Source organism: Leguminivora glycinivorella, chromosome Z (genome assembly GCF_023078275.1).
Source record: "Leguminivora glycinivorella isolate SPB_JAAS2020 chromosome Z, LegGlyc_1.1, whole genome shotgun sequence".
NCBI classification, from domain to species: Eukaryota; Metazoa; Arthropoda; class Insecta; order Lepidoptera; family Tortricidae; genus Leguminivora; species Leguminivora glycinivorella.
Window position 1 is genome coordinate 9,403,798 of NC_062998.1, and position 72,089 is coordinate 9,475,886.

Sequence of the window (72,089 nt, forward strand, 5' to 3'; positions counted from 1 at the left end):
TTCGGTTGGATTTGCGGTAGGCGCGTGAACGGCGGTGGCAGCAGATAGAAAAAATGTGTTTACGTCGTTTGCTAACCGGTCTAAACTCTCATAGTATGCGCCGTCGCTGTCGCGTAATGCGCTCAAACTGCATTGATGTTTTGATGAAGCGCGGCCCGTGCATTGATTTACTATTTGCCAAAGTGTTTTTTGTTGGTTGATACTATTTTTTAAAGTGTTGGAATAGTACGATTGTTGCGCATGTCTCATAGTTTCTTCTAGTTGTAAGGATAATGATAGTATCATAAAAATGTAGTGTTTATCTTTTGTGGCTGGGCCGTTTAGCTGTAATAGATCGTTAAGTAGTTGTTTTTTCATAATTATATCATTCGTTAACCATGGGCAGAGATTACTGCGAGTGAGTGATTGACTTTTAAGTGGGAAACAAGTGTTTGATTTGCTATTTAATATGTCTATTATGTGTGAAAGGAGTGCCATTGGATCACCAATGTGTTTATTTGATACGCTAACCCAGTCTACGGAGGCGATGGCGTGTTTAAAGGAAATTAAACTCTGATCGGAGAAGTTACGGGTGAGTGTGTTTACTGTACGGTCAACTGTGAGTTTTATTGTAATTTTTTGTGCATAGTGATCTGATAAATGTGTTTTAACTACTGATGTTTTTATGTCTTCTAATGTGACTAGGTAGTTAGTGTAAATGTGGTCTAGGCAAGTACTTGATGTACCTATTTGGCGAGTGGGGAAAGTAACTACTTGTGTGAAACTGAACGATCCAACTAAGTCGTCTAGTGTGCGTTTCTGTTTGGAATCTGTGAGATAATCAATGTTAAAATCACCTAGTATCACACATTTTCTATTCTCAATAGCTAGTTTTTCTAACAAGTTCTCGAGGCAAGTGATAAAATGTTCAAGATTACTTAGGTTTGAGTGATATATGCAAATTACAATCATGTTCGACTTTAAGATATCTATACAAGAGATTTCACAGACATGTTCTACTGACAGATTGCAGATATCTATGCGTTCTTTGAAAGTTATATCGTTCTTTATGTAGATAGCCGAGCCGCCGTGGTCCATTGTAGTCCTGCAGAAACTGGAGGCTAGTTGGTAACTTGGAAAGTTAATTACTGATATTTCTTGTGATTTAAGCCAGTGCTCAGTTAGGCAAAGTATGTCGCATTGTAGTTCATTGATAAGTAGGAGCTCAAGCTGTTGTGTTTTGTTTGTGAGACTTCTGATGTTTTGATGACAGATGGTCAGACTTTTACATATCTTCTTTGTGGATTTCACTAAGTTCGTTGGGTGACTTAGGCTTCGTTCTTGCTTTTTTATTGAATAGAAAGGGCTGCCACTGATTGATTGTCACGTGCAGGGGCCATGATGACGGGTTCATGAAAATGTCGTATACAGGTTCTGGTATTCCGATTTTGTATGATTTATAGTCATTTCGTTTTGAGGGGATGAGTTCAACGGCATAATTAGCTGGCTGTATACTATTAAGATGCTCTATGACGCATTATCATATATATTTCATCATAGATGTGTATGTCTCCCTTCTTCTTTAACGCGAAGAAAAAGGACGGCATGTTGTCTGTGATCATGTGATTTCCATGATAGTGCAATATCAGCCTAAATAGTATGTGAAAAAAATACGAGTATATGAGAAATCAATACATTCTTCTCTTCTCATTACGCAAAGACCTAAGTAAAATGCTTTTATTTAGCATCTATCTCATGTGAAGTCCAGCACTCAGAATCTACTTACCTTCTCTACCAAATGGAAAATAAAACAAACGGCAGTGTAGGTGACATAATTTATTATTTTAATAGTTTCAACTATTTTTAGTTTCTTTTAATCATCTATGAGAATATCTGGAAAAACTAAAAAATATTAATGGTTGAGTTCGCTAGACCTGTTACATTACCAGGTCCGTGATGCCTACCAATAAACATTCATGTCCTTATTATTGAATGAATGTCGATAGGGTTATTATCCCTGACGTCGATAAAAATTACACATTTTTACGCATCACTATCATATAAACATAACCTAAAAACAGTTTGAAGAAATATCGAAAAAACATGAATAAAACTATGCAGAATTTAATCATCATCATCAATCATTTAAGAGTTGGACTCTTGCAGAATTTAATACGGCATTAGTTATATATAAACTATCAATATCGTTTTTTATGTTTCGTTTAGATCCTACAAATAATATTATCAATAATTGAACGAAATTCGCTAATGAAAGGTTACATGTTCTTGGCAGTTTTCTTTTCACCATGTACGTGAATTACAGTCCTTAATCACACAGGTCACAGTCACATAAGGCACTTGAACACATCACAAATAGTAACACAGCAGGTTAATCAACAATCTATTAGGAATAAACACAATATAATTAATAATCGGCCAGATGACCGCCGAGATATTTGACTTAATATAATACGACTATGTACAGTTGTCAAAGGTGGACACCGACTGTGAAAGATAAACACATATTTAATTTAGCCGTATTGTAACTACTAAAAGGCAACCAAAAGGCAACCACTTGACAATCGTTTACTGACCACCTTCGGGAAAACGAAAGAAGTTCCGGATTTTTGTCGCATTCGCTCATAAACAAAACATGATAGTGTGTTGTGAGTAAGATTCATGTCACCATGCTCTTATTTTAGCATGGCTTCCATGCTTTAGTTATACTTCCGTGTTCGGAATTGTTGAAAAATGCGGAGTTATATCAATCAACTCTCAGTCACGTATGTGACGTGTAATTTCAGAAGTTGTCAAAAAAAATACTGTAGCGTTCTAGTCACTCGTCAATAGTCGTATTTTCAGCATTTTCATCTAACCCAAACCTTCTCCATTCAATTTTGTTACACACGAAAGAATAACACAACAAGAAACTATCGCGTGAGCTGACTTATCGGGCTTTCATTAGTCCCGGGCTACCATCAACCGAGGTAGACACAGAACCTATGTACTTATTAAGAACTACTAAAAGGTATTGTATCTACACTATCTACGTAATAGGTACTTTTCGGCCAATTTCTGATATGTGAATCTATTCGACTATTGTATGGCGTTTGATTTTATTTGGAGAATTTGATTTATAATTTATAATGATTGAGTGCGGAAGGGTTTTTAAAAAGAAAAATATAGTTTAGAATGCATGATTTTACCTTTGATAGAAGCGCAAAGCTTATGAAATGGAAAATACATTCGTCACTACCTTTCCTAGCAAAATAATATTGAAAAAATGACAAATTGTGCTTTTAAACAATTACCGTTTAAATTACTTTAGTTTGCTGAATTTTTTTTTGTATGCTAATGAAATCTACAGACATGCAAATCTCCGAATAGCAATAAAGGTAAATAATGAAAATATTCATGTCGACTGGGAATTTTATTACAGGTTCTGCATTTTTGATTGTGTCATTTGTTTGGTTTCCATGTATTCGAAATGAAAAGTAGTGTTAAACTCGATTACGAGTACTACAATAGCATCTCGTAATATTAATGTGTAACCAGGGTCAACAGTAACTTTTCCCATTTTCAATGATGATTTTACGGATCGTTGTCTAGGTGAAAATATTCTTGTTAATAAATATCATGAAATTACAAAATAAAGAATAAGGTAACGGACCCAATCATGGACAGTTTAAGATAAAATTTTGCCTATTTTTGATATTTCACTGATACGTGTAAAAATTCTACCACTAAGCGTGTTAAAACTTGAATGTCTTATCCTTCTTTTACATTTCAAGCGTATTGCAGATAGAGTTTGCATTATCCGGCGGATTTTTAATATTCGAATAATTCGGATAATACAATTTTTATTATTCGAATATTCGAATAATTCGGATAATTTCGGATAATTTATTAAATGGAACAAAATTAATGTTACAGGTGCGTATAAGCGTGGAATTGATAACGGCTGAGATAGATGAGCGCCATAATGCGAAATTTACCTACATTTTTATTTATTTTTTGCATAAATTAGCAAACTGTAGAAATTAAAACACACCTTGCTCTCTATCTTTAGTTCTATGATTAGAATCTTGCAATCAGATGGTGAGCTGTCGATATAAGACAGTTAGTAGTAGTGATTAGTTAGGCGTTAGATATAACGAGAAGTTTTTCTTACAACACCTTTACCTTGGAAATGGATGGTAGAGAGGATGGCTTGTGTAGAGTGGAACGTTAGACAACATCATTGGATATGATGATGGTTATAGGCGATACAGCGTTGTAATATTATCCGTTCCGATATCGGATATAGGAAGGATGTCAAAGGCAAAAATCAAAGATGGCGCCTTGAATGATTTCGAGAATGTATAGGAGTCGGTCCTTCGCTCGATCGGATCGGATACTCATCTTAAATCTGCGGGGCCCTTCCGGATACACTTCGACCCATCGGGATCTTTTGTGCAATTACCCCCTTAGATCTTAAGATCCTTCAGCTATTCAGGAGCTTCTCGATCATCTCCACGTATCGGATGATGAGGCTCATGGGTAGCTCTCTGATGTCCTTTGGTACTAGGTAGCCTGCTCCAAAGTTCTTCATTCTTTGTCTGGCGAGGGCGTGACATTCACACATTAGATGTCTGACGGTCTCTTCCTCTTCGCCGCACATGCGACAATCTGTGTAGTCAGCGTGTCCCATCTTGGCCAACATTCCTTTGATCCCGTAATGGCCTGTGAACACCCCCGTTATAATTTGGAGTTGTCTTTTGCCTAGCTTTCCTAGCTTTTTGCTCCATCCAGATTCTACCCTCCGCATAAAGAGCTTTGAATGCTTCAGACCTACCAGGGCATCCCACTCTTTTTGGTGATTAGCCTTTGTATGGTCCTTCATAGCCGTTTTAATGGTTCCTTGTGACGTTGTCTTCAGACCTGGCCTTGGCAAGTTCATCAGCATTTTCATTGCCAATGAAGCCTTCGTGCCCCGGTATCCATACCAGTCGCACCTTGTTTTGCCTTCCAAGCTTGTTAAGAGCTTGGATGCCGTTTAATACCAGTCAAGAGTCACCTCTGGGCGATGTGAAGGCTTTGAGTGCCACCTGACTGTCGCTGAGTATATAGATATTCTTTCTTTGGGTTTGTCTAACTATATTCTTATGTACAAAGGTAATTATTGCATATGTCTCGGCTTAAAAGACAGTGGCATAATTGCCCATGCTGATACTACCACTGTAGTCACTAGTCATTTGCACAAATGCCTACGCCCGTACCAGATGCCATCTTGGACCGGATCGGATACTTAATATAAAAAGTTGAAAACTCTTTTCGTAATAGGCTCTAAACAAAAGCGTCCTGGTTAGGGTCTTAGAATAGGAATGAGCAACTGAGCACAGGTACTCGTTCAAAACAGAATAACCAAAAAAGAGAAGACCAATTAGTCGAAGACACTTCCTATCCAGGTGTGGATCATTTTAGACCTTAGTTGCACAGTGGCTGGTACCAAAGTACCAATGGAAGGGGAGAGGTGATAAATAAGTAAGTACGTAACAAATTCTTTATTGTACCACCAACATAAAATATACAAGACATAAAATTTAAAAAAAAACCGGCCAAGAGCCTGTCGGGCCACGCTCAGTGTAGGGTTCCGTAGTTTTACGTATTTTTCTCAAAAACTACTGAACCTATCAAGTTCAAAACAATTTTCCTAGAAAGTTTTTATAAAGTTCTACTTTTGTGATTTTTTTCATATTTTTTAAACATATGGTTCAAAAGTTAGAGGGCGGGGGGACGCACTTTTTTTTCCTTTAGGAGCGATTATTTCCGAAAATATTAATATTATCAAAAAACGATCTTAGTAAACCCTTATTCATTTTTAAATACCTATCCAACAATATATCACACGTTGGGGTTGGAATGAAAAAAAATATCAGCCCCCACTTTACATGTAGGGGGGGTACCCTAATAAAACATTTTTTTCCATTTTTTATTTTTGCACTTTGTTGGCGTGATTGATATACATATTGGTACCAAATTTCAGCTTTCTAGTGCTTACGGTTACTGAGATTATCCGCGGACGGACGGACGGACGGACGGACGGACGGACGGACGGACGGACGGACGGACAGACAGACATGGCGAAACTATAAGGGTTCCTAGTTGACTACGGAACCCTAAAAATTAAGAAGGAGGAGGTTCAAAGGCGAACTTATTTAAATATTCAAATCCAAAACGCCTCAAATTGCTCGGCAGCGATTTGATGGGTTTTAGTTTCCAAGCTGATCAGTAGATCGACTAAGATTTCAAAGTATAAGTAGTAATTAGACCGATTTTTGTGTAAGAATGTAACTAAGGACTTAAAAGGAAAATACCTTATATTTCTTAGTGAAGTGGAGGGAATTCTGGCGTACTAAATTGCCATGGAACTGATAACAGCTAAATTCGGAGTGAGGCGCTAAATTTCAATTTCAAAAAAACAAGGGACCAAGGGAAGGGAAGTTGAAGATAAATAGGTGTTAACTTGTTAGCAATAACATTGTCCGTATTAAGAATTGATCGAAATTGGTTTCAGTGACGTCTATCTATTAAATATATTACTTATAAATAAAAAATAATGTTTATAGAAATTATCCGTTTATCCGGATAATTGCACTTGGATTATTCGAATATTTTCGGATAAAAATATTGGCGGATATTCGAATAATTCGGATATTCGAATATCCGGATTGCAAACCCTAATTGCAGAATAGATACTCCTATTGGTTTCTTCATAGTTAACAAATTAAAACTAGGTGTTTTTTCTCCAATCATGGACGGCAGTTCTCCAGTAATGGATCCTCCATTATGGACAATGAAATAAGTTTAAAATTTTGCTTTTAAAGCCAACTGATACTCTATGAGTCAATTTTATATACCCCAAATAAAATTAATTTGGTTTATTTTAATATAGGATTGTTTCTTGTAAATTTTGTTTTCGCAAATTGTTCCTTGTCCATCATAGGAGGTACGCAGTTTTCTGGTTCCAGTTATGGACACTCGCAAAATAACACTATTACTTTATATCTTTGGAGTAACAAACTAGTATGTTTTATACCTTATCAGTAAGTAAAACTCATTCAAGTTTACACCGAGTATTATTTTTTTTATTATTTTATACCTGAACTCAACTCTCTTAGCAACATTACTAAGAATTCGTCCTGATATTTTTTTCAGTAAACTGATGACTTTTATCTTGCCGCCAAATCCTTCAGAAATAACCGAATTAAATGAAATTTCAAAATTAAGCAGCTCTATGACTCTAGTTTATGGTACATTGCCGTCAGTTTTTAGAAACTAATTTGAGATACTTATTTTTAAGGATTTGTGTTTCTTTGTCCATAATGGCATCACCGTCCATTATAGGGTATTTTACATTAGGTACTTGCATACTATTTAGATATCACAGAAAACGAAAAAATCATCGAGGTGATACAATTTACTATGTATTTGGTGATTTTTAGGGTTTCGTACCTACCTTAAAAAGGAAAAATGAAACCCTTAAAGGATCACTTGTGCGTCTGTCTGTCCGTCTGTCACAGCCAATTTTCTCCAAATCTACTGAACCGATTAACTTGAAATTTGGCACACATATATTACCTGTGACCCAAACATGTAACTTAAATTAAGAAAATTTAATTACATATAGGGGCCACTTTTGGGGGGTAAAAGTGAAAATTAAAAATCGAAGTTTTTGTGAACTATTGTATATTGTGTTACATCGTATATCAAATGAAAAGAGCTTTTATAAGTATTTCAAAAATATTTTTTAGTCAAGTTATTTCCAAATAATTTTAGAAAATAGGAAAATATTACCATTGCCTCCCTCCCCCCCTTATCTCTGAAACCACTTAGCGTAATTTAAAAAAAAATACAAGAGGTTAGCCTTCAATCTATAGATTACAGGAAAACATATTAGAAATCTACAGTTAAGCGTAAGTCGGACATATTTAAAAGAAAAAAACTCAAATTACAAATTTCACTCACTGCCGCTGCAAGGAGGTACCAAATCTCTTATAATTGTGTAATCACGTTTGAATACTACATAATAAATTCATTTCTGTTTCGTTTTTTAAGAAATAGTTCAAAATATCGATTATTCATAAAAATGACTTAAGTGCCTTCAAAAAGGGAGGCGCTTAAGCCCTTATTATGGTGTACGGAACCCTTGAAACGCGAGTACAACTCGCACTTGGCCAGTTTTTTTTCTTTTTTTAGCGTCAGAAGCGCGTGACTAAAAACTTTCCGATTGTCGTGTTGCACTGTGTATATGGCACGGTTAATATTGTGGTATAAACTTGCAGTTAAGACACCTTGGACACTGGCGATCAAATATATGAAAGAGGCGCGTGTAGGTGAACGCGTACTATGCTTGTATGAGTGAGATGTGACAGGTCGACTGGTCGCGTTTTTGACAGGCGGTAGCTGTGAGGTAACCGAGAGGGGGTGGGCGATACTTTCAGCGGGGAGCGGGAGTGGCCATACGATAGGAGAAAGTAGTTTAAACTCAGTAATATAATCTACGTTGTTTTCTAACCATTTACCTACCTATATTATGATAATTATTTCCCTGACACTTCTTTTCTTCGCGTGAGATTTGTTGAAACGCGGCATGTTTTGTTATTCAATTAAGGATTATTGATGGTGCCGGAGGTTTACCTTAACTTTTTGAATAAACACACAAGTTTTGTTGTGCTCCAGTTTCCAAGGAAGCCAACGACTGATTACTTATTGAAAAACAAAATAAAGTGTACTCAAAATAAATAAAGAAGTCTGTGTTTTATTACAATAGAATGTATTAAAACTAGTCTTCATTACAATGTCCTGGGTTCGAATCCCCGTAAGGGCATTTATTTGTGTGATGAGCATAGATATTTGTTCCTGAGTCATGGATGTTTTCTATGTATATAAGTATGTATTTATCTATTTAAGTATGTATGTCGTCGCTTAGCGTCCATGGTACAAGCTTTGCTTAGTTTGGGGCTAAGTTGATCTGTGTAAGGTGTCCCCAATATTTATATTTATTTATTTATTTTTATTTATTTCAAATAAATCATTTTGTGCAAAAAAGAGTTGCTTAGTCCAGGGCGGATTTTTGTACTCCGTCTACTACCTAATATATTTCGTTCTATAATATTTTGCTAATAGAATTGAAAACGAGTGGTTAATAAATACAATTCCAAAATTCGATTTCTCGTTTTTTTTTTACAAAATCCATTTCACTGTTTTTCGCAGACTTTTGAATGGCGAAATCGTACACTCGAGATTCAAAAATCGGCCCCCTGTACAGAAAAGTTTATTTTTTACCAATTCTAAATGTGGAAAAAGTGCACTAGTAAGCGAATGAATAATTCTGCTTTTCAGATTTAATTGAAACCCTATACGATGAATAAAAACTAGAAAAGCTTTTTTGTAAACATTCCATGAAATACATCAACATCATTGTAAAAATGTTTAGACTTTTGCGTCGATCCGGAAAATAGTGCATATGATCGGTTTAGTATGAAATATATGTTGCCAATTATCACTCAAAATTCATAGAATTACAAAATATGCTATCGATGAGAGATCAGATGACTGTAACAAATTAAAAACAGATAAGTAAGGTACAGCGGGGCAAATCTCAACTGGAGGGCAGTTGTGACTAATCCATTTTTTCCATTATTACACTATGATGTATAACCGGTGGACACTCTATTTAATAATGCAAGCATTGTAAAACATGGAAAAAAATGGACCAGTTACATTTGCCCCCCAGTCGAGATTTGTCCCGCTGTACCTTAAGAGTAAAGTGAGTCAACACCTTTAAAAAAATTATAAACATTAAAATTTTAGAGCAGTGAAGTAAGTCAATATAAAAGTTCCACAAGATAATTAGAAAACCACTGCAAACAATGATAAGGTTGTGTGGAGGAAAAGACGGGAGGCCTTTGTCCAGCAGTGGGACACTAAAACAGGGTTATAAATAGTATATTGTGCAACAAGGGAGGTAAGGGGGATTTTGTCGACGAGTGTTTTAACTCACGACAGCCGCAGGCTGGAGAGAGTTATAGACACGAGTTTACAAAATCCTTACCTCCTGAGTTACACACAATATTTTTCATCACATTTGAGAGGAAAACACAGAGAAAAAAAATCATATAAGGCAAAATCTTCAATGAATGGCGGTGTTGTACTGATCGTTGCTATGGAAACGCGGTCAAGCGCAATCGAGATGGCCGTCACAATTTCCTGCCGGATTGCAAATTGTAACGATTTATCTACGTGAAATTTACAAAATAAATGTAAAACACACTGAATAGTAAAACATAAATAAAATGCATTTTTCATACCGTATAATATTTTTTTATAGTCAAATTTCAGTTGTGCAAAAAAAATCCTTGGCTGATTGAAACATCCTTTGCCTGAAGAATTGTACGGATTGTATTAATTTTTAAAACTAAATCCATTATTCCCTTGGGAATAAAATAGTACATTACTCTTCAGTACACGTAGACGCAATGAGACCTTTAAACAGCAAATGTGATGAAAAATAGTTTAATGTATTTATGTCCAGGTTCTCAATTGAGGCAGGACACGGTACTCAACGGGGTTGGTACTGTTGGTAGCAGGAAGTTAGTGCGGCGGTTTAGATTGTACGAAGTTACGCTTCTATTGTTAACCTAACTAAAGGCATTAATAGCCGACTCATGTGTAGATACTCTCCAAACCTACTTAGGGCTGGTATGGCGATTACAGGCGTATTCTGATTTCGCAGGTTATTGAATTTTATCTGGATATGGATAAGGAAAGTACCTCAAATCCTTATGCGTATTTTACTTAAACGAGACATTTTGTTTGTGTGATGAGCACAGATATTTGTTCCTGAGTCAAGGATGTTTTCTATGTATATAAGTATGTATTTATAATTTTGTAATTATTTAAGTATGTACATCGTCGCTTAGCACCTATAGTATAGTACAAGCTTTACTTAGTTTGGGGCTAAGTTGATCTGTGTAAGGTGTCCCCAATACTTATTTATTTATTTATTCCTTTATTTTTAAAGAGAAACATAACTGCATTCAAACATTTTCTAAAAGTCGCTGTGGAAAAGTTTAAATTGATAGGAGCTCAGCAAGGCGATCCTTTAGGGCCCTTGATATTCTGTTTGGCCATTCAAAAGGTTATTGCTTCGCTGAGCTCTCCCCTGAATGTGTGGTATTTAGACGATGGGACTGTTGGTGGCCAGCCGCAGCTGGTGTTAGAGGACTTAAAGAAGCTGGTGCCAAGTCTGAAAGCAATCGGTCTGGAGATTAACCCTAGTAAATGTGAGCTGTTTAGTTGTGGTACTCTTGACAGTAATTTGATGGCGGAATTTGAAGGGTTATTGCCGGGTTTGCGACTTTTGGATAGGTCATCCTTGTGCTTGCTGGGTGCACCCATTTTTCCGGAAGGGATTAGCTGTGCTCTTGAGGAGAAAAGATTGGCTTTTGTTGGGGCTCAGGAGCGTTTACAGAATTTTTCAGCGCATGTAGCGCTTGTCCTGCTGCGGAGCTGCTTAGGAATGCCACGCATGTTGTACATCCTAAGGACTTCTCCTACCTGGCTGTACGAGGATGATGTTCTAAAATTGGATGATACCATTAAATCTGCGTTGGAGTCTATTATCAATGTGCGCCTGAGCGATTCGCAGTGGTGTCAGGCTTCCCTTCCGGTTCGTCATGGTGGGCTGGGTATACGGCGCTGTCGGGAAGTGGGTGTGGTGGCGTTCCTTGCTTCGGCTCATGGGACTGTGGGGCTTGTTGCTCGCATTTTGTCCTGTAATGGTGACAATACCCATGTACCTTTTGTAGCTGAAGCTTTTTCTAGGTGGTCCACTGTTTGCCAGAGTAACGAGCGCCCGGATAACCTCGGCTCCCAGAGAGCATGGGATGATATCTTGTGCAAAGAAATTTGTACAACTTTGGTGGGCAGCGCGGCAGGATCGGACTTAGCGCGTCTCAAAGCTGCAACGAGTCCTGAATCCGGAGCGTGGCTCCACGCTTTACCTTCCCCTCAGCTAGGCACCATGCTGGATAACGATTCTTTGAGAATAGCGGTGGCCTTGCGGTTGGGTTGTAAGGTGTGTGAGCCGCACCGGTGCATTTGTGGCGTCATTGTCGAGGAGGATGGTCACCATGGGCTTAGTTGCCAAAGGTGCGCAGGGCGTTTTTCTAGGCATCACACGATTAATGACGTGGTTCGCCGGGCTTTGGTGGCAGCCAACATTCCTTGCGTGTTAGAACCTCCAGGGTTATCTCGCACGGACGGCAAGAGGCCAGACGGACTCACGTTGGTTCCGTGGCAGAAGGGTCAGTGCCTATTGTGGGACGCCACGTGTGTGAGTACTTTTGCTCCGTCCCACCTTGGCCTCACAATTAAGTCTGCTGGGTCAGCTGCAGAGTTTGCAGCTAGACTCAAGCACGCAAAGTACAGCGCCCTGGAACCAATGTACAAATTTGTGCCACTTGCTGTGGAGACGGCGGGACCCTGGGGAACTGAGGCTAAAGCCTTTGTTAGGGAACTTGGTCGCCGACTTAGGGATAGGGGCTGCGATCCGCGTTCCGGGTCGTATCTGGTGCAGGGGATTTCATTGGCTATACAGCGTGGAAATGCTGCTAGTGTGATGGGAACCTTTGGGCCCGGTACGACTCGGGCGGGTCCTAGTTAGTTTGCGCGTATGTTGTTGTTGCAATAACCCACATATGGGTAAATGACGAAGCCTGTTGCGGATAGCTTTATTGTTTGTGTGTAAGGACGACGCCTGTTGCTGATTTATGGCTGTAACCTCATGACGAAGCCTGCGTTGCGGATAATGGGTTGTAAAATATTTAGTGTTATTTTTGTCCAATAAATAATTTATCAATTGATAGGTAAGGTCTTTCCCTTATGACACACTTACCCGTATTGACCTTAAATAAAATTAATCTTAGATTTAACGATCCGATCACTGACACTGGCGATCAAATATATGAAAGAGGCGCGTTCCTAGCACATATTCTAAGCTCGTGTAGATTAACGAGTACCATGCTTGTATGAGTGAGATATGACAGGTTCGCATTTTTGACAGGCGGTAACTGAGAGGTAACCGAGAGGGGGTGGGCGGCACTTTCAGCGGGGAGCGGGAGTGGCCATACTGTACGATAGTACTCTTTATTATACTGTGCCTAGACAGTGTTTTTTTTATTTTATTTTAGTCATACTTCACAATCACTTCAAACAAACGTACCTATCACTCCACTTTTGAGCCGCCGCCTTTCATAATCCGATCTATTTTATTGATATTAAAGTTGAGTTGCAAAAAGTTAAGTCAAATTGGACAAATAGTTTTACAACGTCGGGCTTAGTGCACCGTACGGAATGTAACACCGTTATTCAATTTAAATTTCAGCTCGCGGAGATTTTAACGGATTTGTCATTAAATTTGACTACGGCTCGGCGGGCGAGTGACAGCGCCTTGATTACTCCTGAATTACATTTTAACACATTTTGTGTCGTATTTGTTACATTTTATTTGTAATTTTGATTATTTGACTTGGTTATTTATTTTTGTTGCCTGTGTTTCACAAAAAATGTTCAATTTAATGACGCGTGCTTTACACGAAAGTAAAATAAATCTGGTTTCATTGCAATCTTATTTTGATTTTACATTTCTATGAAATAAAACTATGGAAACGGATTAAATCGCGTATAATGAATTTACAATTCATCCCGACGTTTCGAACACTTTACAGCATTCGTGGTCAACGGGTGACTGAGGAAAAATTACAATGTGCAAAAGCTACCCATACCATTTTTTTTAATATTGTATAACTAGCTTTATTAATAGTGTGCGAACCTGTCTTAGAAATATATATTATTTATGGCCATGGTTCGTTAATATTTCTTGTATGTGGGTAGCTTTTGCACAGTGTAATTTTTCCTCAGTCACCCGTTGATCACGAGTGCTGTAAAGTGTTCGAAACGTCGAGATGAATTGTATAAATTCATTATACGCGAATTTAATCCGTTTCCACTTTCCATAGTTTTATTTCAATGAGTAACTATCGTGGTAACCGAAGACAATATTGTATACATTTCTATTTGATTTTTCCTATTGGTATTTGTTCACTACTAACAAATATTTAATTAATTTCAAATGTACATTCCTATTATTTTTATATGCCATATTTCCTCTGTGAAAACATGGATTTGTACATATCATCATTCTGTGAAGTAGTTAAAATACTAAACTGAGTCGAAAATTTAAATAGCACCCAACTATATAATAGTAATGATGCCTTTCTGTTTTAAATATTATTACCAACAATAATGCAATTCCGGGAAGCGTAACTCAAAAATTAATATACCGGCCGAGTGCGGCCTGCATCATGCCCAGATAGAGAATATTTAAACAAATAAGTTCTTTGACCGTATTTGCAGTCCAATCTTCTTATGGTTATGCGGATGGCTGAACACGGGAATATTGTCATTCAAAACATGTAAGAAGTACGAGTAATTTTATTGTGAACAGTTTATTTTTCACAGTGTACATAGTGTAGTGTACATACCTATTTAAGAAAAAATACGAAACATATACACATTACTCGATAGTTCATGAAAAATGTATAAGTACCTACGTATTTTGTGATTCCAAAAAGTACCTAACTGTTCGATAATCTCGATATAGTGTAACAATTTAAAAAAGAAAACGCAGTAGGGACGCTGAATTATTTAAAAATAGCATGGTCTGTACACATACATACATGCAAAGATTTTTAACGTACCTACATTTTTTTTAAAGGATTTGATTGGTTACCTACATGGCTAACAATAAGTTTAGTAATATTTCTGTTTACGATTCATACTTCTTCCCTCGTTATTCTGTTTTCCATGGCCCAACCAGTGTGTTGTTTTTAAACTTTTTCTTTTCGCATAAGACGTTCAATTCTGTCTTTTATGGCCCATCCATGTAGCCTTTAAGCCAAAAGCGACTAACGAGGGGTCCCGGACGGATGACGAGTATCATCCGATGCCCTCCTTTGTAGTTGTATTACGGAACTTCAAAGATTGCCGAATAACGATACATTGATATCCGCAGGTATTCCGGACCTGTCAACATTTATGTAAGGTCAATACGGGTAAGTGTGTCATAAGTAAAAGTGTGCCTGGCCTTCACTTTTGGCCTTTTTAGTCATTGTTACTATCTACAGATCTTTTTGCGAGTTCATATTCTGCTACTTCCTACTCACGATTAGTGGTAAACATATAGGACTCTCAATAAACACTGATAATTGTTTAAATAGGCCGAATGTGAAGGTCAGACACACTTCTCCTTATGACACACTTATCCCTACTGACCTTAGTCTTTTAATGTCATATAAGTTTATTATGAAAAGCCAAAAAAGAAACACAAATAATTTTAATTATTTACTATTACAATTTATTAAATTACATTTGTTTTTAATATTGTATTCAATACCTATTAATAGTGAAATGAAAATGAAAATGAAATATTTATTTTTCAAGTAGGCATATATTACAATGCGCATATGAACGTCAAATAAAGCTACGCCGGCTCTAACCCTACGCCTCAGCCTCGAGAAGATTTCAGTCCCCCCTCAGTTGGGAGGGGGGTATCCACTATGGGACCGGCAAGAAACTTGGCGGGAATCTTCTTTTCAAAACATTACATCTTATAATTAACATGCATTAAATAACAAGATACAATTTAACATGCAAAAGTATTCATCAAAGAATATGAACAGACTAGGTTAGGTAGTAATTAATTTCATTAAATTATATTATTGCTTAATAATACGTCGTTCTTCTTCAGAGAAAATATATCAAATTGTCACAGAAGAAAAAGATAATATGAATCTCAATATCATTAAATATGTAATTTACCTACACAACATAAAATATAAAATATTTGATGTGCTTTCTTATCTGAACTGTGTCCTCTATACATAATACAATTATTTTAATTGCTATTCGTTTTTTGTAGTTTCTGGTTCGGGCCATGCATGTTTGTCTGTCAAATAGTCCTCGACTATGTAATAAGCCTTTAATATCAATGATTTTTTTAAGTAGTTCTTAAGAGCTGGGAGGGGTAATCTCAAAGCAGTGTCAGGTAACTTATTATAAAAATGAATGCATTGCCCAACAAATGACTTCTGTACTTTACGGACACGAAACTTCTTTATGGCAAGCTTATTTTTGTTTCTAGTGTTATAATTATGGATATCAGAATTCTTAGTGAAACAGTCTAAATTCTTAACAACATAAATTATACTATCATAAATGTATTGGGAAGCTACAGTTAAGATATTAATTTCTTTGAAGAGTTCTCTTACTGATTCACGTGTTCCTAAGTTGTAAATAGAACGAATGGCTCTCTTTTGTAATACAAAGATAGTCTGTATGACAGCTGCTTTGCCCCAAACCAGAATACCGTGTGACATTACACTGTGAAAATAACTATGATACACTAGGCGAGCTGTCTCAACATTAGTCAGTTGCCTGATTCTCCTAACGGCGTATGCGGCTGAACTTAATTTGCTTGCCAGTTTCCTTATATGAGGACTCCATCGTAGATTTTTGTCCAATGTTAAACCAAGGAACAGTGTTGTATCTACTACCTACCATCTCTAAGCATTCATCATTCAAAAGTATTTTTGTATCGATTGGTTTAACATTCGGCAGAGAATATCGAATACATTTGGTTTTCTTAGAATTAAGAAGTAAATTGTTGACAGTAAACCACTGCAGTACATCAGCTAACGTGCTATTAATTACATTGTAATCCGTAGATTTTCGGTCAACATTAAAATGCAGTGATGTATCATCAGCAAAAAGTACTATTTCACAAAACATAACATACCTAAGATATTTTATTTATTTAAACACTGTTAGCCAGGTCCACACATAGCGAGGTACGCCGCGAGGCATTGTGCTCACGGGGCAAACGCCCAATATAGACGTGTCTCGGCCGAGGCAGGTTGCTCGGACGAGCAAAACGCTCGCACTGACTCGGTCGGGGTGCAGCTACTCACTAGTGTAAACGGCCATAAAGACGATAAACCGATGTTCAAAAACGCGAACAGTCGACGCGTTCACCTACACGAGCTTAGACTGTGTGCGTAGGAACGCGCCTCTTTCATATATTTGATCGCCAGTGTCCGAGGTGTGGGTAAAGTGTAACAAACGTTGCGAATGGGTCATACAGTCAGCAGCAGAAGTAGCGTAGCGGGCAAGGTGTTCAAAATGAACTTGACACGCTCTTATTGTCTTAAAAAGAAGATCGTGTCAAGTTCATTTTGAACACCTTGCCCGCTACGCTACTTCTGCTGCTGACTGTACAAAGATAATGTAAACGAGGGTGGCATAATAATCACTGCGTGATAAAACCCGTCAAAAAAAAACGAACATTTTTCCCTTCAGTATTACAAAACGGGTAAATATATGAGTTATACATATGCCGCTTCCAAAAGTTTGTCATTAATAGGGTTTTCAGTGCATAACCACCAATTTCACTTTACTAAATATTAGTGCCTCTGAGTTTAGAACGGAATGTAATATCGCAATTTAAAGCAATATGAGAGCGAGCAACTCGCAACACGGTGTAAGAACACTTGATACATACTCGTATGTAATTAGTTTGACAAAATGTTCATTTTGTGGTGACATATTATGTGTAGGTATTGCAAGATCCATTAATTTTCATCATATTTGCTGGTTAAAGGTAACATTGCGTCTACGTGTACTGAAGCATAATGTACTATTTTATTCCCAAGGGAATAATGGATTTAGTTTTAAAAATTAATACAATCCGTACAATACTTCAGGCAAAGGATGTTTCAATCTGTCAAGGATTTTTATTACACGACCAAAATTTGACTATTAAACTACAAAATATATTATACGGTATGAAAAATGCATTTTATTTATATTTTACAATTATTTCAGTGTGTTTTGCATTTATTTCGTAAATTTAACTCAGATAAATTGTTATAATTTACAATCTGACAATATGCTCTCTATTCGTGCTTGTGTCATCCACCGTTGCCTAGCAACGGAGAGTACAACAAATCAAAATATTTAAAGGAATGAAAAATAAGTAAAATTTTAGTTCAATTATATGATTTATATGCTTTTTTGAACGTTGCAAGTTCTTAGTTGTATTTTCATGAAAACACGCATAAATACATTTATATCACCGTTGTAATTTCTCTTGATTATTTATGAATTGGTTTATTACCTAGATCTCTGTTTAAAATGTAAAATTAAGCTGGTTCGTATTTATGATAAAGAAAGGTTCAAAGCGTCGATTGGCACGGAACCTCCGAAATGGTACACTTTAGCGGGATCCTGTTATTTCATTTTTTAAATCAAAGAGGTTATCCCTGCTCCTTTTAGCACTCGAACCTAATGACCGAAAATCAATTATGCACGGTTGACGTGTTTTCCCGTCGCCCGCCGTATAATGCGCGTCACAATTTATGAAGTTACCGAGAGTTTTGAAATTTGATACAAGTTACTCGTTAAAGGGTTTTCCTTTGTACAATCTTGGATGCTAATAATTTGTGTTTAAGTAACTGTGAATATACAACACGTTTATTAACTCTAATTAATTTAATGTGGATTTAATCGATTTCGTGGTAAAATCTGTTACTTTAAGAGTGGATGGAGGGGGGGGGGGGTCGGCGCAGCGGGGCCGTCGGTGTTTTCCTCTTCCAAGCATCTCTATCACCCATCATCTCATAATTAACTTGCTTTCGTTTCATATCATCTCGCACACAATCCATCCACCTTTTCCTCGGTTTTCCTCTCCCGTTACTTGCTGTTTGTACATTAAAAATAGAAATATAATAATATCAAGTTATATTCCTGGCGATAAATCTTAAAAGCTGGACCTAAAAAAGACCATGAAAATATCAGGTTAATTTACATATTCGAATGAAATACTTAACTTTGTAAATACATAATACTTGAAATTCGAAACCACTCCTAAATTCAAGGCCAAGCAAGTGAATGTTGTGAAAAGAACCGATATTTTTCGGACAGATCGGTTCATTTTTAGGGTTCCGTACCAAAAAGGTACAAACAGGAACCCTTATGGTGCGACTCTGTCCATCTGTCTGTCCGTCTGTCACATTCCTAAATATCTCGAGAACTACTAATGCTATCAACTTGAAATTTGGAATAGTTATGAACATTGTAAACCTCTACAAATAGAAAGTATATTTTTTTTAAATTTATGAATTTTAATTGTAGAAAATGGCCAAAATGAATGGGGGGCAAACTGTAAATTTCAAGTTACCAGGTCAAGTGGGATATCGTTAGAAAGAGCGCAAATTGAACGTAAATAAACTATTTTTTATAATTTTTTTGTTGTGGAAAAAAAAAGAATTTTGAAGGAAAATGTAAAAAAAAATACCGTTCCCCCCCCTTATCTCCGAAGTTTACCAACTAAAAATTATGAAAATTTTAAGAAACATTGGTTTTATGCTAAATATTACAGGAAAAATATAATCGTGTTTGTATCTTGGAAACTTTTTTTTTTAATTCACAAAAAACTTTTCATATTTTTACTTTCAAGTTACCCACCCTTGCGAATGTATATCGTCCTTCAAATTAATACGAGATGTTACGTAAACCGTCTTCTTTCCGATAAAGTAAAAACTGTTTAAATTGGTTAACATTATAAAGAATTATCCCTGAAAAACCAACATAGTATACAGGTCGCGCAAATTAGTTAGCGAATTCACCAAGAGATGGCGCTATACACAATAATGCTCATTAGTACCTATACTTTTGTCTTCTAGTCAAGTCATTAGAGTTATATGAAAACATGAGATTATTTTAACTAGGTAGTTTGAAAGAAAATTTGTACGGGACCCTCGGTGGGCGAGTCCGACTCGCACTTGGCCGGTTTTTTTTTATTTCGTCAACTCTACAACAATACGTTTCTGGAAACCAACCAACTACGATAGATACCACTTAACTAGCATAATATGTATACACCACACGCTCACAACCGGTATAGAGCCTTCGTTATACGAGTATACGAGCATATAGGCGGAGTGAAGAGCGCCCAAGTCTAACAATTAACAAAGGCCCTCGCAGTGAAAGCCTATCAGGTATCTGACATGCACAACTGCTTCTATTCGCTCTCAGTGGACTGGAATCCGGTCCCTGAAATGCATTGTACGGTCTGATAACAAATTATATCGTAGGATAACTTTCTCGTGAGTCGTTAAATTGTTACGTGCCATTATGGAATCGAGAGCCGGGTCTATTATGAATAGGTACATTTTACTCGTTCGGTTCCTGTTTGGGGATTTTCGACCTATAATTTATTATTTTTCACCTGTGAAAAAATGGCCGAAATGGACTGTAGCCACATATTATACATTTATTACTTTTATAAAATATTTCCATTAATATTTTTATGCTGTAGTTTCGGAACTTTATATTTTAATTTTTAAATAAATTTTACCTCTAGTCATTTTATTTTACCTCACATTTTTGGTATTTGGCGGTAAAAAATTATAGTGAATAATAATTTAATATGATCGAAGCGCAGATACTTGAAATCTTAAAACAGTACCATCATTATTTTCGAGTTATTCTTTTCATAGTTCAAACTTTAAATTCTACCGGGTCTTGAATCCATAAGAGGAGCAGGACGGGCACAAAGAAACATAGATAATGACGTAGGACGGTACACATCGTAAATTTCGAATGGTTCGCTGCCAGAACCCGTACATTTAATGGGTCTCTTAATAAAATAGCGAAGCGAATGTTTTAGCGGGCCGCTAGGCCGAATTGTGAGATATTACTGACATTATTTTATTATTCGGCTGATAAGTGTCACACTTTGGAAGGGATAGCGTGAGGCTGTTTCCATTTTTATCGATGTTATTTATCATTATTTTGCATTTAGTGTATTTTGTGTTATTTTGTTACAAAATTATTAGTTTGGCACCTTAATTATTCATTAATTAACACCTCATATGCGGCCTGTCAATTTTAATCATTGAAATAGTGACCTTGACATTGAAACAATAGATTAAAATTACAATTGGTTTTTGAAGATAGAGCAATGATTTTTTCAACACAGATTATTATTACTTTTATCTGTGTCGGAACGTTTTGATTTCTTTGATATTCTTATTTTTAAAGACGCTAGATCCCATCAAAAATTTCTAAAAACGGCCTTATGGATTATGGCGCAAAAAAAGGTGTGGTATTCAAAATTGGTAACAATCAGCCAAAAAAACTAAACGGTCCGACACAGATTATTTCATTGTTATTCAGATTCTCAAATTTTGGTACGATTGAAGTTTTGAAGGAGGAAACAGTCGAGAGCGGAACCACGATTTTAAAGATTTTTTGGCAATATCTTTTAACTGAGTTTTTCTGAATGGACAATTTTTGTTCGATAAATCTAGTTAATAACACTAGTATATTTATCTAAAATTCCCAAATTGGAAGGGGTCCTCATTTCCATTTTAGCATTTTCGCTCCTGTAGCGTCTTAATCTGTATTTCTTACAGATTCTTCAAATTGGCATTTTTTCGCGATAACACTTAATCGTTTGAAAGGAGTAACTTCCCTTTTTACCCGTAAAAACTTCGACAAATCCCGGGCTAAGCCCTGTTAGAACTTTATCGACGTCACTAACATCCTTAGGGGCCGAGTTTTCGCGGAGTAAGATTTGTTTATTCACCCTAATAGTAAACTATTTTATATATATTATTATGCCGACGACGGCCTACGTGGATCCCTTTGTAGGCGTAAATAATGTACTTAGCTACTCGTGCTGTACAAAATATCTAAGAAAGAATTTCAGTCCAGGAGCTTCTAGAAATAGAAAATAATAGTCATGTAAAAGCTTTATATCGGGAATGTGAGAGTATTTAAATCATACTCAGATTTAACATAATTACCATTTATTACAAATCTTTGATAATAAGCAATACTTTCACAAGAAATTACGATAGCAGAGTTACCTTGTTTACTCGTCGAGCTCCAAACTAGAAGTGTCGTCCTTCAGATTGACCGACTGACAGTTACTGATAAAAAAATATCAAACGAGGGTGGCTTCAAATTACGTTGTTTCAGTCTACCGATAGTATTTATGAGATTTTTTTAGACTTCCGGTTTCGGGTGCCATCTTAGTGGTATCGTGTCGTGAATAATTTCTCCTTCTTTTGCTCATTAACGTTGTTTAAAGTGTAATATCGATAGCTTATTATGCAGTAAACTAATGTTATAGTGAGAAGCTGATGAAGAATTAATCTCGAAACGCGTTTAGCCCCCTTTTTTGTCATCGACGGCCGATAGTCCACGTGCCCTTGTAAAATCTAGCTATCAATTTACAAGTGCCAACTACCGAACAACGTCGTACTTACCGTACCAAAATCGAATACAATAAGCTTATACCACCTTGACACTGGCATAAAATAGTCCCACCAATGGGACTGAGGCCATTTAATTTTAAAAATCTAATCTAATCTAGTATTTATGAAAATAATCAAAACAAACAAGGTAGATTAAACTTCTGCATTAAAACTATCTTGATTTGTTAATCACAATTGACAATAACCAAAAACAAAGCTTACACATGTGTTTAGCAAATTCTGACGTATGATTTACTACTTTTATTAATTACTTACCTGTAAACATTTATAAAAGGTATTAGGTACCTAACCTTCATATAATATGTTTACCTGGTCATGTTATTGTTGTATGAAAAAGCCAAGATAACATGCAGAAAGGTAAAACAAACAATAATCGTCATTAAAACATTGCGACTGCCTGCCGAGACCGCCATGCATGCCTCCGGTTAGCGCATTCTTTGCCTCGGCGCTCCCACTAATGAACAACCTTACATAAGCCAGTCAACTAAGGGATAATTTTTAAGAAAAAAACCGGCCAAGAGCGTGTCGGGCCACGCTCAGTGTAGGGTTCCGTAGTTTTCCGTATTTTTCTCAAAAACTACTGAACCTATCAAGTTCAAAACAATTTTCCTAGAAAGTCTTTATAAAGTTCTACTTTTGTGATTTTTTTCATATTTTTTAAACATATGATTCAAAAGTTAGAGGGGGGGGGACGCACTTTTTTTTCCTTTAGGAGCGATTATTTCCGAAAATATTAATATTATCAAAAAACGATCTTAGTAAACCCTTATTCATTTTTAAATACCTATCCAACAATATATCACACGTTGGGGTTGGAATGAAAAAAAAATATCAGCCCCCACTTTACATGTAGGGGGGGTACCCTAATAAAACATTTTTTTCCATTTTTTATTTTTGCACTTTGTTGGCGTGATTGATATACATATTGGTACCAAATTTCAGCTTTCTAGTGCTAACGGTTACTGAGATTATCCGCGGACGGACGGACGGACGGACGGACAGACAGACATGGCGAAACTATAAGGGTTCCTAGTTGACTACGGAACCCTAAAAAACCGTCGCCTTTCGGGTTCTGGTGAAAGTTACTTGCGAATGTTGGATTATGTAGAAATGTGTAGGTATTTTTTAAAACTGCTTTTAATGCTTTAATTATTAGATGGCAACATAAATGAATATACGTATAACGTTAAGGTTTGAGGAGTTTCCTCAATTCCTCATGAATCCGATATTATATTATAAGAAATCGAAGCTTGACAAACTTTGACTTGAAAACTCAATATGCTTAACAAACATAACTAAATAAATAAATGTCACTGTTCTGAACTTAAATGCATGCTTTTCTTGCAAAAATACCAAAGTCACTTATGAGTGTGCCGTTCAGATTTGAGGAGTACGGTTCTGACTATCATCAGCAGTTCCACTGCACCAAATGTCACTGTTCTGGGCGCAAGTGCATGCTGTTCTTATAAAAATACCAAAGTCACTATAAGCGTGCCGTTCAGATTTGAGGAGTTCGGTTCTGACCATCAGCAGTTCCACTGTACCAAATGTCACTGTTCTATTAGACGTAAGCGCATGCTGTTCTTATAAAAATGGCAAAGTCACTATAAGCGTGCCGTTCAGATTTGAGGAGTTCGGTTCTGACCATCATCAGCAATTCCGCTGCACCAAATGTCACTGTTCTGGATGAAAGTGCATGCTGTTCTTATAAAAATACCAAAGTCACTATAAGCGTGCCGTTCAGATTTGAAGAGTTCTATTCTGGCCATCATCAGCAGTTCCACTGCACCAAATGTCACTGTTCCGTACCTAAATGCATGCTGTTCCTTTAAAAACACAAAAATCACTATATGTATGCCTTTCAGATTCGAGGAGTTCCCTCGATTTCTCCAGGATCCCATCATCAGAACTGGGTTCTGAGAAAAATGGGACCAATCTGTATGCATATACATTCAATTAAAAAAAAAATTTCAAAATCAGTCCAGTAACGACGGAGATATCGAGGAACAAACATTAAAAAAAAAAAAAAAAAAAAAAAAAAAAAACATACAGACGACTTGATAACCGTCCTTCTTGAGATATGAGGCGACGATTAATAAAAACGCTTTAGAACTGAAAACGGAATTTCATCTTTTTCATACTAATTAATTAATTAATAAGTGTGGGATACCCTTGAGAATAAAGTTAGCGTCAAGTATTTGGCGTCACATGTCATAATAAATAATACTTGGAAGTTATAAAGGTCGTACACCCCATATAACCATAATCGGTCGCCGTTCCTACGCAAATCCTCCTATTTTGTGTACACACAGGTCTTCGGGTCTCAATGCTTAGTCGCAGTACGGTCGACGTTTAGTCGCGGCGACCCAAATGGGGACGATTGGTAACAGGCACAAATGGTCACAGAAGTGTGCACTACGCGTGCACACATTGTTACCGTTTGGCGACTACTTTTCCAAAATCATTCGTTCATTTCATTCTTTTCAAATGGCGACTGTCAGAGACGTGAGAGACGTCAAAGTAAAAAAGAAATAAAATCATTTGACATTAAAATGTAATGGCGTAAGAATTTGTTAAAGATAAAATATTGTTTGCATTTGTAATATAATGTGGGCTAATTACCATGGCCAATTAAATTGCTCGAGTGATTTCATAAAATAAGTCTAAATTTATCAACGCGCCATCAATTTACCTCAGTTTAACCAGTAATGATATTATTGACTACTCGGTGTTTGCGTGTTATGTATATTGATTGGTGAAGTTTTAGTGCTCCGGTGCATATACTATACTGAAATAATAAAAATAATGCCTAGAAAACCAATAAAGTTGTTAAAATATGGATTAAGACGGTAATATTCCATGTAAAAAACAGTCGCCAAACGGTCACCAAACGGTTGACAAACGGTCGCAAAATGGTCGCAGCGTACACGCGTGACCGAAGGCAGTGAATGCTTCTTGTATTCATTTTTTCCAGGTATCCTCAAACTTTATAAACAATTAAATATGCCGTCGTACTCAGTTGCCCTCACTAAAGAAGATTAAAAAAAAATTGTAACGTGCGTACCGAGCTGCTGGGTTGTAAAGGATCGGGGATCATATTATTATGGTCTAAAGAGCAACTAGTATTTTGCGGCATTTCACAATTGACACTTGTTGAAGTAGTCGTCATTAATATTACTATCAACATTAATTTCAGCGATCTGTACTTCTTTTGTCAAGATTTTTGTATAGATAAGTGTCTACAAATTTGTAATGTTAAAGAGACATAAATAAAACGTAGTAGAGTAAATAATGTGTTTTTTTTTGTAACCCAAACAAAATACTTGTAGATACGAGTGCGGAAAAGAGGAAAATCGATACGAGTAGCGATATATTAATACACGAACGAAGGGAGTGTTTTAAATCGACACGAGTTGTGAATGTCCTTTTCGCACGTGTATCGTACGACGATTTTCAGTACCTAAATCTAAGCTAAGCTAATAAAATCACTGTACCTTCTGATACATAATAACTACTTATATAATTTGTAAATATTTAATAATATCTACCTTGTTCTAAGATGTTGACATGTAAAATTGTTTTTACCAATAAATATTCTGATTCTGATTCTGATAAGAGTTTCGACCAGACAAGAAATGAATCATTGCTTGATTTGCTCGCACTACTGCGTTAAAAAAGCAGCATCTGTACTGAAAAAAACTATCATTGCGCAACAGAAATTCTATTAATATCACAGTAAATACTCTATTTCATTTGATTCCTACTTTTATTGTGTAAAGCAACACTACACTTCATTTTTATGAATAAGAATTAAAAATTATATATTTAATACATTAAGTAACTATAAAGTGCTTATCTATTTGTATTATCATTCTGCACTTTTCTTAACTTTCCCACATTTCTATAAAATGTCGAAGAGTGCTTAAATGGTCGTCGTCGTTTATATTATTTAATTCGCTCATATTTAAATGATTCAAAGCAACCAGTCCACAACTTCACAAGACAGTTTGAGAAACCTTCGTATTTCAGATTGTCATTTGCGGATACAGTGGTTTAGGAGCAGTTCGGTAATCAGACCTACACATGTGTGTACAAATTCTGTCAATGTCACTGTCAGAAACCGTTCTGACAGTGACAATGACAGCCACAAATTCGTCCACATGTTGTTACCGTTATGTGTGTAAACGTCGACTAATAAAGTGTCGTTAAAAGTCATTCTGACAGTGACATTGACAGCCACAAATTCGTACACATTTTGTTACCGTAACGAGTGCACACGACGACTACATTTTGTTATTGTATCAATACGGTCGCATTGTTTGCACGACGTTACCACGCGTTATGTCACATTTGACAGTTAGTTACTGATTTGAAGATTTTGCGACTGAAATGGTTGTATGGGACATATTGAACCATTATTTTTTTCAGAACTCGATAACATTTAGAGTTAAGACACTGATTTCTTAGAGAAATTAACTGTGATTGACGTAAACCTTAAAGTTAATCTATAAAAACACGTTGTAACTTGTACAGCTTCTTAGAAATAAATACAGAAATATTTCTACATACATTGTTAGCAAAAATATCAGAGATAATGACACATCTAATTTCATAGTGGCGAGTGGGAAGTTCATGTAATCATCAGCCTTCATGTGCAAGTGTGACAAGGCTTTTGCCACATACAAGAACTAAAAATCGGAGGGCGTGACAGTAAACACTATTTATTATTTAATTCGATAGTGTCGACATTTTCGTCGATATAGTAGATTACATACTTAGGCCAGTTAAGTAAGAAATACTAATTTAAACAGTCACTAACGGGACTTACCGTATCGTGTAAAACTATTCTGTAAAACTATGTTTTTAAACCAACCTCCGACGTTTCAAGGACTGCATTGTCCCCGTGGTCTTCGAACAGAAAAAAAAATCAAAAACATTTGTTCCGTAAGTATGCCACAGGGGCACTTTTACAAGTCAACATTACAATAAATAATACGGATTCAACAAAATTTAACAGCTACTTTAAATTGAACATGGTGAAAAAAATAAGTACAATCTAATACAAAAAATAAGAACAACTAAAATAACTAAAGAGTTGTAAAAGACTCTAGATATCACAACTAAAGATAGTAAATATATACTCTGTCCAACAAGTCTGTCAGTAAATAAGAACAAAGAAAACTACTTATATGCATCCTTTTCTTTAGGTTGCGAGAGAAAAGGATACCTATAGTTTACTTTGTTCTTATTTACTGACAGACTTGTTTGACAGAGTATACTTAATCTATCTTTTTTTCTTAGAGATGTATTATAGTCTCCAAGAGTCAGAAAGAAAAAAAACAAACAAGGACCGTACAAAGTGCCTCAATTTATTCTTACTCAAAATTAAAATCACAAGTAGATATAGTATAGTAGAATAGTTGTTGTAGTAAATATTAGCTGAAACAGACTGGCTAAAGTTGACATTAACATCTAGCTGTACGAATTTTTCGAACTACCCGCACTTGGTCCTGACTAACCACTTGAACGTTTTGTGCACTAGGGATGTCACCCACATGGGAGCCGGTCATTAGTAAATGTAAGAAGAAACAAATATCGCAGGTTGTAAAGCCGAATATCGTGAGTGTTGTGTGTCGACAAGGTGATAATTGTCGGCCGAGGCTGAGCCGAAATCAACAAACATGATTGTGATCTAAGGCGGTCTTATTTACTGGCTATATATTTATATTTTTATATTCGACGGAGCCAGGAAGTGTTAGCTTCGTTTAGCGCAGCGGCCTGAAATTTGATGCTTTCCGGTCGGAGGACAGAACTTTACTACACCGTAGGAGTTTTAGGTGCGTGGCTGGAACATGATGTCAGTACGCTTTTTAGTTTCTTTAAATTGATCTACTGTAGTTCTTGAGTTTATAAGAACTTCTAAGACAGTCTCAATACATTAACTTTATTAGCTCACGAACGCATTTTCACTAATGAGGTACTTATAACAAACGTAACTTCTAACATGAGGTTTTGACACTTTTGACACTTTTGACGTTATGAAATACGTTTACTTTAGCTAGCTTTTGGTTCTATTAATTAATTCAGTGCTAATGACGACACGTTCGTTCCACAATGCATTTTCGCTACATACGGGGAAATCCATGTAATCGGCTACAACGTAGCACCACAACCGTATACCTCTGCCACACACTCGACGAGCGGCGTGGGAAGTAGCGAGGGAAGTAGGCAGAGGCATAGTGTGGCCGCGCTACTCGTCATGCCGCCCGTCATGCTCCTCGTCATGCCCACCGCTCCCTATTTTGTCGGTTTTTTGGCGCGAGTCAAAGGGCCGGCAACAACCTAGTGCGATTATCGCGCGAGTAGGGCAGTGTGTGGCAGGAGAGGGCAACATCGCGGCAGCGCGAGGAGCAGCGCGAGGAGCATAGTGTGACAGAGGTAGTAGCTGAACGGTGAATGTGTAACCGTTTCGGGGCGCTGCTAATTTTCTCCATACAGTGTTATTTTCCAAACATCGAAAATTCATGGTAAACTCTGGTTTACCTGCTGTACATTTTTTTGCCCCACGGATCGTAAGCAATCATAATAAAAAGCCACCTTCCGTTCCAACCAAGAAATGGAAATGGTACAAGTACGAAAAACGCCAACACACCTTAAGCTCTTTTAAAATACATTCGCGGTCGCTATGGAGACTGTGGCCCCAATACAAACCACGGTCAGCCAAAAGGAAAGTGCTATCATCAATTCAAATCACATTTGTGCCTTATAAGATGGACTGCTGTTTACTTGACTATAATTTTTGTTTACAGTAAGGTCGGCTTTCATTAATAAATGAAATTCAAGAAAATTATGGGATTTAATTACTTTATATTCAAACCATAAGGCAACCATTCTGCGTGTGTGTACCTATGGCCACAGACTAGCCGAGGCGAAGACGTGGCCTACGAGAGTAAGCTCGCCTCACCCACAAGGTGATGCATGTTCAACCTTGATTTGAAGCTTGTTTGCTGGATTATATCTTATACTTTTAAACGAGCAATTCTTGTATATTTATTTATTTATTTATTTATTTATTTTTATATATATTTATTTACACTGACGATCTCGGAAACCGCTCTAACGATTTCGCAGAAATTTGTTATGTGGGGGTTTTTGGGGGTGAAAAATTATTTTTATATATATTTATTTACACTGACGATCTCGGAAACCGCTCTAACGATTTCGCAGAAATTTGTTATGTGGGGGTTTTTGGGGGTGAAAAATCGGTCTAACTTATCCTTAGGTCCCGGAAAACGCGAATTTTCGAGTTTTCATGCGTTTTTCTTCGCGCGCCATCTCGTGTGCAGTAGTTGTACTGTTATGACAGAATTCTTTCGGTCGATGTAAGTACTATTTATTGCAAACACTAGATGGCGACACAGGTCAAGGCTAAAATGAATAGAAAATACACTATTTGAGTTTTTGTGGCGAAATGCGCGCCATCTCGTGTGGAGTAGTTGTGTTGTTAAGGCTGAGAATTCTTTCGCTCGATGTAGGTACTATTCATTTTTGAACTAGATGGCGACACATGTCAAGGATACGAAACAGAACCGAGCGAAGCTCGGTTGCCCAGATATTGATCTAGTAAATACATACGCCGCTACTCCTCGGCAGTGCATACCTATAATGCTTCTGACGCTTTTTTTTAGATATGTCTAAACTGCCAGAATGTAATTATTGTAATTAACTACCTATAAAATATTGCCGAGCGGCTATAAAAATCATTATACGTCGAGGTTATGACTGTTATAACACCGCGTCATTATCATTTTGACATAAAATAATTATTTGTGCGTGCTGTAGGTATTTATTTAATGCCGAATAACCAGAAAATGTTGGTGTACCTATATAAATATAATTATAAAGTTACTTATCTTGTTAAAAAATAATATTTATTGCGGTAACTAAGTAAAAATTATACCTCTGAACTGAAAAAGACCGTCTCTTGGGAGTTTTTGTGCATAATGTATTGGCTGTGTGGGAGACTTTAAGTGCCGCGTTATTGTAACCTTATTAGACTAATGTCAAACGAAAACACCTTTTTCTACTCGTCGACTTTAATCTGTATTGTTAATCAAATACGTGTAAATGCTCCGAAGATGATTTATTGAGTGACAACTAGAATACAATGTCATGAACATCATGTCATATTTAAAATTATATTTAGAACATTGCATTCCTTATTCAAACATACACTGTAGATGGCGCTGCTGGATATTAAAAAACAACACCCCCACTATATCTAAGCATAGCCATCAGCATCATCAGCATTAAGCGAAACAGGTTTAAAACCAACTAAACATACCTACTACTACTACTTAGGCACAAGTCCTAACTTCTCAAGGAATCTAAAGTGCTTGACAAACCCTAGACCCTTAGTCAGCAAATCGGCTGGCATCTCAGCTGTCGATAAGTATTTTGTTTCTACTAAACCTTTAGCAACTATATCTCTACTAAAGTGATAACGAATGTCAATGTGTTTCGACCTATTGTGAAACACTGGGTTGGCCAATAACTTCAGAGCACCTTGATTATCATTGTATATTCTAATCAATGAAATTTTATTTGTAATTTCATGGTATAATGACCGTAAGTACATAGCTTCTTTAATACATTCAGAAATACTAATGAATTCCGATTCACAACTGCTCAAGGACACGCTAGTCTGTTTCTTACTACACCATGAGATTACACTTCCCGATAAAGTGAAACAATATCCTGAATAGGACCTCCTATCAAGAACATTACTGCCCCAGTCTGCATCAACAAACCCGGTAAGCTTTGAATCAGAATCACTACTATACCTGAGGCAATAGTGTTTTGTTTTCTTAAGATAACGCAAAACACGTTTAGCATGAGCCCAATGTTCTTTACCATGGCATTTATTAAACTGGCTCAGATAACCTACACTAAAAGAAATGTCGGGTCGCGTCAAAACTGCTAAGTACATGAGACTACCAATGAGTTGTTGGTAAGGTAATTCAGTATCACAGCACTCACCCTTATCTAAGTTCAACCTTTCCTCCATAGGAGTCTGAACAGTCTTACAGTCTGTCATATTGAACTTATGCAACAACTTGTCGACATAATCTTCTTGATCTAAAGTTATAACATTGTTAAGTCCACTCTGTTCCCTTTCTTTATCAGTTGGCTGACCGATAAAAGGTTTGTAGTTAAACTCGGTACACATAGAACATCTTCAACTGTTATGTCGAATTCACTATCTGGAGTCACAGTCGCAATCTGTACGTTTCCGGTACACAACACAGGCAAACATGCCTTATTTGCAACTATAATTTCACTAGTTGCCGGCTCGTACGATGCATTCATAACCCAACATTCGTTTGGTGTTAAATGGGTACTAGCGCCACTATCAATATAGTACTCGTCTTTCTTAAAATCGGCACTTAAAAACACAGCACTGAATGCATGAGACTGTTTCCGTATACCAGTTTTATTTTTAACTGAATTCTTTTCGTAATTCGGGCATTGATTTCTATAATGACCCGATTCTTTGCATCTGAAGGCCGCTGTACACACATGGCCAACAGCTCCACCAACCCCCTTGGCCATGTGTGTAGAGGGCTACTTGGCCGTAAGTTGGCAGTTGGCGCTAGCGCTTGCCGGCCAACCGATTCGTGTCGGTTTTTTGTCCACACATCAAAAGGCCGCTGTACACACATGGCCAACAGCTCCACCAACCCCCTTGGCCATGTGTGTAGAGGGCTACTTGGCCGTAAGTTGGCAGTTGGCGCTAGCGCTTGCCGGCCAACCGATTCGTGTCGGTTTTTTGTCCACACATCAAAGGATCTTGGCGCCAATGGCCAACTGCGTTTACACATTGGCGCTTCATTCAGTTGGTCGTCAGCCGTCAGAGAGGACGGTAGTGAAATATTTACGAAAATAATAAGTTTATCTATGTCAATAATAGTGTAGATTTTAGGAAATAAAATAACCTTGCAAATGTTTAATGTATTTCCTAAAAAAGATAAATGTTCTTATCATAATATTAAAAAAATTGTTAATATTTCAAATAATTTAATTTTACTACGGGGTTATTATTTTTTAATCAAATTTTTCTGTCAATGTCTATGATCTAGAATTTCCTAGATTTTTCCATTCCACGTCCATCTTTCATGAAGAGCCAATGCCAAGTGATTGGTTCGCCAATGTGTAAACAGCGGCTCTAATCTTGGCCAAGGGCTTTCACAAAGGGTTGGTGGAGCTGTTGGCCATGTGTGTACAGGGGCCAAAAGGATCTTGGCGCCAATGGCCAACTGCGTTTACACATTGGCGCTTCATTCAGTTGGTCGTCAGCCGTCAGAGAGGACGGTAGTGAAATATTTACGAAAATAATAAGTTTATCTATGTCAATAATAGTGTAGATTTTAGGAAATAAAATAACCTTGCAAATGTTTAATGTATTTCCTAAAAAAGATAAATGTTCTTATCATAATATTAAAAAAATTGTTAATATTTCAAATAATTTAATTTTACTACGGGGTTATTATTTTTTAATCAAATTTTTCTGTCAATGTCTATGATCTAGAATTTCCTAGATTTTTCCATTCCACGTCCATCTTTCATGAAGAGCCAATGCCAAGTGATTGGTTCGCCAATGTGTAAACAGCGGCTCTAATCTTGGCCAAGGGCTTTCACAAAGGGTTGGTGGAGCTGTTGGCCATGTGTGTACAGGGGCCATGTAACAATTGACTTTGACATTTCTGACTTTTGTTGTCATTTCGCCGCCATCCTGTTTACCACAGACAAATTTCGTTTTGTTTTTCTTGTTATGTTGGTAACTTGACGTACTCGCGAATGCATTCTCAGTCTCGTTCCCATTCCCTGTCAAATTTGAATTTTTCTCTTCCATGTCTAAAAGCTTTGTTTTGATGGCGTCTGTCGTGATGGAAATGCCGGAATGCTCTATTGCCATAATCATCGGGGAATATTTCTCAGGCAAACCTGCTAATAATAGCGAGCCGATCCACTCATCACTAATGGCAAAACCTGTGCCACTTAATTTCTGACCATTTTCTACCATTTTTGTTACGTATTCTGTCATCGAATTTGAATTTTCGAGCCTTATGGAAATTAAATTTCGTAACAACGTAATTCTTCTGGCGAAACCAGAGTCGTCAAATAAGCTTTTGAGTTTTGTCCACAATTCAAACGTAGTTTTGACACCTTTTACATGGACATACAAGGAAGGGTCGATAGTCAAAATCAATTTCGCACGGGCTTTTTCGTCATCTGCAACTTCTGTACCCGTAGCTTCTGGCTTACGCGTAACAAACTTCTGCGTGCCTTCTAGGATAAGAAAATTCTCTGCTGCGAAAACCCACTCACAATAATTTTCTCGGCCACGTAACTTGGGCACATTCGCCACATAGTTTGGTGACGACATCTCCGGAGATTAGTCACAGATCACTTCACAATATAAATAAATAACACAATACACTGTAAACTGCAATCTAATACTTGACTAAACCCCCCGTATTGATCAATAAAATATACCCATAACCTATTGTTAATCAAATACGTGTAAATGCTCCGAAGATGATTTATTGAGTGACAACTAGAATACAATGTCATGAACATCATGTCATATTTAAAATTATATTTAGAACATTGCATTCCTTATTCAAACATACACTGTAGATGGCGCTGCTGGATATTAAAAAACAACAATCTGTCAATTAGGACACCGCAGACTAAACTATAAGTGCTGTCGTTTCAGTGTTATATTAGTCTTTGACACTTAGTCAACTATAATATTTCATTACAGTTCACTTTTAGTTAACTGTAATAATTTCAAAAATAGAACTTCATACAAGTTCTTTACTAATTTGCGATACCTGGCGAATTGCTCTGCATCTGAAACACGTTTTTTTTTATCTGTCGGGTTATCGACCAATCACAGACGGTTATTACTCGTACAAACAATTTGTTGCCAAGTAATTCGATGTTGATACAGCGGTGAACGACGCCATAACATTCATTTTAACTTGAATGATGATATTTTTCGTCCATTGATGATGAAGATGATGACTCATAGAAAAAGTATTGTATACAATAATGATATAATTAAGCTTTTCACTCTCGTACCGTACTATTAGGCCACTCAGCAAGCTTCGTGGCCTAAACATGGTACTCGACGGAAAAGCTTTGTATCATATCACGATTGTATCGAATACTATTATCGGATACTTATAAAAATGTATTTATAAAGAATTATAGGTGTTTTGAATTTTTTAGGCATTGCGTCCATTTTCAATGTTATAATAAATAAGAAGTGTCATTGCTCAAAAAACGAGCGTTTTTTTTAAATTTACTACCTACGTATCGATTTAAAAAATTGCATCATTGCATTGCAATATACATCGCTTAGTATTTAAAACATTTTTTTTAAATTTAGTTTTATTCATGGGCTAAATTTGTCGAAAGTTGATTTCATAAATGTAAATAAAACACATTAAACATAAACAAGTATGAACATCGTTTATTGTATTTACTAAAATCTGTCAATTTGTAAGAATTAGGTTTCAACGAAGCTGTTTTATTATTTAGTCTTTCGAATCAAGAGTGAATAGGTACCTTTTGGGTGACCTCGCTCCATCGTAGTCCACATCTTCGTCTCGCCTAGTCTATGGCCCTGTACAGTGTACAAGTCCATTTATAAAAAAAACCCCGACAAAGTGGACCGATTTTCATTTTCATGAAACACGGCTCCCGACTAATTCAGCTTACAAACAAAAAAAAACTAAATCAAAATCGGTTCATCCGTTTGGCAGCTACGATGCCACAGACAGACACACACACAGACAGACAAACAGACTAACAGACAGACATATCAAACTTATAACACCCCGTCGTTTTTGCGTTAGGGGTGAATAAAAAAAGTTCCAGTCAATCTTTTCATCGCGTTTCTGAACCAAGTGAAGATGCTCTCGGAACACCGCTGCCGAGTATATTATTTATACGGCTAAGTTCATTTTCCACTCGCGTTTTATTACTTTCTTCTTCAGAACTTTATCTTCCATACACGTAGACTATTTAATGTAGGCCATGGCGTTTTTATATTGGGTTTATGAATAGGTTTTCTTTATGGAAAAATTAAATAAATAAATAAATGAAATAAATATTTGTGGGACTCAGTCAATCTATGTAAGAATGTCCTATAATATTTATTATTTATTTATATTCATAATCTATAGGTACTTACGCACTAATTATTATAAATGGGAAAGTGTTTGTCTTTCACTGTAAAAAGGAGCGGCGAATTGACTTTGATTTTTAAGTGGAGTAAGTTGAAGGGATGAAAAGTGACATAGACTACTTTTTATCTCTTTCTAATGCGAACGAAGCCGCGGGCTAAAGCTAGTAATATATATTTCACACTAAATTTTCGTCAATTACTAAACCAGAATATATTTCAACACTCGACTTCCATTCTGTCTGTGAGCGCCTCTGCTAGATTTTGTTCACTGGCCAGACATGTCATTTAATTTAGCCTGTAACAGATCTTCAAAACAGTGCCAAGTTAAACGCGATCTTGTCATTATGTGTAAAGAGTCGCTTTTGCAATTAAATAACTGAATACTATACGATATTGTATTAGGTACAAAATCAATTCCATGCAAATTGGATTTCAATATCGAGCGGACGAATTTGCAAATCAAAATTCCGATAATGGGGCACTGGCGATTTGGAGCCAAAATCTTTTAAATTGGTGGCTTCAGTAATATCAAGTTTGCATTGGAGAGTAGCCACTTGTAATGCATATATCAAATTGACTTTTGCTAGTTTCCTATACTTAAAATAAAATATTTAAGGCAGTGCACGAAATAAAGCACCACATAATTAGAAGAAAAATACGGACAGTAGTTATTTTTAAACATAATTTCTATTTAATAAGTCAAAGAGAAACATATAAAGTAAATGAATTGACCGTGACGTCACTCCTCAGTATTTCATAGTAATTCCATATTAGCAAATCGTTTTGACAGTTCATAAAAAGAAGCTGATTTGACTAGTAGGAAACTAGCCTATTAGCTAAAATTATGGCATAATTAAAAGAAGATTTTTTTAAATTGGAATATGTACGTTATAGACCGAAGTTATTTTTCATCAACCCTCCCCACTCCTCCCCCCTCTGCGTCACCCCTCTACCCTCCCTTAAAGTGCCGAAAATGCGGTTTTTCTCGATTTCTGACAAAACTGTCGAAGATACTTGCAGAAAAGGACCAACTTTCGTGACGGATCACGCGAAAACTAAAAGTGCTAGAACCAAAGTGTGAATGAATGATTTGTAGTAAATTTATTAAGGATTACTTCGTTCCTACGCGCTTTTTCTGTATCTTTAACAGTTTTGTCAGAAATCGAGAAAAACCGCATTTTAGGCTATTTAAGGGGGGGAATAGGGGTGACGCAGAGGGGGGAGGGATGGGGAGGGTTGACGAAAAATAACTTCGGCCTATAATGTACATATCCCAATCAAAAAAAAATCTTCCATTAATTATGCCAAGATTTTCATACATAACTTTTCAGGAGCAACGTACTAAATAATCCAGTTTCATATGTTCAATTGTTCATGTTAATTTAATTATGATGAGTAATTGAAGATAGGGTCGATCAATTCGATACAACAGGTACTCGTACTACCAACTAACAAATACTTGAATTACTTACTGCTTGCCAATTTTTGCTTTAATTTGACGAGATCACCTACTATACAAGTCCAGCCAGCGTATCATGCTGCCAATTTTATCACTATCCACGTGGATAAGATATCTGTCACTCTCACACTGACATACTTGCTAAAGCGTGACGGATGCTTTATCCACGTGGAAAAGTGATAAAATTGGCAGCATGATACGCCGGCTGTACATTTTAATTATAACACGTATGTAAAGTGGTTTGCCAGTTTAATTAAAAACATTTCATAAAGTTTGCACAAATAATTTTTAATAAATTATTGTGAAAATTTCCATCACTAAAAATTTTTTTGGACTATCATTATTACAAAGAGTCTTTGTCCAATTAGTGCGTACGAAATGACTTGGCAAAGAAGACAACCAATATGTCTCTCGAATATTCATTTACTGAGATTGCGAAGCCGGTGGACCGGATTCAGAGAAGTCATACAATGAAACTGCGTTCCTACAAAGACATAAATACGGCTGGGATTACAAATATTAATTAAGACCTTAGTCTCTACTCTAACTTGTAGATAAATATTATAGGTGTAGGTATAGGAACAAGTACAGTAAGTGATAAGGACATTGTGCCTTTTGGCGGTATGGTAGGACGTGGTGACTTTTATTAACTAAAAAGTTTAAAAGAAAACTTAAGTTGAACCATACGGTTCAAGTACGTCAGTTTAAATAGTTACCTACTCCGTAAAATTGTAAAATGTTTGTTTTAAACCTACAACGTGGTGCAAAGCCGAAACGTAAAGAGTCGGAGGAACTCCGATGTACGCTGTCTAAGGCCGGGCGCCTTTGGCACCCTTTTATATAAAGAGTTGGGCAAAGTCTGACATAATACGTTTACAATTTCACGTTTGACATAAGCACATCTCGGACACTGGCGATCAAATATATGAAAGAGGCGCGTTCCTAGCACACATTCTATGCTCGTGTAGGTGAACGCGTACCATGCTTGTATTAGTGAGATATGACAGGTTGACTGTTCGCGTTTTTGACAGGCGGTAACTGTAAGGTAATCGAGAGGGGGTAGGCGGCGCTTTCAGTGGGGAGCGGAAGTGGCCATACTGTACAGTCTAGTTCAAAAATATGTGTAGATTTCTTCATCTTAATTCGTTGCAATAAGGTGAAAAAATGTACAGATAAATATCGATGAACTCGACTGTACCATAGTACTCTTTATTATACTGTAACATAAGTACATGTAGGTTTACAGAAAATAATTGTTGTTATGATGATTTGGACACTGTACCCATGTGCTTCGAATACAATATAATTATTAGCAGATAATTTTACTATGAAAGTATTCAGAACTTTTCCAAAATTGTGTGTAAGTACTTAAGTAACCTGAGCAATACATGCACATCACAATCAGCACACAAGAGACAACGTCTACCTATAGGTGTATAGTACCTAGAATATATTAGGTCTTTCGCTTCTCCAGGCGCTGCGAGTTAACCACCCAACGAGCTGGAAAAATATAAAATTCCTTTCATATTTATTGAACAACTTTAAAGCTAACAAATTTAGGTTCGAGACAGAATGCTTAACAGTTTTTTACTTATATCGCTTTGTTAGGAAGATTTTTGAAAAGGTAGAAAATCCTTATGGTTACTTACTAAAATTTTACACTGACCGAAATTTAATTGAACTAAATTTGAAAAAGTAACCATAAGATAAGCATAAACTAACATTTTAAAAGTAATCTCGTAGCTCGCAAGTTCCAAGTGCGATTTTTTCCCTTTAATTTAAAAATATAAAATACGTTAAACTCGCTGTCTCATGACTTACCAACAGTTGGAAAGGAATTTTAAATGCATCCAGTATTCACTCAACAGCTGCGATTTTCGCATCGCACCTATATCCACAAAGAATTTATTTTCCTATCTACGTAAATAAGTTAAAATCGGATCGATCGCCCGGGCGAGGAGGGCTGGCGAGTAGGAACCGGGCGACGATATCAACAGGTCCCGGGAGTTGGAAAATTCGCACTAAATTATCTTCTCTCCAGTTTCTGTGCAAACAGAAAGATTTTGTATTAACCGGTTCTGCTTGATTGGGCGCGAGGTTTTTCTTTAGCACGCTTTAGTAATAAACTTATTGAATGATAGGTACGAGTATGAGCCAAATTTTTTAATTTTTACTATTTTCCTCTACTAATATATTAAAACATCGAACTGAAACGTGATGTATTTTGCCGACCGGTCTGGCCTATTCGGTAGTGACCTCGCCTGCTAAGCCGCGGTCCTGGGTTCGATTACGATATCTGTCATGGATATTTTCTAGGAGTATTTCTTTCCATATTATAATGTAAGGTCAATACGGCATTTGTTCAGCAAGTCTTAACACAAATCGTCAGAAAGCGATGCTGTACAGTTATTCATATTAATACACTATTGGAACTTCGATCCCCGATAAGCCGTTTGGCAATGTCTGTACGTTGGTAATTAATACAGTAATCCATAGTTCGTATCTAGCCAGCAATGCTAAGCCGATAAACGGCAGCTAGAAGTGGTTGGGCGTCAATTATACATCAGGGTATCTAGCCAACGACACAGTCGCTTACGCTTTGTGGCTAGCTCTCTCTATCGCTCTTCTATATTGGAGCGACGGAGGCAGACTGCGTTTCGATCGGCACGTTGCCTCAACGGTTGTCACTTCGGTTAGGACGACAGTTAATCCGGATTGGGCTACCGATTTTTATTAGCTATTAGAACAGCAACAATAATACTGCTCCGGTAAACACGATTAAGAATTTTATTGACTAGCTTTCACTTTGAGTAGGTTTTTTGCGATTGTAGCTGAAGTTATTCCAGTTTTTAGATACCGTTTTCCTTATTTTCTTATAGTATCGATTTGAGAGTTCCTGAAAGCGGTTTTTTGAAAGTATAAAGTTTCAAAACCTAATGACAATTTTTGCATTAAAAATATAGTTACCTGCCTACATACATAGTTTTTAGGGTTCCATAGTCAACTAGGAACCCTTATAGTTTCGCCATGTCTGTCTGTCTGTCCGTCCGTCCGTCCGTCCGTCCGTCCGTCCGTCCGTCCGTCCGTCCGTCCGTCCGTCCGTCCGTCCGTCCGTCCGTCCGTCCGTCCGTCCGTCCGCGGATAATCTCAGTAACCGTTAGCACTAGAAAGCTGAAATTTGGTACCAATATGTATATCAATCACGGCAACAAAGTGCAAAAATAAAAAATGGAAAAAAATGTTTTATTAGGGTACCCCCCCTACATGTAAAGTGGGGGCTGATATTTTTTTTCATTCCAACCCAACGTGTGATATATCGTTGGATAGGTATTTAAAAATGAATAAGGGTTTACTAAGACAGTTTTTTGATAATATTAATATTTTCGGAAATAATCGCTCCTAAAGGAAAAAAAAGTGCGTCCCCCCCCTCTAACTTTTGAACCATATGTTTACAAAAAATGGAAAAAATCACAAAAGTAGAACTTAATAAAGACTTTCTAGGAAAATTGTTTTGAACTTGATAGGTTCAGTAATTTTTGAGAAAAATACGGAAAACTACGGAACCCTACACTGAGCGTGGCCCGACACGCTCTTGGCCGGTTTTATTATAAGATTATAACATTAAGCTTTGAATGATTCACGGTTATTTTCATTAGACTTGCTTAGGTTGACCGTGGTTACCTGTTTGATTGTTGTCGAGCTTTGAAATTGCGTCGAAAAAGGTAAACACGGTCTATATCCCGCTCAATATAAGTCTCATAAAGCTTCTTAAATTAGAAAAAATATACTAACTACGAGTATACTAGTAAGTTCCTCCCTAATTAGGTAGGTAGGTATTTTTTTTATCAAATATGCAGCAAACGAGCAGACGAGCCGCCTGATGGGAAGCTGTTATCGCCGCCCATGGACATAAGCAACATCAGGGGAGCCACTTTGCCGACCTTTGAGAACCCTAAATACCTGCTAAAGTCATAGTAAAACACTCATACTTCGCAATAGAAGTACATTATGGCGATACAGGTAAAAATACAATAGTATCAAAATTAAGATATACTACTTGCAACCTATTTTTGACATGTAAAATGCATATTCAAAATGACTAGGGGAACCGTCAGAAGGGACGTCGCACTGTTGTGAAGAACTGGAACGGAGCATTCATAAGATCTGATTCTTGTTGCAAATTTTATGAGTTGCTTTCTATGAACGTGGACTGGATTGCAATCTTGAGAAGATCGTACAGATGGAATTTACAGCAAAACCTCTTACACGAATTATTTTATTGCCCATAAAGAATGAACGCTTTCAAACCGCTTTACTGACTACGGTATAATGGAAATCGCATGAAAAAGAGATGTCGTCTCACATCAAATGAGTACAATGAGCCATTTTTGTATATATATATATATATATATATATATATATATATATATATATATATATATATATATATATATATATATATATATATATATATATATATATACATGTGTGAATCCAAGCTCTTTACCCTAAAAACATTGCATTTATTTATTTTAGGTATTATAAGAATAACTGGTTCTTGATAGACCGATTTCAAAAATTGACGTTAAACGAAATTGTGTTATTTTATTTTATTATTCTATAATTGAATTTATTGAACACGGGAAAAGCATATTTTATTACCGAAGTAAATTTCTTTAAAGTTCATGTCTCGTTTAAAGTTATTGCTAAATCTAAAATTAATTATCAATCGATGACAGCTGGCGACGATAAAACTGTCAAACTGGAGCGGAAACATCATTTTGTTTGGAACCGGCTCTTTTGAATTATGTCTCAGAGTTCAATCTAAATTCAAAATATAATAACGTACTTATACTACTTATAAATAATAGTACATTACTACAGAGGCCGGGACAAAGGGGGTTGCCGGCCGAAGACATATAGACGGCCGAGCGAAGCGAGAAACACGGTGTGAAATAAATAAAGTCTACTGAAAATAGTAACTTTGGATGGCTGTATCTCCTAAACGGTGCGTCGTAGCGCAAAAATAATCGAATTTTCGTTCCCCTTTGATGCCCCGTATACGCTTATAAAAAAACAAAAAGTTAAAAAAAAATTCAAAAAAAAACGAAAAAAAATTTTTTTTTGTATGAAAACGCACCCAAAATCAAATATTGTCTAGGGCCCGTACCAGTTGCAGTCGGCACGTCTATAAAGCCCCTTATAGGTTTTTTTTTAATTGGCTAAATACCTGGATGTTATGTCACAATTATCTGTGTTTGGAAATTAAAAAAGAGGACTTTGCCGGCCTTGGCCTGCAAGGTTTGTATGAAATTCCATTATCTATCAATCGTCCTATCCGCACCTGCAACGTCATACTTCGCTGCCAATTATAAGGCACATAACATCAATATTTCATACCATGTTTGAGAAAAGTCATTTAATCTAACGTAAAAGTACCAATGCTCGCCACCCCGATGCGACAATCTTCTGTCACATTTATTGACAATGACTTAACATTGGGTAGGTACACTGTAGAGCACTGAGTTACCTTATACATAAAACAGAATCCTGAGGTTTCCATAGACAGTGTTTTAGTGAAATATGGGAACTAGCTACTTAGTTCTGATTAGTTTTTAGTTTTTTCACGTTATATTTCCGTAAAATGTAAAAAATAAAAAAATCGTTTGCGCCTAAAACTTCTAACAAAAAAAAGAACTTCAGATAGGTACACTACGTACAGGTTTGCGGCCCTCATGTATTTGGACGTCTGCGGAATTGCAATTTCCAGATGAATAGACAGCGTTCATGCTGTAGTTTTTTTAGCAGCTGTTTAATCGAGGCGGTAGACTCGTATTGTAAAAACTCGCTCGGCGAATTCAATATTTCCAATCGTTCAATATTTTATCGACGGTTATAAAATGTGCCGTTATCATTCTGCTCCAATTTAATAGAGTGCCTGGATAAATACCGTTTTGGTGGTACTGGACAGATATTGACAGTGACGTGAACACAATAAGTGAAATATTTTTTATCACTGAAGAATATTTATTCGTGAATATTTATGTGTACGCCGTCGTCGTGTAAGAAAGTAAACGGTCGTCGTGAAAATTTAGAAAACACATGCATAAACCGGTCTGGCCTAGCGCGTAGTGACCCTGCCTAAGCCGCGGTCCCGGTTTCGAATCCCGGTAAGGGCATTTATTTGTGTGATGAGCTCAAATATTTGTTCCTGAGTCATGGTTGTTTTCTATATGTATAAAAGTATGTATTTTATATCAGTAAGTTATATCGTCGCCTAGCACCCATAGTACAAGCTTTGCTTAGTTTGGGGCTAGGTTGATCTGTGTAAGGTGTCCCCCAATTTTTTTTTAATATATTTTAAAATTATTTATTTATAATTTCTTAAAACCCCACATATAACCCACTCTCAACATTAAGTAATGAAATTCTTAATTTCAGTGCCTTTACATAAGGAAAGCGGTTAAACGCGGCATTATATCGCTCCGTAAATATAATGAGGAAAACTGAGCCCGCTCCTCGGAGGTCGCGACGTGTTACAAAAAGATTCGCGTGTTTATTTACCACGAGACAATTTTGAATATCAAAGAAAACATGTGGAACAACGTCAAACTTTTGATCTTACTGGTAATATAAGGTTGGAGATCAGTGTGCGTAGCCGAATGGCACAAACGCCCACGAAACGAATCGCTCCTAGATATCTATCTCATCTCTATCGCTCTTGCGTATCGGCGCGACAGAGCCGGATTACCTTTCTCGGCGTCGTAGAAACGCAATTCGGCTACGGGGCCTGAAATAGAAATAAGTATTTGAAGACAATAATCTTCCTTGAAATTTTTATTTTAGGACAACTCGCCACGTGTGGCAAAATAATAAGAACTTTTCGTAAAACATGCTGGTATATAAATGTACTACTTTTACCATGCAATATATGAATGTGGCTGCTATTTATTCCGGTAATTAGTAATTTTGCTACTGCGCTAGTAATAAGTTTACGCATAATATAAATTATAATACACTAGTGTATGAGATTTTCGATATTGGGTTGGGTAAATGCGCAAAATGGCAGTGATATAATGATTTTCTATTCATTTTGCCTTCACAGAGGATTAAAACATTTGATTCCATATCGTTATAATTATAAAGTACTGTGTCCAATTATATGCACGGAGGTAGGCTAGGTATTTTATTTATTCCAAAAAACCAACAAATTGTTAGTGAGAACGTCTAACTTCTCATTATTTGAACCCTCTAAAATTAGGGAGGGTATATTTTACTTCCACAATACGCCAAATAGCGTTATTGGGCGCAACCACTTATAAAATTTCATTATGCCGGAGACGGGCTTGGTGGGAGAAAAATCGGGGGTTCCGTGCAAATCGCTCTCCAGGGAGCGAAATGTTGCACGAGGCTGTGACGATTATTCTGTTTCGGCGATATGTTCATACATATAATATTATGATGTACACTATTTTAGCGTTTAGGTTTATAATTCGTAGTATGACTATAGAGTAGAGAGATTTCAGCGGCCGTAGTACACTAGTATTGGAAAAACTTTACCGCATCGGTGCTTATATCGCACTTACAAATAGTGCGAAAACGTCGGCCTGATGTTATATCGCATATCTCGTGACCGACCGTCTCGAGACTTGACCATATGAAAGACAGGAAACGATTATGTAAAGTGCACATTTAAAAATATGTATATTATATTTTTGCATGCATGTGTCATATATGTCACTGGTGTTGATACATCCAATACATTGCTTATAAAAAAAAGCTTATTTTAGTAACAGACTTAGCAAGAGTTATGGTGTTCAATTTACTTATTTAATTAAGTTTTATAAGTAAACTCAAATACTAGTATTTATAAAATTCACAGTACCGCGCAAATTGATGTCCCAGCTTTATCCGTTGTCAACAAAATGAGATACGAATATTGCAAGAGAAAAACCTCCCTATAAATTGTTAGTGCCATAAAATCAAATCCCTTTTATTGTTGAGCGCTCGCTCTACCTGTTGAGCGGGTCTACGTTCAAGAGCAGTATTCGATACTGTTTTATTTTACCTCGTGGCATCACTAATATAAAAGCATATCGTAAGCATAAGTAAGAAAAATCAAGATTTTTGATGCCCAATAAACCAGATATTTTGTTGTTTTAAAACCCTTCTTTAGAATCTATTTTTCATATTGTGTACCTGGCTACCTGCCTATTTAATTAAATAAGTACAGATATTTATGCACTCGACTGTACAGATAAAATTAACCTACTGGACCACTAAATTCTGCAACAGTGAATGCTGGCTAACCTATTTTGCTTTAACGCTTCTCCACAGCTGTATACAGAATCCCACTATGCTCCTGAAATAAAATTGATGTTGTTTTGAACTTCAGGATAAATCTGTTTCCGCTTAAATCGATAAAACTTCTTTGTAAATGTCACTGTCGGAGCGATACTTCCTTTATATAGAAATGAGGCCCGTTCGAATCTCTGGTCACCATGGATACAAATCTCACGTCTTCATCTTCTCGGTACGATCAATCGTGACTCCCCGTTTACGTGGTAGCTTAAGTGCCAGTAAGATGAACCTTATCACTTTGGAATATCCGCAAATAGTTCGTGTTTCATCAACTATACATCGATCATTTTAAAGTAAATCAACTCAACTCATAGTGGGACATTAGGTGCAGTATTAAATTTCCTGTTCTCGTAAGTACCGTCGTACTTGTATATAAATACAAATTACATTCAAGTTACGAACTCTTAGAAAAAAAAAGAAATTTTAGAAACTTAAATGTAATATCGTTAGTTCTAGTCAAAATATTATGTAAGATAAGATAAGATAAGATAAAGTTTATTGGTAACATACAGGTACACGTCAATACATTATAAATTATTAGGTATCACAAACAGTACAATAGTAATGTTTTTTTTTAATACAATTTTCAATAAGTACTTAATTGAAATTAGTTAATGTTTGTATTACAAGGTCAGTGGCAGTTGTATAATTTCGTTATAAGTATAAAAGTTTTTAGAGATAAGCCTCGATTCAAGTCTATGTTTAAAGGATCGGGGAGACGATGCATCCCTTATGTTTTCTGCAAGGCGGTTGTATATCGCAGGGCCTGAGACGTATACAGAGTGTTCCGACTTTGAGAGTTTATGAAGCGGTGGCACCAAACGGTCTTTATGTGCATTGCTTCAAGTTATGAGAGGTCACTATGCCTTTACGTTTAAATGTATTAATATGTTTGTAGGTAAAGATAGCAATTTGAGTAAGAAAACGAAACTTTGTACGATTGTACAGTCAACGGCAAACATCGCACAAAAAGAAGGCCTCAAAAATACGTGACACAATCTTATTTATAGAGCCACTAGCTTTTACCCGCGGCTTCGCCCGCGTAATAAAAGTATTCTTATTGAAACGTTTACAAAAAATAAGATTTTCATTTGGATCCGTAGGTTTCTTTGTAGGTACATCTGTCCGCGATTACTTCGATTAAGGTAAAGCGGGGCAATTCTCGACTGGGGGGCCATTGTAACTGATCTATTTGCCGTACGGTCAGCCAAGAAAGTGGTTTACCACTTTTCGACTCTATTGATCGAAAAGTGGTAAACCACTTTTTTGGCTGACTTACACATATTACTATTGTTTTAAAAGAAATTCTTGCAACGATTGTAGAATTGTTACACAGCGACCGCAGCGTAGGTAGTAGGTACGAATATGTTTGTATTTTACCTATATAAATATTTATACTGGGGAAACTTCATACAACCCACATAGCCAGTATCTCGACGCTATTGTCGGTAGGGTAAAAAGTACTTCCTTGCATTATCGCTTACAATTTTTTCCATTTTGCTTATACTTATTGCAAACGTAAACATATAAAAGGCAAGCAAACAACGATCTTCTTACAGCACATTGAATGTAATAGTTATTACGGATGCAGGATAGGATACTCGCCGATGCCTACTTACTAATCCCTTCGCACTGATCCACCTGCATTTTACACTGCCTAGATATCGATTGCCGACCGATTAGTCCGACCCCAATCCCTATTCTTATCCCCGTCCCTATGTCTATCCTTGTCCCCGTCCCCGTCCCCGTCCCATCCCTGTCCCCGTCCCTCCCCTATCCCTATCCCTATCCCTATCCCTATCCCTATCCCTATCCCTAGCCCTATCCCTATCCCTATCCCTATCCCTATCCCTATCCCTATCCCTATCCCTATCCCTATCCCTATCCCTATCCCTATCCCTATCCCTATCCCTATCCCTATCCCTATCCCTATCCCTATCCCTATCCCTATCCCTATCCCTATCCCTATCCCTATCCCTATCCCTATCCCTATCCCTATCCCTATCCCTATCCCTATCCCTATCCCTATCCCTATCCCTATCCCTATCCCCGTCCCTCCCCTATCCCTATCCCTATCCCCTTCCCTCCCCTATCCCTATCCCTATCCCCGTCCCTCCCCTATCCCTATCCCTATCCCTATCCCTATCCCTATCCCTATCCCTATCCCTATCCCTATCCCTATCCCTATCCCTATCCCTAACCCTAACCCTAACCCTAACCCTATCCCGTTCCTGTCCCTGTCCCTGTCCCTGTCCCTGTCCCTGTCCCTGTCCCTGTCCCTGTCCCTGTCCCTGTCCCTGTCCCTGTCCCTGTCCCTGTCCCTGTCCCTGTCCCTGTCAAATTATCATGCTAGGAGGTGAACTTTGAAAAATCCTTTCTTAGTGGTCCTCTAAGGAACATCCGTGTCAATTTGAAATCTCTTGAACCAGAAGTAAATATAAAAACTAATTCAATTCAATTCAATTCAAAATATCTTTATTCATGTAGGCCTAGTTACAAGCTCTTATGAATAGTTCATTACATATATATTATGATCTTAATCTAACCTAATTATCAGAGCAATTTATTGTTGTAAATTATTGTTCATAATAATATTGAGTCTATAATATACAATTTCATATAAAAATAATCGTTAAACAAAAAATATATAATTAGGTATATGTATATATAAAAATACATGTCTAGAATATTTCTAGGAAAAATCCAATGTCCAAAAAAATACAATATTAATTTCATCAACAATAATAATAATAAACGTAAAAATAAGAAACCATTTCGAATAACAATTAATCCCACGTTGTTTTATCATTCATGTAGTCTTGTGTTGTATAATAAGCTTTGGAAATGAGTACACGCTTTACATGATTCTTAAATTTATTAATTGACAAGTCAGTAATATGATTCGGAAGTTTATTATAAAATCGAACACAATTACCCATGAATGATTTTTTAATTTTACAGAGCCGTGTGAAGGGCACCGCGAGTTTATGTTTATTTCTAGTATTTATATTATGTACATCACAGTTTTTCTTAAAATTACAAATGTTTTTATGTACATACATAATATTCTCATAAATATATTGACAATGCACTGTCATTATATTAATGTCCTTAAATTTATCTCTGAGTCTCTATGGTTCATTTTATATATTGCTCGAATAGCCCTCTTCTGCAGAATAAATATGGTATTTATCTCTGAAGCACTGCCCCAAAGTAAAATACCATATGACATAATGCTGTGAAAGTAACTAAAATAAACTAATCGAGCTGTTTTCACGTCTGTTAACTGACGGATCTTGCTCACTGCAAAAGCTGCAGAACTAAGTCTATTCGAGAGGTTAACAATATGGGGACCCCACTGAAGTTTAGAATCTAAAGTTATACCAAGAAAAACTGTACTATCTACCAGTTCTAATTCCTCATCCTTCACAACGACACTTGTTTGCTCATTCCTTACGTTACTATTAGTGACAAACTTAATACATTTAGTCTTTTTTTCATTTAATAATAAATTATTAGCATTGAACCAGTTCACTACTTTAGAGATAGCATTGTTTACATCACTGTGAGCTTGTTGCTGTCGTTTGAGTTTGAAAATAAGTGAGGTGTCGTCTGCAAACAATACTATATCATGGTGGGTCTTTACAAGGAATGGCAAGTCATTTATGTAGATAAGGAACAGGAAAGGCCCCAATATTGATCCCTGTGGTACACCCATAGAGACCAATGACCCAGTTGATCTCTGTCCATTGACATCTACCCTTTGTATTCTACCATTTAAGTAGGACTTGAGTAAATCTAGTGCTGATCCTCTGACTCCATAATAATGTAGTTTCCTGATCAATGTTTCATGACAAACACAGTCGAAGGCCTTAGATAAATCACAAAAGATACCTAAAGCATCTTGTGACTCCTCCCAGGCATCGAAAATATGCTTAATTAGCTCAACACCAGCATCGGTTGTCGAGCGACCCCGTGTGAAGCCAAATTGCTTATTATGCATTAAATTATTAACGTTAAAATGTCGTACTAATTGAGAAAGAACTAATTTTTCAAATATTTTACTGAAAGTTGGCAGCACAGATATTGGTCTAAAGTTAGTGGGGTCAGAGTGGCTGCCGGATTTAAATAAAGGAGTTATTTTGCTATGTTTCATTAGATCAGGAAACTCGCCGCAGTCAACACTGTTGTTGAATATAACTGCTAAGTCAGGCGCTACAATCTCAACTAAGGATTTTACGGCATGGACGGAGACCCCCAGAGGTCACTAGTTTTTTTGACATTAATTGATTTAAATGCCTTTACTATATCTGAGGTACAAACATGTTCAAAATAAAGGTCTCTACAACACTCAGGAACGTTTTCCTCTAGTAATGTGACGGCAGATAAGGGTGATGAATTTAAATCCTTAGTTGTGAATGCTGGTATCTCGGTGAAAAATTTTTCGAACTCTGTTGCTACTTCAAAATTGGAATCTATAATTTTGTTATCAATATTCAGTTTAATATCTTTTACTGCGTGTTTCGAGCGACCAGTTTCCACATTAATTACTTTCCACGTTGCTTTAATAATGTCAGAGCTATTTTTTATTTTATTACTAAGATAATTTCGCTTAGCGATATGACAATCTATCTTGAACTTCTTCGAATATTGCTTAACATGTTCTTTAAATTCATCACTCGTATTAAACCGCCGTTCTTCATACAAGGCATACAATGCACGTCTTCGTTGATGTAACTCTGCAGTAGCCCACTCACTAAAAACTGATGCACCACTAACTACGACCGATTTTGAAGTAAATATTGCATTATAATGTTGCAGAAAAGTGTGAAAGAATGAATTATACATACTATTAGGACTCATATCGGAAGACAGGGAGGGTAGCGCCTGAACCAAACTTTGCTTCATACGTTCCACGCGGTCGGAGGTTACTGGTACAAAAGTTATTTGTTTTCTCAAAGTATTTTTCCTTAATGTCTCAAATACTATCAATTGGCCTAAATGGTCTGATTCTAAGTTGCTAAGTACATCTTTAGTAGTAGGAAAAATATCAGTGAAAATATTATCTATACAGGTGGCACTAGTGGCAGTCACTCTAGTAGGCTCCATAAAAATATGATTGAGATTACATGATTTGAAAAGATTCAACAATCTGATACTTATTGTTGAATTTTCCAAGATATTTACATTAAAGTCGCCGCATATAAGTATTTTTTTACTAGAAGATGATATTTTAAGTAGCACAGATTCCATAATTTTTTCAAAAGTTTCAAAATTACTTAATGGCGGCCTATACACACAGACAACAATAAATTGCTCCAATTCTACAGCACTTAGTTCTATAGTCCGTTCAACAGACATGGAAACAATATCCTTACGTTCCTTAAATTTTAACTGGCTATTTATTATAATTAACGACCCACCATGTATGGAACTATGTCTGGTGAACGAACTTGCCACCTGGTGATTATTAAATTGAGGCATTAATTCATTGTTTTTTAACCAGTGTTCAGTAATACATAAAATGTCTACATAAAATTCGTTCATGAATAGTTCAATTTGTAAATCTTTTCCTCTAATACATTGAATATTTTGATGCACCAGGTGGATATACTTTCCTTGCTCACAGTATTGATTCTTATAGTTACTTAAAATTAAATTGCCAGAGACAGAATCTTTTGTCTTAGAAGCTAGTTTAAATCATTGGTTATGACTGGAACCAATTCCAAGTTCATACTTTGCTGCTCAATAGGAGCAGAGTTGTCTGCCAAATTCTTGGCAGAAATGTCAAATAAATAGGATAGCGATAAAGCTATTTGTCTTTTATAATAATTTGAAAGGTAACATTTACCTTTAGTCAAAAACACCATAGGCATATGATATTTACTAACAAATTTGTTAGTGTCAATTATGCTAACCTTACTACTATATGTACAAAGATTATATAAAGCTACATTCAACTTATGTCTAGTGTTATTTTCTTTTTTTTCTGCCTCTGACATCTGGTTACAATAGGGGAATGTAAAGAAAATAATTTCATGCACTGCCAATGAGTTTAATTGTTCATAATATTTTACTAAATTATTTTTGTTTACATTACCCCTATTCCCCATAAAGATAAGCAGTGTTGTCTTACTATTGATATTACTGTCGTTTAAAATTTGTTTAATGATATTTTCAAAGCTGCTATGAGGCAGACAGTTATTGATTGTACTAAGTCCCTTTAAGTAAAAATTTAAAAATGAGCTCATATTGCTCCCAATCTCATCACAGTACATAACAACATTAGGTTTAGGTGTGCTTTGTTGTGAAGTGTGGAAGGGGCCATTATCATTCATTTGCCCCTGCGGTAAACTGTCACTAAACCTATACTTATGTCTATTTTGGATATTTTAACCCCATTGCACAACAACAGGGGAGAAAATTTCTTTTCCACCTCATTAGATTTTAAAATCGTTGTATTTATCGTGTTCAGCGACCCGATAAACCATAAAAACGATTTCATCAAATTTTCAAAAAACCTGAAACATGTATTTAGTCACATGTCTTTAGGAATCCTCCTATGAAGTTTCGAATAAAATAGTCAAACTAATCTTGTTTCCCCATACAAACTTTGAACCCCCATTTCACCCTTTTAAGAGGAAAATTTTGAATAATCCTTTCTTAGTGCTCCTCTACGCCATATAAGGAACCTATGTGCCAAATTTGAGATCTCTAGGACCAGCGGTTTCGGCTGTGTGTTGATATATTATGTCAGTCAGTCAGTCAGTTTCTTCTTTTATATATTTTTTTGATATTTAAACCCCCATTGCACTACAACAGGGGAGAAGGTATTTCACTTCCGCCTCGTTAGATTTTAAAAACGTTGTATTTATCGTGATCAGCGACCCAATAAACCGTAAAAACGATACCCATATTAGTTTTTTGACTTTATCACCCCCATTTCACCCTTTTAGGGGTTAGATTAAAAAAACCTGAAACACGTCTTTAGTCATATGTTTTTAGGATCCCTCCTGTGAAGTTTCGAATAAAACAGTGAAACTAACATTGTTTCCCCATACAAACTTTGAACCCCCATTTGACCCCCTTAGGAGGCGAATTTTGAAAAATCCTTTCTTAGTGCTTCCTCTACACTATACAAGGAACCTACGTGCCAAATTTGATATCTCTAGGACCAGCGGCTTCGGCTGTGCGTTGATATGTTAGTCAGTCAGTCAATATCTTCTTTTATATATTTTTTTGATATTGAAACCCCATTGCACCACAACAGGGGAGAAGGTATTTCGCTTCCGCCTTATTAGATTTTAAAAACGTTGTATTTATCGTGATCAGCGACCCGATAAACCATAAAAACGATACCCATATTGATTTTTTGACTTTATCACCCCCTTTTCACCCTTTTAGGGGTTAAATTTTCAAAAAACCTGAAACACGTATTCAGTCATATGTCTTAAGGAATCTTCCTGTGAAGTTTCGAATAAAATAGTCAAACTAATCTTGTTTCCCCATACAAACTTTGAACCCCCATTTGACCCCCTTAGGAGGTGAATTTTGGAAAATCCTTTCTTAGTGCTCCTCTACACTATATAAGGAATCTACGTGCCAAATTTGAAATCTCTAGGACCAGCGGTTTCGGCTGTGCGTTGATATGTCAGTCAGTCAGCTTCTTCTTTTATATATTTAGATAAGTACAGATAAGTACCTAGATAATTATGCACATGCAGCCTTCTTTTTGTGCGATGTCATTGCTGGTGTGTGTACTTTCATTTTTACAAGCTTTTATTCAATTTGCCTTGTTAGTATGTTAATGTGCGTCAAAACGTAGAAGCTAAATTTGACCCACTTCCCGGTTTCCGATTGAGCTGAAATTTTGCAGACATATGTAAATCACGTGACAATGCAATATTATTGTATCATGGAGCTGGCCGGGGCATGGGGTGGCCATAGGAAGTCTGTTATGAAACGTCATATCCTCATCGAATAAGGGGTTTTTAGAAACGTCTTGGAGAGCAGTAGACTGTTGAAAGAAAGGTACAATCGGTAATAATAGCTTGTGCCAAAAATTAAATTTTTGCAAAAACCTTATTAATATCTACAATATTTTCTGTGACTTTACTTCAATTTTTATTTATTCAAATGCATGCTAAACTGTCCAGTCTGTTCTCCCCGGTCCACCGAGTCCGCGCCAGCAAACCTGTGTAACGCAATTTGTAGCGACCCCAGGTAAAAGCTGGCCGAACGAAATGTCGATTCGCATAAATACGTCTTTGTAAATATGTTGGATTCAATTTCCTTCAAGCCTAGTTACGAAGGTGGATCTGGGCGTCGTTTGGCCATCTCTAGGAATTACGAAAATAGTAAAACCGGTACTTGTTTCCTCCCATCCCATCCCATCATGCGGTTTAAATGAACGGTTATATATTATTATAATTATTTACCATCAGGCGGGCTTATTTACTGTTGCTCGGAATTTTTTATTTGCTTTTTATCAATTTATAAAACATTTACGATCATCATTTAAAAGTCAATTCTACAGTCACCTTCAGACATCAAATTAAAATTTGTATGAAATTACTTTGAACTCTTGTGGATAAAAAACAACTTTCTCATCCTTTCTGAAGTATTAAGAACGCCTTTAGCGTGGTCAAAAATAAATATTACTTATAACACTGACAGATCTGAAAGTAAAGTATACCTACATGATTCATAAAAATAATAAACTGTTACTTTTTCAATAACCCAATTTAGTGCCCCGCTGCTGGACAAAGGCTTCTCCCCTTAATTTCCAATGACTCCCGTTGCAGAGCTTTCTCCGGCCAGTCAATGATAAAGGTGTCAATTTCACCTTCATCGTCGCCAGTTATTGAAATTATAAAACCTATAAATCAGTAAATGGGCTTTTACTGGAGCTACATGAAACAATATTTAAAGTCACTTAACAAGTCGAACGCGACGCGATTAAAAATCATTATTTTACCTTTTTGAATATAATATTAAATATTGATGAAAATAAATAAAAAATGTTTATGTTATTGCATTTTTTCTTTACAGACGTAAAAGAACATGACATGTCCGCAGCGCAGTGACGGCAACAAATGATAGTCCAGTAATTGTGTTCAGCCGGCCGCTAGGGGACAATACATGCAGCCAGCAATCTTATTAACTGTGTGGACTGCGGTACCTTTCTACTTAGAGTGACTGGGCGAGAGCAGCTACAGAGTACATAAATGTGCCGTTTAGTGCTACTATTTTGGGAAGGCATAAGTAGCGCATTTTGGTCTGACACTTTGTAAAAAACTGGCCAAAATTTATTATTATATTCAATTATTTATATAGTCCATGGTACTAAGGCTTTTTTTGTGCTATGAATGCCACCGGAACCCATAGGCTACGTTTAAAATATCTAGTTACACCAGTAACTTACTTTTCTGTTCTCCGGACGGAAAGCGTCAAATTTCAGACTGGGCCGCTAAACCAAGCTGCCGCTTTCCGGCTCCGTCAAATAGAAAAATAGTACACACACCTTGGCCAGTAAATAAGCCTTAGAGCACATGTCTCTTGACCTCGGCTCCACCTTGGCCGACAATCACATGTGATCTGAGACATTTCTTACTTTACAGTCATGTAATCTACTATAACAGACATGTCATTAAACGCCTATGAAGGCACGGCTCTGTAATAAGCTGATAGATGTTGACAGCGACATTGATGAAAAGCGACGTTGATTGAAACTTGAATGACACGTACACTTAATGGGTGTGCGAACTAAAGGTGCCATTTAAGTTCTTTGTACTTTATACGCCATCGATTAAATTGTGACTTCTTGCCAACCTTAGATTATCAATTACTAGCTTTTGCCCGCGGCTTCGCTCGCGTTAGAAAGAGACAAAAGGTAGCCTATATCACTCTCCATCTCTTCAACTACCTCCACTCAAAAAAATCACGTCAATTCGTCGCTCCGTTTATTTGGCGTGGTTTTGCCGTGAAAGACGGACAAACAAACAGACACACACACTTTCCCATTTATAATATTAACACATATTAGTATGGGTGATCGTATTCGAGTTCATGATAAATTGTAAAGTGGAAAAGTTATTGCCTTGGGCGAGCCCTGATACTCCACCGCTGTACTAACGGATCCACCAATACTTCGTTCTTAGTAAGCGAATATTTACACTAAGTAGTATGGATCTATGAGACCCCTAGCAGCATCTAGTTTTCAAAACACCACATAACCTCGTCATAGCAACGCTGAACATAATCATTACAGATCAACGTGCTGACTTTAGCGAGCGACCCCCTAGACCCTACCCACCACCAGCGGTGTAAATTGTGTCGGATAAAAATTACTACGAGCTCTACCAGATATTATTCCATAAACGGACGATACAGGGCGACCAAAGCCGGATCCTTCGCTCCCTGCGGGGTCCCGGAACAGCTTGGGGCCCGACAGATGCCCCACCCACCTGATCCTTATCCGGGCAATCGCTCCAACGAAAGATCTACACGAGTGGTAGTCATTCGGTTGAATCGTGTCCAGTTCATATGAGATGTAGTGCATCAGGTATTTTCGCGGAGGCGCACACGGATGGCTTCCACGCCATCATTCGCAGGAAAGTGGTCTCTTTAAATACTTAGTCGCACTCGAGGCAGTAGCAACAGCATCCTGGAAGTGTTTGCGTATATAGGTTTGATTGCCCCATTTATAATATATGGAGGCAAGTAATGCTTGGCCTTATTTGATAGTATGTAGTATACTATGATTTATTGTATTTAATTAACTGATTTAATTTAATTTAAAATGACTGTAATTAATTAACTTATAGGCCCTGGCCTGAAATAAACGTATGTTATATTATTATTTAAACATCATAGACTACAGACGTTTCTGCTTGTTTAAATATAGTTTTATTTATATTACACAAGCAGAAGTTCAGCAATATTGTAGTAACACATAGTGGTTTCGTCTTGAAATATTTTCAACCAGCTAAATCCCAGTTTTTTGCTATGCAATCAAAAAGTTCATTTTAACGCCGGTGTTTATCTTACTTTATGTTCATATTATTTGCGTAGCATAGTTATCAGGTTGCGTAGACAAATTACAAGAGTATATTTGTTACCTCTCTACTTATATTCGAAAAAGCCGGTTGCATTTCGTTAGCCACTGCGTTTACAAAATCACTTTGGTAGCACAGATCATTTCACACTTTCGTGCGCATTTAACACTTTCGAAACCGGGCTCTACGCGGCGCTACGACATTTTCGCTACATACGGGGAAACCCATGTAATCGGCTACGCTTCTACGAGCGGTGTGCCCGACAGTCGGGTTCTTGGTAGCGAAAGTGTTAAAATTAAAATAAAACCGATTAGATACACGGATCAATCGACATCTGAGTAAATATCGCTGACTTGCCAAAACATCCTATCTAAAGACTAGAGATGCAACGAATAGTTGTTTGGCCGGATACCGGATACTGAATATTCGGCCCAACTATCGGCCGAATATTCGGTATCCGGCCGCCGAATATTCGGAGAGTAGAATTTTATCTACAATACCTACAAGCAGGGAGCGGGCGCGTCGTGCAGGTTTTGACTTATTTCGTAGCGAACTTCGCGCGGAGTCCGGGTTGTTTAATTTTTTTTTTATATATACACCGTGTTTCACTTAACACTAAAAACCTGAAAATCGTTTGTTCAGAATCGAGAGTAGAATCGATTGAGCTATATCTTGATGGGGGTAATATTTTTATTTAAGTTAGTATTATTAGTTATTTTTTATGTGCCTATTCTATTGTATTCGTAATACAACATTGTGTATGTCGCATTGCTAGAGGTTGTATACCTTTTTCAGTATTTGGGGGTATTGATACTGGCTGGTTACTTGGACGATTATATTTTCCGCTACGAGTTGTTTGTCAATTTCATCTTAATGTTTATCATAAGTCCTAACAAATTGAACTCGTACCTAATTACAATTGTGTAATTTTGAATATTGGGTTTAAATTTGCCTAATTACAATTGTGTAATTTTGAATATTGGGTTTAAATTTGCTTACTGTTTTATTACCTGTCCAATTTGAAGTTAACTGTGACAAAGCTTTAAAGTGTTTTACAATGACATCGTAGCTGTCTATTGGTAAACCTTATGTCGTTGCAGTAACGTACACAAATAAATAGTTTAATGGTTTATGATGGTAGTTAGCAATTATTTTATTGAGTGTAGAGCTAAAAGTCAAGTAGAGCTGTACAGAAAATTAAAAATTCAATTTAAAAAAAAGTAACCATCAGATTAAAAAATGAATACTCTAGATGAGTTTAAAAAATAAAAATCAGTTGGGGTGTCTGAGGTTTTGAGTGGTACCGGAAACACGTTGTATAATAAAGGGCTATGATTATAAAGTATTATAACCGTAACTGTTTTTTTTTACATTTAATTTGTTTACCCCAAAATGATTCAATCAAAAATAGCACATCCGGTATCCGGCCGGATAGTACGTCACTGTCCGGTATCCGTCCGAATATTAAAATAAGGGCCGAATAGGCCGGATACCGAATAGTAACCGAATATTCGGTGCATCTCTACTAAAGACAGACACAAGTTGATCAAGAAGACAAGCCTTGCCTGCCACTCTGGCAAACAAAGCGCTCTACTACACAATGTATAACATGCGGGCCGGGGGCGTTCCGTGAGTAGATAACTATTGTGTATGTTCAATTGTTATCGTGAATCGATGATCTTAGACGGGTTCATCGTGTGTCACATCACACAAAGATTGACAATTTTTTGTCGGAATAGGAAGGAAGTGAAAATCTGCCAATGGATGTAGTGTGTAGACTACCATCTCGAAATACCATCTGTATCTATCTGATCTCTGTAGTTTTAGCTGTAGCTTTCTTATTTTCTTAAGTTTGGCTGCATTGGTAAAATTTCGTTGTTTTAATACTGAAATTCCTGAAAATCAACTGGAGAATTTACAAAACCATATGATGGCAATATATTTTGGTGGGTAAATGATTGCCACATTAAGGTTGATGAAACAATGTTTAAATATGAATTTTTTGTAAAAAAAAAAACTAAATTGGTCTCTTACATTTAATCTTTATTTGTAGAACTTTGTTTTATTTATTATTATCCCCCCCCCCCCCTTTCCTATAGAGAGGACCAATCCAAAATATTGACATGCTATTCCTGTTTTCCTGTAGTCGTGTTTTACACCACAGCTGCCCAACTACAAATTTTGCGTTTATACGCCGTATAAAAAGGCAAAATAAGTCTAACTTTGAACTAAGTTTTCCTCAGAAGTAATCTTTCTACACCGTGTCCAATAAGTCCGAATACTCACATTTTACCTCAGTTCTAAAGATATAGGGATCACAGGCCATCAAATTCCTATTTAAACTAAAGAGTATATTCCTCTTAATAAAATACAAGCACAAAGTACATGAAATTTCCGAAGTGTCTAAGAAAAACAAAGAGGTAAAGTGCCAACAAAATACTTGCTCGGCACGCAGGTGACGAGTTATTTTTTATAAGGAGAATCTGTATGTGATAAAAGAGACGCCACGTGTCCAAAATAAACTATTATGGGTACCGAGGATAGATAACGTTCCGGGCAACTAGAAAAATGTGCCTAGGTTCCAGAGCTCACCATCGGCCCAGGTGTGGGATGCAGTATGTAAGCGAGGTAAACTACCTTCAGTACTTACAGATAAAAGCGTTAAAATCAACGTTTTTTTCTTTAAAACCAAGGTTTTGGAGAAAAAATGCCTTAAAGTTAAAAAGGATGCTTGGGAATGAGTATCATGTGTCCCAACAAGACGCACCTCCAGCACATTCGGCAAATGGTATTCTAGCGTAGTTTCAGACTAATTTGGCAGTTTTTTATCCGAAACATGAGTGGCCACCCAGGCCTCCAGGTTTAGGCGTATTAGACTATTTTGTATGGTCATACATGCTTTGAAGACTAAATTTTTATAAAATCATAAACCTAGATCATTTCAAAAAGGTTATCGAGAGTATTTGGGATGAAATGTGAAGAAAATGGTGCGTGCCGCGTGTGATCCGTCTGAGAAGCGTTTGAGGCTGGTAAACAAGTTAATGCTGGAGTTATTCCAAAACATTTGTTGTGAATGTAGTAAATAAGAGTGCCATTCATAAAATATAATAATAATGTAGTAACTATTTGTTCATTTTGTTTTATTGGCTATTTGCGCTGTATTCAAACTTATTGGACACGGTGTATACCTGATAATTCTGATATGTATGTATTTGAAATGTAAAGCCACCTAGTTTTTTAAAAATCTACTTTGGATATCTCAGACTAATGTCGCCAATGGATCTTTGGAACACGAAAATTCGTATTTCATCTGGTACCGCACCCGGCTACCGAGTCGAAATGTTCAATAATCCAAAAACATAAATTCCAATTAAGTAACTTAAATCAGTACTTCGTTAAAGGTTAGATAAACTGAAGTTACGCGGCGGCCGATGAGTTTATTTCTACAAAGTTTAGAAGTATCGGAATTTTGTTCCCACACTCTGGAAAGTTCAGGCCAGTTGGATGGAATAAGTAATAAATATTCAGTGGTCTACCTATTTATTTAAGACGCACTTGAGTACGCCCGCAGGGAAGCCGCACTTCGGGTACCTTATTACAATTATCGTATTAAACGAAATGTGGTAATAAAATCATAATAAATGCACCAAGAGCGTCTGGCAGATGTTTAATAACGTAATTTTCTGCGCGTGTGAGCTCGTTTCGGTGTTATGCTCTTATGCCCTCAAACACACTTGGTTGTCATATTTGCTTTATGTCATTTTCGTTCAGGTACGTTAGAAAGGAAACATATGGATATAAAGAGTGAATATTTGGACAAATATGATCGTGTTAGTGCTCAACATTAAGTTCGCTACATTTAGCGTGCTCACTTATACGAGTATGTCATAAACCATTTTCGCAACCCAAGCCACCATCTTACCAGTTCCACGGTTACATTCCGGATGGTTGTACACGAGTGCATAATGAGTATCGTCGTCATTTCAACCAGTAATCGCCCACTGATGAGACACAGTATAATAAAGAGTACTATCGTATGGCTGAGAATAGGCCTCCCTTTGTATACGTCACTTATCTCGGTCCGAGCTAGCCCCGCAGTTTTTCGAATGTCGTCCACCCAACAAGCCAACAAATGCCAGACGCTTCTTGCATCATAACGCGGCCACCATTTTGTTAACATTTTGCTTCACCGTGTTTTTTCTACATTACCTGTTCCTGCAATAATACTTTTGAAATTTACTTAAGTGCGGTAAGTGTGGTATACTTGTACGCACGTGCAAAATACACTCTCATGTATGACTCAGTTTCTAAATAAACACGTGTATGTTTGAAACATCCCCCTGTAAAGTCAAAGTAAAGATTTTCCATCACCTGACGGCAGCTCGCTCAGGGGCCTCGTAATCGCTCCATAACCCGTATTTACACTCGCGTCAATCAAACGTCAAGTTAATAAAAGTCAGGTAATATAAATGTAAATGACGTAACGTACGCAAACGCGAGGGGCGGAGCATTCAATTGGGTAACATACGCGTACTGAGTGCAACTGCGGGTATTGCACGCACTATTGAGATTTGTACTGCAGGTAGTGCAGGGAGATACTTAGGTAGTTTTTCTTAGTATTAGAAATAAGTTAAGTGATTTGACTCTTCGTGCCTTTTATAATACTTTTGAAACATCAAGTCATCAAACCATTACAAAGCATAGATAATTTTTATTGTTCGATTTCAAAAGTTTCAATATCTTAATAAAAATCCACCTCAAGCTTGTTAGTGTTTTTGTTGAAAAAAAAAGTATCTAAATGTTGGTAAGATGACAACACAGGAGAAGGAGAGGAGAAATCTTGAATGTTACAATAATTGCCTAAATAAATATGAAAGATTGCGATGTTTTTAAATTAAATAAATTTTTCCTCTTTAGTAACTTAGAAAACCGTGCCATGGAGGTACGAGCCACGAGTAAATTTACTCGTAAAAACTAATACATTTAAGTATATTTACCAAAATAATGTCCCCTTTTCGTTAGCCGAAACACATATGTCCTCATGGCTGCAATACAGTACTGAAAGTACTGAAACGTCTACTCCCGTGGATAAGTTGTACGTGTTAGGAGGGAAGCAATTATTCGTGCTGGGTCCGGGGCCGGGTCACCTGTTGCTCGAACCGAGACGTAATGGGTGAGCCTGTGACTCGCTAACAAGTTTGGGTATAAGCTGGTCAGCCGGCGACTTTCGGGCTATTGCGGTTTTCTTTACATGGATTTTTAATAGATGGTTCGTCGGTTTTAAATATATTTTACACACCCACATACGCGCGCACACGCACATGCACACACACACACGCACGCACGCACGCACGCACGCACGCACGCACGCACGCACGCACACACACACACACACACACACACACACACACACACACACACACACACACACACACACACACACACACACACACACACACACACACACACACGCACGCACGCACACGCACGCACGCACACACACTTTAAGAAAACGTATGCAATTTTGTTTGTATTAGTTTTATTTATTAATTGATATAATGTTTTATTGATACCACACGCTCCCGACTCTATCTTGTCTTTGTGCTTGTCATTGAGTGGTACAGTCAGGATGAATTATAGCAAATGAAACAACGCGCCAAAAGTATCTGACACCCTAAATTAATTTATGAAATGTTTAATTATTTCTTCTACTAGTATGTTTAGACATGCATCCCTTTTTGCTTATCGGTTACTACAGAATGGTAGTTACTTCTGATGAAACTTTATTTGATTCGCTACTTTTGATGCTGACTGTATGTTCATCACACAAAACAATCAAAAGAAGAGCTGTCAGTGTGACCAAAAATGGAATACAAGTGTGTGCGTTCATATTCTTTGTGTGATAAAAAATTGTGATTAATAAATTACCTATGATACCTATAAAATATATATATTTTTGATACACGTTTACTTTGGCAGGTATTCAAAGTATTCTCTCGAAGTGTTATGATAATGAAAGCGTTCGAAATAGAGTTTTATACGAAAAGAGAGATTCAAGACTTTATACAAGTTTGCTATTATGAAGGTAAGATAAATCTCGTCTGGCGCGCGGTTTATATTCTGTCTGAGGCAGACAATGGCGAAATATTCTCTGGTATCAAAGTTAGAATCCAAATTGTGCAAACTATAAGGGCCACTTGCACCAACGAAAATGGAGGGTTAACCCGAGGGTTAATCCACCATTTTATATGGAATTTGACAGATGACAGCCCACTAACCCTGAGTTAAGTGGTTGGTGCAAGTGGGCCTAAGAGTCACATTTCAAATATCAATTAGTACCTATACTACCTATATATTCTACTGAGATCTCTTCCTTGTTTAACCAATTTTCATCCGCAATGAAGCTGAATCTTAAAAGCCTATTTCCATGGGAATGGGAATAGAGCATTTAAATTTTAAAGGGAGTACTTTCATTTGAAAACATATCTTTACTAGTTTTATGACAAAACAATTATTATATGTACAGTCAACCAATTGAAACCCTAGGCCACTTTAAAACTGATATATAGTGACATAAATCAGATTGTAAGAAACCTCTTACTGCTTGTCATTTTGACATGGTTGTAGAGTGGCCTAGGTGGCCAACGCCGTGTCTTGCGTGGGCGACGGTCGCGCGACCGTCGCCGTCGCGTCTCATACTTCCATATCGATAAGGTTTGATTTCGTAGGCGTCGCATCGCCGTCGCGCGACCGTCGCCCACGCAAGCCACGGCGTAAGGGCCACTTGCACCAACGAAAATGGAGGGTTAACCCGAGGGTTAACCCATCAATTTATATGGAATTTGACAGTTGACAGCACACTAACCCAGAGTTAAGTGGTTGGTGCAAGTGGGCCTAGGTGTTTTTTTTGTACCAAATCGGGTTAACCCTCAATTTTCGTTGGTGCAAGTGGCCCTAAGTGTAATAGAAAATACCGAATGCTTGAATATAAAAATAAATGTTACATAAAGGTCAAATGACATAACTGATATCATCGAGATGAGCAAGACCGGACATGTCTCCCAAGTCTCGTGACTGCACAAAAGAGCCTTTCTTTTGTACAATATCGCAAGGGAGGCTTTTAGTGGTGTTCCTCTCGACTTTTACCTAATTACATGGCCCTGCTCCGTCGACAGGGCCTTTAGCCAAACGTAAAACCGTTGCCGCTGCGTGCCGAACGATACGCGAGTGTCTCTGTTGCGCCAATAAGGAAGAGCGTAAGAGAGATAACTACTATACGATACAGAGAGATTAAGATTGCACTTGGCTACATGCCCGCCTCGCTCTACGCCATGCACGAACAATGTACCTGTCCCTTGTATTATGTCACATCTGAAAGGGAAGCCGAGATATCGGGAATACCCGAATGGAGAATTTTTAGTGAGATTGGAAGTCGTTCTTCTAGATTATATTGATTAAATTAATCATTTACACAAGTGCATAACTTTGTCATGTATTATTAAATGTTTGTCTTTCCCATCATGGAACAATGGTGTTCCGGACCTTCGGGAGGCGTGCGCGGGGCCGAAGCCAACACGTAGAGGCCCTTTTGACATTTTAATGAAATGTAAGGGGTACACCGAGCGGATGTTGCCCTTGCCCGTATCATGGGACACACGCAGAGGCAACACCCGCCAGGGTGTAAGGACTATTTGAGAGTTAATGGAATCTCAAATGAACTGGGCTATTGGATGAAAGTGATGGACTAAATACTGGGCTATGGGATAAAAAAAACCGGGCGCCTGCCTAATAAAACGGTATTATTAAATGTTTTATTATTACCCGGCGTATAATTACCGGACAACTAAACCTGGTGCCGTAGCCGAATGGCATTTCTGCGACGCAAAACGAAATCGATACGCCGCGGAAGGTAGTCTGGCTCTGTCACGCCAATACGCGAGCGATCCGTGTGTATACGAGTAGATACAGATCTAAGTACAGATCAAAAACTATCCAGTTTTTCCGGACTAAAACAAGGGAACTAGGGAACAAATCAAATCAAAACGCGTGTGGGCGGGCGTGTGGTCTAGTGGTAAAGACGTTAGCCGCGTAAGCTGAAGACCCGGGTTCGATTCCCGGCTCGGCCACCAGTGGGCCTTGCCGTTTTTTCTTTCGTGTATGATATCTATTTCAATTTATAAAACAAGGGACATATTAGGTTAGATAAGAAAGTTAGCAGAAGTTTTCCGGACTTGACAATAGACATATTTGGGTGATAAAGTTAGTCGCATCGTGAGCTTACAATAAACATCAACTTAAGCCAACTGAAGGCAAGTTCCAGTTTCCATTGTCATAACAAACTTAACAAAGTTGACCATGGATTTGTCGCTGGCTTCTGTAGGAATCCAGTTCTACAAATGCACTAATTGATTAGAAATACGAGAAGCTTTGTTGCTAGAAAATGAAGTAGAAATTTATATTGATGTAGTAATTATGGTTTTATAAGGTCCAGTTTGTACTAGTTCACGCAATGTCATATGTACGTAAGGTACCATCGGACTACCAATAGTTAGTTAAAGAGTGTTGCTGTTAGTACCTAACCTATACTATACAAAACACTGTGGAGAAGGAGAAGTTTTATGACTCCTTGCGGACACAAGTGATTTGCCTTCTTATTTATTTCTTTGACTTAAAAAAACACTTAAATATCGCTTAGCTCGATCTACTCTAATAAGCATTTTCGAGTTCAAACAAATTTCTCTATTTTTTTTATTATGATTTGATAAATATGAAACTCACTTTATTTAAACAACATTCTTAAATTAAAAACAATGCTAATCATTAACTAAACCTTAATCTAAATGTAAATACCTAACTAAACTAATAATATTAAAAACTAGGTAAACTCCTTAGGCATGGTACCGTAGACACTGGCAGCATTTCCTCGTTGTATCGCTAGGCTTATTCTTTGGGCGAGGAAGCTGCCTTCCGTCAGTTTTTTTGATAATTCCTTAAATAAATTTAAATCGTTCGCATTTCTCTATTTGTATAAAATAGCGAGAATATACATAAATATTATCAATGCGGAACTTAGCTATCGTGACTCATGAGCTGTGGCAAAATGCCGGGCCAATGTATGAAAGATGATGAAATGTCATAAGTGCGAAATCCCTCGCCACAGTTCTTTTAATAAACATATTTAATTTATCGTACCTGACATACATCATCATCATTTCAGCCATTAATCGCCCACTGCTGAGCATAGGCCTCCCTTCGTGTACGCCACTTATCCCGGTCCTGGGCTAATCTCATCCAGAAGTGCCCCGCAGTTTTTCGGATGTCGTCCATCCAACGAGGCGCTTCTTACATCCGATGGCGGCCACCATTCGGTCAACATTTTAGTCCACCTGCCATCACTCTGCCTGGCAACATGCCCCGCCCAATTCCATTTTAGTTTGGAAATGACGTCACCCACGTCCCGCACCTTGGTGCGGCGTCGGATCTCGACATTCCTCACTCGATCTTGGAGTTTAATGCCGAGCATGGTGCGCTCCATCGCTCTCTGTGCTACCCGTATCTTATGCACAGCCTTTTTGACATACAGCCCAAACTAATACCTAGGAAAATTCAACGTTGACATTCCTGCAACAAGTCATTTCTCTTAAACAGATTTGATTTCGCTTGAGAGCGTCTGTCGTCCCTGCCTAACTAATATAACTTTGCTTGACTTTATTTACTGTGAGCCCTGGGGAGGAGAACTTCGAAGGTATCTTTGCAAAGTTATCACTGCTACTGATGAAGTGTGTAACTGATACCTCCGCCCTACTCGGTATGATAGTGTGTGTGGGTTTGGTAAAGATGGTGTTGTGCACAGTTTAAGTTGGCAACATTAGAAGAATAATTAGAGCCGCTTTGACACTTTACTATCGTAATAAATATAGTAAATGCGGCTTTGCTTTACAAATTAGAACATAATATACGGCGGAACTTGTTCTTTGGGCTGATTTCGTAGTTCACTTACTGAGATTACCCTGTTACTATGAAACATCTCCATGATACAGTTAGTTTGATAGTGTTCGTATAAAGTCTTTTTTGTATCTTATATTTATTTGTTAATGTGTGATATCTGAATCGCTATTAATAGTGACTACTCTGCATTATGTAATCGTTTTAATATTATCGTGGATACAGTCACACTTTTTTTAATTCTAGCTTTTTTAGATCATAATAGTTATTTGGTCTTTCCTCCTAATTAATTTTAAATGAATTGTATATATATTCCGATTTAAACATTTATTTCACGTTGAACAGATCTTTTAGTAGTTTTTTAAGGAAAATAATTCTTCTCCTAAGCATAACAGCACATTAAGGTATGACTTTATGTATAACAGCAAATGTACAAATGTATCAGTAAACAGAAAAATGCCAGGTCATTTTCGACACGCAATTTAATTGGCGAATCAAAGAGGCAATTAGTATGACAAGGGTACAATTATCTTCGTAATTATGCTGAGCTGGTATAAATGTCATATAGAATGAAAAAGATCCGATGAAACAAAGCCTTTTGTTTAGAAACAAGGGACGATATTCTTCGTTATTACTCGGATGATAAACCTTATATAAGATTATTAATTTTATTGTTATTTTCAAAACATTGATCGAGTTCTAAGAAATAGAAAAGATTAATTTCATCTCTTAGTAATTAAGGGAATATAAAAAAAAGTGACAGACAGACAGACGGACAGAGCGGGACCATAAGGGCTCCTTTTGTACCTTTTTGGGTACGGAATCCTAAAAAGAGAAAATTATGATTATACCTAGATATTTTTCTGGCAGGAACGTCAAGTTGTTAGTGCTTTACAAAATAAAAATATCGACAATTCTTTTATCGGTAAATAGACTTACAATAAGGTTATTAATTACCCCTAATAATAATCTCTAAAATCATGAATAATCATGTATGAAATTAAGTAAACTATTAAAATATGGCTCGTTTTATTATTATTGTCCATTTATTTTCAAACATTTGTATAAAACATTCATGTTATAATACACATGAATTCAAGCCTTTATCCCCTAAACGGGGTAGGCAGAGCACATGAAACTAGGTACTCAAGATTCAGTGCCACGGCAATAATTATAATAATTAATTAATGACTTATAATGTAATGTAAGTTATCGATGAACTAAATGTCGGGAGGAACTCACTAGTGTCGTTCGTGCCAGAAAAATATCAAGGTATAATTATGATATTGCAGTGACAAGTTGCTAGCCCATATCCACTCCACGATTGAACCCAGAACCCATAATACATATGTCCTACATTTGACTCGATACCTCACCCACGAGAAGTACCTACTTAAGGTGGTATAATACACCACAATAACATCAGATAAGAGATTAAAAAACAATTCCTTTGATTAACAATTTTCTTTTCACTTTTACGATGCCAATACTCGTTTCAAGTAAACATTCACTAAAGTAAACTCGAGTTCGTTATACTAAAGCGAAGTAAGCACCTATAATTCTCGGACGGCCCATCAAATGTTAACCTTTAGCTAACATCCCGCAATTTCAAAGTGTGTCAAAGATTTTACAGTCCGCTCCAATTTACTTTTGATGTACTTTAGAACATTATTTCTGGCCCCGTAGCCGAATGGCATTTCTACGACGCGAAACGAAAACGAAACGCCGCGAAAGGTAGTCAGTGTGCGTAGCCGAATGCACAAACGCTCACGATAATATCTCTTTCGTAGCTGTCTATCTCTATCGCTCTTGCATATTGGTGCGAGAGAGCCAGACCACCTTTCTGCGGCGTTTCGATTTCGTTTCGCGTCGCAGAAATGCCATTCGGCTACGGGGCCTGGCTCTGTCGCGCCAATACGCAAGAGCGATAGAGATAGACAGCTACGAAAGAGATATTATCGTGAGCGTTATATAGTTATATAGATTTCTACGAGCGTCAACGGAGAAACACGTCACGTCTCCTAAGAATTTATTATTCTATAAATTATTATTTTTGATCGTTTCTCATGTATTATCACACTTTTTCAAGCATATATTTCTGAAGACAGCGTGCTGCCAAACCTTCCTGCTTCTACCGCAGCCCGAGCACCCAAAATACTGCCTCGCAAGACTTATGCGCTTTGACAGACATATGTCATGCAGCAAATATTTACAAATAAGAAATATTTTTAGTAAACATTTTCTATAAACCGTCTTGTTGTGCAGTAATATGTAGTTATTATCGTGTCTTGTGTATAACTGAATCTGTGTAGAAAGCCGACTTTCAAAGATGTACTCTTACGGGCAGACGTGCATAATGGGCCTCACAGAACTGGCCTCAAGAAAACCAGCTTGTAATCCCAGGCTCTACGATTTTTACTATTTCTGCGGCAAACAAACGAAGAAAAGTAAATAATCAGGGTAAGCTGAAACATTATAGTGCGACCTGACCAAGAGAAACAAAATCTTGTATGACTTTCATAATTTATAGTGAATTCTGTGTTATTTTTTCATTTACTTGTATAATTATTGTAATCTTCTCTGTATATTTAATTAAGGCTAACTTTATGTCGCATTCACAAAATGCTTCTGACGCCGCCCCTTCACCTCTAACCTTTTGCTCACTCTGCCCCAAAGCCGGGCCGTTCAAGGGACAACATGGCCTTAACGTCCACATCGGCCGCGTGCATGGCAAACCAACTACGGATATTGAGCCGCCCGCCGCTGTTCTCCAGGGAATGGGTCTCATCTTCAATGACTGCAGTCTACAAAAACTTTCAGACTTGAAAAAGAATGTGCGCGTATTGAAACACATCCCAAAGGGCGCAAGGACTCTCGCCGCAGGTAAATTGTCGACTTTAATTGAGGCTTGCCTAGGCTCGAACGATGTCAATGACTGGTTCGCACTCTTATCGTTCTCCTTCACTGCGCTTAGAGTTCCGGACGCTGGCACGGGCAAATCGCTAACGTCGAAAGTAAAAGATAATATTTGCGAACTTAACATCTATTTTCCCGATCAGCTCAATCAAAAACCTCGGTCTATTTACCGCACAATTGAGGCCAAAGTCCACGATGGGGACCTACGAGGCGCAGTCCGTATACTTATGTCAGATTCTACCCTTGCCCCGTCGAATGCTGACACATTGAACGGATTAAGAGACAAGCATCCTCCGCCTTCTAGGCAACTAACATATCCGCCCGAACCTGATCTGTCAAGCCAATTCCTTACGGTTTCTGCTACAGACGTGGCCAATGCGATTGGCTCGTTCTACAACGGCTCTGCAGCCGGGTTGGATGGCCTTAGACCACAACATCTTAAAGAGCTCGTGTCTCCCAATGCAGGTGACAACGGAACTAGATTACTTGAATCACTGACCAAACTTTGCAACTTCCTCCTACGCGGTATGCTTAATCCTCAAGTTTGTCCCTACCTTTACGGAGCGTCCCTATGTGCTTTGGCCAAAAAAGACGGAGGCATTCGTCCTATTGCTATTGGCACTACTCTTAGGCGACTCGTAGCCAAGTTAGGCTGTAGGTCTGTAAGAGACGAAATGGCAGGTTTCCTTCAGCCTTTTCAGATGGGCTTTGCTACACCCTTAGGCTGCGAGGCTGCAATCCACGCAACAAGGCATTTTTCAATGGCACATGAAAATGATAACATCGTAATCATAAAACTGGACCTAAAAAATGCTTTTAACTCTGTCGAAAGAGATGTGATTTTACAGAAAGTTAAAGACCATACCCCTACTTTGTATCCATTTTTATACCAATGTTACTCGGCTCCAAGCAACCTCTTTTATGATAACAATACCATTTCATCACAGGTCGGTGCTCAACAAGGCGATCCATTGGGACCCCTCGTGTTCTGCCTAGCTATACAAAGTCTAATCACTACATTAGAATCCCCTCTGAACGTCTGGTATTTAGACGACGGCACAATAGGAGGCGATCCCGATGTGGTCCTTAATGACATCGGCAGACTTCTACCAGCCTTAGAACATATTGGCTTAGAAGTAAATTCCTCAAAATGTGAGTTCTTCGCTCCCAGTCCCGCTGCTATGAATTCTGTTTCAGATTTTCAGAATTTACTACCACACATTAAGGTCATAGACAAATCTTCTTTTTGCCTCCTTGGTGCACCTATTTATCCTGAAGGGGTAAGTTCGGTGCTGCAGTCTAAGACATCACAATTAAGATCGTCTCTCGAACGCCTCAAACAACTTTCAGCACACGTATCTCTAACATTACTACGCAACTGTTTTGCCATGCCACGAATAACTTACACTCTTCGGACGGCACCAACGTGGTTATTCAAAGAGGACGTCAACAACTACGACTTAACATTAAAAATAGGTCTGGAAAGCGTCCTTAACGTCCACTTCAACGAAGTCCAGTGGATCCAGGCTACACTTCCTATCCGCTATGGAGGCTTAGGTATTCGTAGCATGAACGATGTCGGGATTGCAGCGTTCCTAGCCTCCTCTCATGCGTCGACAGGTCTTGTCACTAAAATATTATCCTACAACGGTGGCGAGATCTGTCTTCCATTTGTAGAGGAGGCCTTAGAGGAGTGGGCAACCCGGTGTCCCGGAAGTGCACGTCCGGACAACCCTGATCTCCAAAGACCCTGGGATAATACTTTATGCGAGCGCACATATTTAAGTATTATCAACAGTGCTCCACGAGGCGAAGATGTGGCGAGATTAAAAGCTGTCAAACAACCAGAGTCCGGAGCCTGGCTGCACGCGCTACCTTCTCCACAATTGGGCACACTCTTAGACAACGACACTCTTAGAGTCGGAGTCGCCCTTAGACTCGGGTGCAGGGTATGTGAACCTCATCGCTGTGTCTGCGGTACAATGGTCGAGGCCAATGGGCACCACGGATTAAGCTGCATGCGATGTGCGGGGCGAATGCCTAGACATCACGCCATCAACGAGCTGATCCGCCGTGCCATGGTCGCAGCCAGTGTACCCTGCATCCTCGAGCCGCAGGGTTTATGCACGGCCTGACGCTAGTGCCTTGGGCAAAAGGCCGCAGCCTAATTTGGGATGCCACATGCGTGAGCACCTTTGCCCCGTCCCATATCACCCATACTAGCAAAGTGGCAGGCGCGGCTGCCGAAAATGCTGCTAAATTAAAAAAAACGAAATATTCCAACTTAGTACCGGCATACGATTTTGTCCCTGTCGCCATTGAGACGGCAGGGCCTTGGTGTGCTGAGGCCAAGGCCTTTATTGGAGCTTTGGGGCGGCGTCTACGGGACAGAGGCAACGACCCCCGTTCCGGCTCTTACCTGGTCCAACAAATTTCGCTGGCCGTGCAACGCGGCAATGCCGCCAGCATTTTTGGCACCTTTAGACCAGGTGATAGCCGGAACGGAACTTAATTGTTAAGTTAGTTTTAGTTTAGTTTAGCTGTTAACTTTTACTTTAGAATAGTTTTAATTTGTTTTGTTTGTTATAAGTAGTTTAGATATTTTTAACATTTGTATACAATTACACTTTATTCTAATCAACAACCAAATTCCAAAAATTAAAGAACCA

General features: G+C 37.4%; 1 protein-coding gene across 1 annotated transcript; it reads right to left on the reverse strand.

Annotated features, from left to right (window-relative positions):
- Window positions 1–11,602: 11,602 nt before the first annotated feature.
- On the reverse strand, window positions 11,603–34,140 carry LOC125241565. The gene is made up of 4 exons (XM_048150110.1): window positions 34,020–34,140; window positions 33,157–33,875; window positions 31,464–31,614; window positions 11,603–11,796 (listed from the first exon to the last, which is right to left on the reverse strand). Exons 2-4 carry the CDS (start codon window positions 33,868–33,870, stop codon window positions 11,603–11,605), a joined length of 1,059 nt encoding a protein of 352 aa, XP_048006067.1. The 5' UTR covers window positions 33,871–33,875; window positions 34,020–34,140.
- Window positions 34,141–72,089: the final 37,949 nt, after the last annotated feature.

What these genes read in the sequence shown, in the direction of transcription:
- LOC125241565 (XM_048150110.1), bottom strand. Translation starts at nt 33,870, where the DNA reads ATGTCGTCACCAAACTATGTGGCGAATGTGCCCAAGTTACGTGGCCGA. An exon ending in TCAATTGTTACATGGCCCCT is followed by an intron (nt 31,615 to 33,156) that starts GTACACACATGG and finishes TTTATCGGTCAG; the next exon opens with CCAACTGATAAAGAAAGGGA. An exon ending in AAGGTTGAACTTAGATAAGG is followed by an intron (nt 11,797 to 31,463) that starts GTGAGTGCTGTG and finishes TCACCATTACAG; the next exon opens with GACAAAATGCGAGCAACAAG.